At 22.1% G+C, this 72,089-nt stretch overlaps 3 protein-coding genes across 3 annotated transcripts; 2 read left to right on the top strand and 1 right to left on the bottom strand.

The window, feature by feature from the left end:
• Positions 1 to 1,976: 1,976 nt before the first annotated feature.
• Positions 1,977 to 3,500, top strand: LOC128955192 (fibroin heavy chain-like). Its single transcript, XM_054300840.1, has 3 exons — positions 1,977 to 2,065; positions 2,145 to 2,727; positions 2,803 to 3,500. Exons 1-3 carry the CDS (start codon positions 2,054 to 2,056, stop codon positions 3,369 to 3,371), a joined length of 1,164 nt encoding a protein of 387 aa, XP_054156815.1. The 5' UTR covers positions 1,977 to 2,053; the 3' UTR covers positions 3,372 to 3,500.
• A 6,843-nt stretch (positions 3,501 to 10,343) lies between these two features.
• LOC128954872 (protein Aster-B-like) lies at positions 10,344 to 13,708 on the top strand. The gene is made up of 4 exons (XM_054300480.1): positions 10,344 to 10,431; positions 12,346 to 12,932; positions 13,016 to 13,182; positions 13,288 to 13,708. Exons 1-4 carry the CDS (start codon positions 10,389 to 10,391, stop codon positions 13,706 to 13,708), a joined length of 1,218 nt encoding a protein of 405 aa, XP_054156455.1. The 5' UTR covers positions 10,344 to 10,388.
• Positions 13,709 to 54,612: 40,904 nt separating this feature from the next.
• LOC128954882 (uncharacterized protein F54H12.2-like) lies at positions 54,613 to 56,315 on the bottom strand. The gene is made up of 2 exons (XM_054300490.1): positions 55,967 to 56,315; positions 54,613 to 55,907 (listed from the first exon to the last, which is right to left on the bottom strand). Exons 1-2 carry the CDS (start codon positions 56,313 to 56,315, stop codon positions 54,613 to 54,615), a joined length of 1,644 nt encoding a protein of 547 aa, XP_054156465.1.
• Between the last annotated feature and the right edge of the window lie 15,774 nt (positions 56,316 to 72,089).

The following is a 72,089-nucleotide window of genomic DNA, read 5'->3' on the forward strand; positions in this document are numbered from 1 at the left end:
ACATAATAGTAATAATATTAAACTAGAATTTTAAAACATTTATTTTTTTCAAAAAAATAAAATCAAATCAAATATGTGTAAGGTCATTTAAAGGATGAAACCATTAAAAAAACAATTTTTGTCTACCAAATAAAATTTGAAAAAAATAAAGTGAATTGGAAAAACCAAATTTTTCTACTCTCACTCACTCACTCACTCACTCACTCACTCACTCACTTACATATTAATACTTTAAATTAAAAAAAATAATAATAATAATAATTCTATAGCCATATACCTATACTACTGGATATCACTGGTAATATCACTACTTAATCAACTTTATATTATACATACTGTCCTTTAAGTATTCAAATAGTGTACAACAACTATACTATTATCTCTATCACTCTCTCTCTCTCTCTCACTGATTAAACTATATATCCCAATAACCCACAATCCCAACCTCCATATCATACATAACTTGAAAAAACAAATAAACAAGGTTTTTTTGTACATATAATTGATAGTGATGATTTTGACAATTGATAATATGATATATATATATTGATATGAGTGTACAATACGTGTTTTGTGTGACTGTATGTCGACTTGAATTTAGTTAGTTGTCTGTGAAAGTTGAGTATCGGGTTAGGACTTAGCCTTCATATTACATGTCTGTCCTCTCAAAGAGGGAGAGAGAGAGAGAGACAGAGATAATGTTGTTGTGAATATATAATTAACTATTGATTATATATATTTTAAATTAATGATTAATTTATAATTGTTGTTAAATGATATTATTTAGATAATGTTACCCATTGTGTGTGTGTTTGTATTAATGTATTAATATATTTTATAATAAGTTTTAAAAATAACTATAAAAATATAAAAATATTTTAGACAATAATAAAAATTCTATTATATGAAAAAACTGATTTAATATAAATATTTAACAAAAAATTTTTAATTTCAAATAGATTATAATGTAATTTATATATATCTAAATTTAATACTAATTTATGTATATACGGCACCGGTAGGCAATAAATATTTTTTAAATTATAAAAAATATGATATTGAACCATTAGGAAAAAAAATCAAATAAAACTAATGTAGTTTCCTATCAGAGTCTATGATCTCTCTCTCTCTCTCTCTCTCTCTCTCTCTCTCTCTCTCTCTCTCTCTCTCTCTCTCTCTCTCTCTCTCTCTCTCTCTCTCTCTCTCTCTCTCTCTCTCTCTCTCTCTCTCTCTCTCTCTCTCTCTTAGCTATTAAGAGCTTATATATATACATTAACAACATTCATGAACATACATACAGTATAATATACTACTATCTCTCTCTCTTTTTTTTATTAGATGACTTTACTGGTATATTATTATTGTATGTAATTTATATGTCATTCAATATTCAAAGCACATACCGTACCTATTTTGAAGACAAACTTAGAGAGAGAGAGAGAAAGAAAATTTAATGTCAATGGGTTAGTAGTGTTGTTAGTGAGCCGTTTGATCCGTTAATATATTGGTTAGTGAGTCCCTTGAATTTATAAAAGTGATATTACAAGAGTGAGTGAGTGAGTGAGTGAGTGAGTGAGAGAGAGAGAGAGAGAGAGAGAGAGAGAGAGAGAGAGAAAGAGAGAGACTAAAAAATAAGACATTTTTGGACACAAAATATTAAAATTACTTTCACATTCAAAACTTCAAAACTAAATTCAAGGGCACCGGGCTATTTTATTTTATTAATTTTATATATTTTTTTTTTGAAAGCACCCAATAGGCTACCTGAGTGAGTGATGATAATAGTCAACTAAAGGTAAGAGGATGAGAGGGTTGGTATCTCCAGTAACCACAAAAAAAATACTTTACTTAACTATCACTGTCACTGGGGGTGTCAGTCAGTAGTTATTATTATTATTATTATTATTATTATTTAGTTTTCATGAGAGATTTGGTGGGTATATAAGCTCGTAGTGGACGGTTAGCTCGTCCTCAGACTTGTCTATCTCATCAAACATATAACTGCCATATATTTTAGTTTTATTTTTTTTTTTAACTAATTCCCGATACAAATATGTTTGTTAAGGTATGGCATATACTATTAGTAGCTAACTATTCCTAAATATCTAACGTTCCTCTACTAAAACATCCCCTCCTCATCACAGGTCCTGTTGTTGGCTTTGGCCGTCTCAGTTCACGGCACCTGGAATACCGGTTCCCTGTACGGCGGAAACTACGGTACCTATGGCTCCGGCCTGTACGGTGCCGGTTTGGGCGTCAGCGGTATTCCAGTTTATCGATCATCGGCCAACTACGGCAGTCTCTACGGTGCCAACGGCTGGGGTTACGGAGCCAATTTGGGACGTGTCGGCGGTTTGGGTGCCGTAAGAACTACCGGTGCCATTGTCGGCAGCGGCGCTCTCGGTTACGGTACTGGTGCCTTGTTGGCCGGTCCCGCTACCGTCGGAACCACCTACGGTGCTGGTCTCGGATACGGTGTCGGTATTAGCGGCGCCAGCCACGGACTGTCCGGCTTGAACATTGCTCGCGGTGTTTCCGTACACCAGGCCGGTCCAGTTACCGCTGCCGTCCAGACAATTTCCCGAACAGTCGACTACCGACCGGTGCCATACAGCGGCGAACCCGCCACCGTCCAGGATGTCGATGTCCCGCCCCAGGAGTCGCCCATCAGAATCAACTTCCAATCCAAATCGTCGCCGTTGGCCGTCACCCAACAGCACATCCCTGGTATGTCTACCCTATTATAGCAAATAATATACCAAATTGTTAACCTAACCAAACTGTTCCTGTGTCGCCATATAGCCGAACCCGCACAAGTCCAGGTTACCCAATCAGAGGACGAGCCCCAGACTGCCATCCATAACGTTGTCCGACCAGTCATCCAACAAGTTCACGAAACCATCCAACCCTACCGATCACTCACCCAACAGGTCGAGCCAGTCATTGAACAGACCCACACCAACATTGCTCAGGGAGAAGGTGTCCGATTGAGCGGTTTGACCAGCGGTATTGTCGGCGGAACCGGTGTCTTGGCCGCCTCAGGTGTCGGCATTGCTCAGCCAGCTTACGCTACCCATGCAGTAGCTGCCCGTCCAGTCGGTCTCGGTGTTGTCGGCGGTGTGACCAACTGGGGCTACAACGGTGGTCTCGGTCTTAGCGGTGCCAAACTCGGCGGCTACTCAACTGGTCTCGGTTTGACCGGTGCTCGTATTGGCGGTTACTACGGTGGCGCAACCACTGGTCTCGGCTACGGAAAAACCTACGGATCGTACGGTGGTTACGGATTGGGAAGCGGATTGGCTCTCAACGGCCTGAGCGGACTGTCCGGCGGCTATGGTTACGGAACCGCTGCCAAAGTTATCCGATACTAAAAACGCAACAAACAAAACATAACGTTCCCCTTTTCTATTGCTACCTACCATTCCCTATCCACCACCACCACTACCACCTACTACATAGACATACCAATTAATACCAATTAATTAAATGCCGTTCCCCACTGCAGTTAATAATACATATATATAATAATATTGATATATCAATAATATTATATCAATTTTATTATTTTAGTTTTTTTTATATAACGTTATAATAACTTTTAAGTTAATTGTTATAATTTTGTTATAATTTTTTTTATTTTGTATCATTGATAATAATAATGATAATAAATACAATAATAATAATAATAAAATTATTATTATTATTTATTTATTATTATTATTGATTATTATTATTTTAATTTACTATGTAAATTATTTTGGCAAATAAAAAAATATGGCTTATTTAAATTAAAAAAAAAATTTGTTTTATTTTTATATTTATATATTATTTTTTTAAAAAAAATTTATACAATATATTTATTATACATATATTATATATATATATATATTTGATTATCTATTCAATAATTATAACAATTTATTATATTTAATTAATTTAAATGCAATTATTATTATAATTATTATTTTTTACAATTATTAAATAATAATTAAATTCAAAAAATCAATAAGATTAAAAATTGCTAAAAAGTTTAATTATTTTCAATATATTATATAAATTAATTAAACATTTAGCAAAATTTATATTTATATAATATATAAAATTTTATTATTGAAAAAATAAAATACTTATTAAATCAACTTTTAATTTTCAAATATACCACTTTTACTATAGATTATATTAAACTACTTTTATAATTATTATTTATTTCAATGCAACCCTACTATTAAAACTAAACCTGTTATATATATCAATATATCATAGCACTGGTGGTATTTTTAAGGCCATTAACTATAATAAATTATATATATATATATATTTTACTTTAACATACATACAAAATAAATTCAATACACTATATAAAATTTATGTCCAATTTATTAAAGTTTGTTTAATATATGATAACACACACACACACACACACACACACACACACACACACACACACACACACACACACACACACACACACACACACACACACACACACACAAATAACATGTTTTAAAATACAGTACAAATAATTTTATTCAGCCATTTAAAACAAACAGTAAAAATACCAGTTTTTAAAATAGCAGATAACCATTATATACATTATATTATAATATTATATTATAAAAGTTGTAGTCAATTAATGCCATACATGTTTCCCCTTATTTTAATGTATTGATAGTTGAAAAATTAATAGTTACATTATATTTATATTTATTATTATATTTACAGTAATAGTTAGGAAATTATAAAAATTATAATAATATTTATATTAAAGAGAGAGAGAGACAAACACAGACAGCAAAACTATAAAATAGTGTAAAATCATTATAACTTTTTTTTTGAATAATATAATAATAAAATATACTATTTATCTAAACAAATATTTTTTATTTATTATTATTAATAGTATTATTATGTAAAAAAAGTTATCATAAATTCAATATATTCAATATATTTTGTAATAAATCTGGATAAACATTTGCCATTAATTATTTTTGTTTATAATTTAAAAAACTAAATCAAACAAACAATTAAAGTTAAAAAATTATATATTTTATTTTGATTGACTAATTGATTGATTGAATGGATATCAACAATGATATAGATTTTACATCAATAGCTGGTAAGTTAAATAATATTAATAATTTATTTGTTTTAATTAAATAAACTAATTTTATAGTTAACTAATAATTAATAATAACTAAATGTAATATAAAATAAATGATATTTATCTGACATTTAACTATTTGTTGTCAACAACAAAGTTATAACTGTAAATAACAAATTTATATCAAATATTCAAGTACTTTATATTATTATTATTAGTTATTATTATATTACTACTATTATAATAATTTTAATACATATGATATCAATGTTCAATGTTTAATATATATATATATATCAATATATATAAAATAAATGAAATAAAATTTGCTTATTACTGTATAATAGTTTATTAATTTTTATAACAATTATTATTATTATTATTATTATTATTATTATTATTATTATCACTATATTATATTAATAATTATTTTAAACGTATGATATTTATATATTGTATATTGTAGTCAAACGTGTTTTAGCCTTGATAATCTATATCACCATATATACAATATATATACTTTATGATATCATATTATATTATGATAAAATTAAAACTATTGTATAAATAGTGAACTAATAATAACTATAATTATTAAATTTATAAAAAAAATTATATTTAGTTTTAAAAATAACTTCAATTAGACATTACAACTCATTTATATTATTAATACAAAATTAAAAATTGAATTTCTAAAAAAGTAACATTTAGTTTTTACTACTAAACATGATTTTTTTTAAAATAAAATATTTAAACAATTTGTTTTATATACATATAATAATAATAATAATAATTTAGTTATTTAATACTAGACATGACTTTTAAAAAATAAAAATGTATTAAAATAAACATTATTTATATATATATATATATAAATAATAATTATTTTAAAAGTTTTAAATTACTACTAACTAACCAATAATAATACATATTAAACTAGGGAAAATAATATTGAATATTTAATCTAGCTCAAATAACAGTAATAATAATGTTGATAAATATAGTTACAAAGTTCATAGTATGCAAAAATATAAGTAAATATATATTGATATATAGATATTTCCAAATAAATAAATCTACAAAATTAATGAAAAAAATATAATTAATAATTATTATTATTTAATATTATTTGTGAGAAATATTTGTTTATCAAAAAAAATAAAATTACTTTTAATGTTTGTCTGTTAGTCATAATTATTATTATAATTAAAATAAACAAAATTAATTATATATAAAGTTTAATAACCTTAATGTTGTTGTTTATATTAATTTTATCAATTAATTTAATTATATATATAAGAACAATAAGTATTAAATAATTATGATATAATTATTATGAAAAATTAAAGTTAAAATTTAATAAAATATTAATACTGTATAAATTTATATAACAAAAAAATCGTCTAAATATGATAATAATTATATATGTTTTATAATAAGTTTCAATGGTATGAGGATCTAAAATAGACATTTAATTATTTTTATTTTTTTATATATATTATACTCTATATTACAATAAAACTCATACATAACACACACTGTGTGTGTGTGTGTGTGTGTGTGTGTGTGTGTGTGTGTGTGTGTGTGTATACGTACCCAATAACCCCTAATTGCTTATCAATATATATATATAAATATATAGTATACTATAATTTAATAAAAAATATTATACTTATATTTATCATATATTTGTGTACATATACAGTGATATTTACTTTATTAAGATAATACTCTATTTAATAGATAAGATAAAAATTTATTAATTAAAATAGTTATTGATATAACTGTAATATTTTTTGCTGCAGTTATCAAACAATTAACAATGTTATATGAAATTAATTAATAGAAAATGTATAGAAAAACTTTATTGCTAACTTTTTCAAAAAACTAATATTATTATTATATAATATTAAATTTTATTAACTATTATTGATTTTCAAATTATTAATATAATATTGAATTAAATATATATATATTTGTTTTTATTTATTATGTAATAATAATTAATACAAATAGAAAATTAGTTAATTAAAAAATTGTTTATTTTAATTTTTTTTAAAAAAAATATTAATAAAATTAGATAAATGGTTAATACGTTAAAAAAATTAGATTTAAAAAAAATTGGCACTAGCATAAAAATATAATCACATTAAAAAATAGTCACAACTATTAATATATAACTATATATTTTTTTTAAAAAAATAAAGGACAGTCATTGTATGGCACGTACTCAATAACCCTATCCATATATTACACAACATACCCCCCTTTCCCTTTATCAGCATAACTATGATGTCAATTATATATATATATAAAAAAATTTTTTTAACTAAGTTATTATAATCTTATTTAGTTAGTTAGTAGTAATGATAGCAATAGTACTCAAACATAGAGAGAGAAAAAAAAATTTTTTTTTAATCATTTAGTATTTTTATATTATAATTAATTATAAGCAATATTCACAATAAATAGTTATTTCTAAGAAAAAATAAATCTAATTAATAGATTTTAATTTTTTTTAACTAAAATTAAATATCATTAATCTCAAGTTTGCATTATGTTTTTTATATTATTGTATATTATAATATTATTATAATATAATTTAAAAAAATAAAATCACACTTAAACACACATAGACATAGACACATACACACACATAAATACATACATACATACATACATACACATAGACACATACAGTACAGTATATACATACATACATACATACACATAGACACATACAGTACAGTACATACAGATAAATATACAGTGAGTCAAACAAACCTCTTAGCTCAGGGATTTTTTTTTTAAATACCGTGTCTTTTATAATATAGTCTATGATAACCACCACTGTATCCAATGACACCATTCAATGGGTGACTACTATAAACACGCCATACAGTACTTGACTGTATGTAAAAATAATAATAATAATAATAATAATAATAATAATAATAATAATAATAATAATAATAATAATAATAATAAATATCTAACTTTATAATACATAAAAATTTGTACCAATATTTATACTGTATATATATATATATATATACAGGTGAGGAGAATAAAGTTGAAGACGTTTTTGATGAACGATTTGCTTGATTTGGCAAATATTGGATAAAAGATTTTTACTGAAAAATAATCTGCAAATATGTAAAATTGTTGTCATATAAAATATTTTAAAATCTAATTAAAAATTTGGCTACAATTTACTTTTAAAGTTGAGATATACCTTTAGACATTTTTAACCAAAATTATTTTAGTTATTTTTGTTTGTTTAAACGGGTATTTTAAATATTAAAAAACTGATATTTTTTGGGGACATAGTAAAACTTAAAGGCATCATTTGCTAAAAAATTAAATTAATTTTTAATAAAAGCAATAGTCGTTTTGACCATTTAAAATCTCTATGGACAATAAAGTTATTATTTTAGTTAAAATCTGTATTAATAGTAAAAAAATAACTAAATATGCTCTAAATAAAAATAATATTATTAATTTAAAGATATCTTTAAAAAAATATTAAATACTATAAATTAATGATGAATATTTTTGTCTAAAACTTTACAGTCTTAAACAATGATGAGATAGAGTATATCTTCAAGATTTTCTATATTTGTTTTTTAGATATTTATTAAAATTTTGTTTTATAATTTAATTTTGATGCATTAAACATGACTGTATAAAATGCGAAAAATATAATTTATTTCTCAACTTTAACTAGAGTAAATTAATGTAATTATTTATTGCTGATAATTTTTTATATTAATGTGATTTTGCTTTATTAATTTAAGCAATTTTATAAAATTTTGATGCGGATTTTTAAGTTTTAGAACTAATTAATTGTTTTTAATTTTAATTTTTTAATTATATGTATTATTATTACAATTATTAATTTAAATTCAGTTATTTGAGTTATGTTTAACTTATTTGATTTGTCTTTTGACTTGGAATTTTAGAACTTTTATGCAATTTTTTAAACTAATGTTTACATTTATTATTAGGAATTATGATTTTTATAACTTTTTTTGTTTTAAAATATATTATTATTAAATACTAATATTAATTATTGTTTAAAAATCACTAAAAGTGTATTTCAACTTTGAAAGTAAATTGTGACCAAATTTTAAATCGTATATTAAAATAATTTTTATCACACAATTTTACATATTTGGAGATTATTTTTCAGTAAAAAAATAATATCTAATATTTGTCATATTTTGTAAATCATTCATCAAAAACGTCTTCAACTTTATTCTCCCTATCTGTATATATATATATAGAGGTATATTGTTTAATGTCATTTAGACAAAATATATAACTAAAACTTTGTGTTTATATATATGTATATATATATATATGGGAATGTTTCCGGGAAACATTAAATATCATTAATAATTATATTTTACTATTAATAATAATATAAATATTTATGTCAATTTTTATTTTAAACAACAACACAAAAAACTAGTATTTTTTTGTGTGTGGCATATGTGATGATACAGTCTAGTAATTATCAATTTATTATTATTATTATTATTAAATACTGTTTTATTATATTATAGATACTGTATATATATAATACTGTATATTATGATAATAATTACTAGAATTTTTTTTATATTATTTATTAATAGAAATAAATATTTTTCTAAAATAAATTGAAACATAAAATCTCTTCTCATTTTTATAAAATTGATATATAAATTGTATAATAATTTTTTTGTTACTATAATTTTTTGTTTTTCCAAATAATTTATTTTATCCAAAAAAACTCATATATATATATCATATAATGATATTTTAATTGATAATAAAAAAATTACTAATACTTATACATACATATACAACAGTTTTACTAAGATTTGAATTATATTATAAAGTTTAATAATAATTATCATTTTGTGATAACAAGAAAATTATTTTCAACAAAAAAAAATTATATTTTATTATTGTTATTGAAAACTTAAAACAATAATTATTAATATAGTTTACTTAACAAGTTTGGTGACTCATTAACAATAATTATTTTTAAATAAAATAAAAACAATAATAATAATAAAATATAATTTGTGCTAAATAAACATGTTTTTAAAATATTTAAAATTATTAATATTTTTTTAACTAAATGATTTAATTTAAATGACAAATTAAATTAATGAGATATAATTAATTTTTTTTTATTAAATTTGTCTAAATACCAAAAATATATGTGTTGTTAATTTTTGTTAATTTTTAATTAATTTGATTAATTTAATTTTGATTTAAAATATTATACACACCAATGATTGGCTTTCAAATGACTCACTATACTACTAATCATAAACGTAATGTATTTAATAATTAATTAATTAATATTGTATTTAAAAAAATAATAAATGTATATTTATCAATTTAGTATGTTAAACCTAACATTTACAATATATATTAGTATTAATTAAGCTATAGTATAATTTTTTTTTAAAAATTAGTCATTTATTGTTACAAAAAAATAAAGTAAAATATAAATTTTTATTATACTGTCTTATTGTTTTAAATTTATAAAAATATTTAGCATTATTGATAATATTAATGAATTATAAATATATATATATCAATATCAATATCAATATATTATTTAATATTAATATCCGGCAAAAAAATAAGAGATTATATTGATAGCTTTAATACACTGTTTTTTAAAAAAAATAGTGATATAACTTAATTTATATGTATAGATATACTCCATGTATATAATATATAACATCATTATATATGACATTTATCACTACTTTAAACTAAAGTCATTGATTTATTTATCGATATTTAATTATTATTATTATTATTATATATTAAATATTATATATATATTTCCATATATAAAGTATATCTCATAAAAATGTCTGTTTTCTCTCATACCAATTCAAACATATATTTAATATATATATATATATATATATATATAATATATAATATACATGTATATACTGTATCTATATATCAATATATTTATAATTAATTTCATTATCTATTATCATGATAATTTAAAAAAAATATAATTTAAAATTTTTAAGCATATTAATTTATATTTAAAATTAATAAAATAAAATAATACTATTATTACTAAATGACAAATTAATTTTCAACCACTTAATTATTAATTAATATTTGCGAAACTAATTTGTTTTTTTTTTGATAAAAAATAAAATAAAACTCAATAACCTTTTTTTTGTAAAAAAATAATTAATATATCAATACGATAAATATGATACAATGTAGTACTATATAAAATAATAATAATAATAATATAATTATTACTACTTTTTTTAACCTTGATGATAAAGTTATTATTTCTACTGTACTAAAAAACTAAATCATTTATATATTGTATCTAATATATTTTCAATTGTAACTTTGTACCTGGACACATTGGAGTTTAATTACTAGATAAATAATAATTAAAAGAAAAAGTATTGATTAATTAACAAATTAAAGTTTAAAAAATTTATTTATTTTGCAATATACAACAAAAATAATAATTTATAATAATAAAAAATTTAGACAATCATTATGCAATTGTAATAATATATCAATAAAAAAAAATTTTGAGGTTAACCTCGCACTTAAAAAAATGTATACAGTATTAGTAAAATAAATATTTAATAGTAATAATAATTAAAATACTAAAAATTTTTGAATAATCATTACATATTTAAAATACAAGAAACAAAAAAAAATATAATATATTAATCAAACATTTTTTGTTTTTGTCTTATAATTGTTAATACGTAATCATGAATTAATAAAATTTTTTTTTAATTATATTGTATAAGACATATAACAATAGCTTCATTAGTAGTTAATATTATTATTATTAAGTAGTTATTCATACAAATAAATAAATCAAACAAAAAAAATTATTGATATAAAACCATTAAATATATTTCCAATTTAATTCAATTGAGATTTTTTTTTTGGTTTAATTAAACAGTAAATTATTATCATTTAAAAAAATTATATATATTTTGTATATAAATTATTAAAATTATTATACTTGTTATATATTATACAAAACTATTTTGTTTTGTATACTAATTAATTGAATTGTGTTTATTTGTAAAATAAATAATATATAATAAAAAATAGTAGTTTTTTTAAAACTTAGTTTACATATAATATATTATCTATAAAATAATAATAATAATAATAATAAGTTATATTAATGACACTAATGGATCTCCTATTGTTATGTCTATCCATAGATAATAAAGCATTGGACAGTAATATTGTTACCAATAATAATAACAACAATATCATTACCAATGGCAGTACTACTAATGGTAATCATAAAAAACTACCGAAACGGTCGATATCGTGGACACAATTGCTATTACCGTCGTATAAGTCCCGACTCCTAGAGTTTCGCCGATTGTTTACCAAATCGGTTCCGACTAACGAACGACTGATTGCCGACTTTTCCTGTGCCCTGCAAAAGGAAATCCTAATTCAGGGGCGACTATACCTATCGATGAACTACCTGTCCTTTCATGCCAACATATTCGGCTGGGAAACCGTTGTCAGCATACGGTTGGCCGATGTCCGGTCACTAAACAAAGCCAATACCATACGGGTTATACCTAATGCCATACAATTGGTTACCAGTGACGGCCATAAGTATATATTCACTTCATTTGTGGCCCGAGATAAGGCATTCAAACGTGTCTATCGGCTGTGGCAGGACGTACTGATTGGCCAGAAAATGTCGATACCGGAAGTTTGGCAACTCATACGCCATAACTACGGTACCGATTTGGGACTGTCGTCCGATTCGGGCGGCGATGAAGAGCTGGTAATTTAGAAATTAAAATATTTGTTTTATAGTTTTGTTTAATAATTGTTTTTTTTTTTGTTGATTGGGAACCGATTGATTAGGATCAGGAACTGGATGTCGTTACCCGTAATAACATCAATATGGTTGAAGAGGAACTGGTGGCCGACGACGACGATGATGATGATGACGATCTGGATGTGGTTGGGGTCGACACCACAGATGATGTTTTTGCTGATAAACCTGTTAATCAAAGAAAGCGCCATAAAATGTATGGACAGTTAGCTTTTTTTTTGTTTTCCCTATAATTCTCTATATGTTTAATTATAGTTAACATATTTAGTAACCCCTGTTATGTGTGTCTTTAAACTACCAGAGCTTCCATAGCCTCGTTACTTAAGTGCCCGGAGCCTGATATGGCTGTCCATGGCCAGCTTATTGGCGATCGGCTAGTCATCGGTGGACAGCATACTACTACTACTACTACAAGTGATAATAATAATAAATACAAATCGTTTGTACGGCTAATACCAAAATGGCTGAACAATAACTCCCTGTTCGCCGCCAACAGTGCCGCCAAAGAGTCGCTATTGTTAAGGATATTACTATTATTGTCACTAATGTTATTGATAGTCAACATCACTGTACTCTATAAACTAACTAATATTAATCAAAACTATTACGACTACTATAATAGTCAACAACAAAAACATACATATCTTGACGTAAATATTCATCAATTAAGACAATCGTTAGATTTAAGCAAACGTTTAGTTAAAGATTTAGCTGGACTTTGATTTATATACAAAATGTAAATGACTTTAAATATATTAAAAAAGTTTTTAAAAACAAAGTTTTAATAATTAATTTTCTATTGAAAAAAAAAACTTTTTATTAGTGATAATTTGAAAAAATAGGATAAATAATTGATTAAAAAACTAATAATTAATAGTAAATATGTAATTAATTTTCTTTTTTTATATAATAATAAATTTTAAATACAAATAATAATTATAATAAACTATAATTATATTATTATTGTAATTTAATTGACATAATAAATTATATGTTAATAATAGTATACTTTTTTTTGGTTTATTTGTAATGTAAAATTATAATTGTACAGTACCAATGTCAAAATATAAAAATAAAAAATTTATAATAATTCAATTATATAGTTATAATAATAATAATAATAAGTTACGTTTAAATTATTGTATATAAAATTGATTAGTAGATTTAAAATTTTTTTCTAATTACAATTATTATTTTTTATATTAATTATATATATATAAATAAAATTTAATCTATGATTTGTTTTTTTTACATTAAATACATTTACGTAGATCTAATATATTATGTTTTTTTTTGCTAAAATTTCAATATCTCTTATAATTTTTTCTTTGACATAAATTACATCCCTGTCCCTCCACCGCATCCCTGAGCTGTAATAAATGCAAAAAATGCTTAAAAAATTAGTGTATTTTTAAATATTTCACTAAAAAAAATATTTAATTTGTTATTTTTCAATTAAAAATAATTACTATTTGATAATATTTATTGTAATTAATTAATATAATTTGATTAATAACTGTTAATTATATTAAATTATAAGTAACTATTTGAAAAAAATTATTTAAAAATATATATTATTTAATAAAATCAAATAATTCTATTGAATTATTTATTTGAATTATATATAGTATATTTTTATGAGTAAATAACCATGATAATTTTTATTTATAAACTTAATGTAGATCTAAATATATTTATTATTAAATATTATCAAAATTACAAATCATTTATTAATAGCAATATGTAATTAACAATTAAGTAAATAATCTAGATATTTTTCTGTGTATAAAAAATATTTACTTGTTAAATTGTTTTTTTAAAGTATATAAATAGGATTTTAAGTATTGTAAAAATTATTATTGTTAAAAAACTGTTTAGTTAATTTTTTTGTTTAAATTAATTAAAATTTTTCTAAATAAGCATAATAATTTAATTAACAATGAATAAAATTCAACTAGCTAGTCTATTACTATTGATAGCACTGGTATATATTAAGCTGCGTTCACACTAATGCTTATCCAAGTAGACTTGACTTGAACTCAAGTCAAGTTTCAAGTAACATGTGTTCACATTGCTACACTTAAGTTTATCTAATTTTATAAAAATTAATCAAATTATTGAAATTATTTTATTAATTTTGATGTTAATTATAAAAATTATACAAAAATAATTAATTTTTATTTATTAAACAATTTAAATAAAATATTTTTGCTAGACAGCGAAGCAGGTATTTAAAACGTAATAATATTTACATATTATACTTAACACTGATTGGCTAAGTTTATAAGTCTCGTGTGTTCACACTGTGCTTAATGAAGTAAACTTACTTAAGAAGGGGTCACTACTGTACTTGAGTTAAGTCAAGGTAACTCAAGTAAGTACATGTGTGAACACCAAAACTTAAGTCAAGTCTACTTAGATTTTGTCCGTGTGAACGCAGCTTTACCCAGTTTGCTATGAATGTTGAAGGTAAACTTTTAATTAAGCTAACATTAATAAATTGCTTATTTATTTATTTATTTTTCATGTATTTATGTATTTTAAAAAATAAATATTAAAATATTATTCTAATTATTATTATTTCTATCCAGAATACTATTTAAAAAAAAATAATTTTTATAAAAAATAAATAACTAAATAATAACTGTATGTTTGTGTTGCTTTTATTTTTATTATTTATTAATTAATTAATTTAATTTAAATTAGGTTGTCTGGCTGATGGATCCAAGTGCAAAGTGGACGGTTCATGGGGTCACTGTTGCAGTGATTTTTGTCTACAACAAGCGGATGCATACGGTTATTGCAAATAAATTTAAAAAAAATAATTATTTTTTATTTTAAATTTGTTGCTATCTCAATTTAAATAAAAAAATAATTAAAATAAGTATTAACTAGAATATTTTCTAGAATTCAATGTTATTATTTTTATATTTATATACTTAAAATTAATAATTTTCGTGCATGTTATTTTTTTATTACCTAATATGTAAAATTGAGTTTTTTAAAAAAATAAATTTCTAACAATATTATTATTAAATAATTTAATTAAAATTTGGTTTGGGTTTTATCATTGATGATATTATATGATATATATATAGAAATTATTATTATTGTTATTGCTAGCAATTTATCAATGTTTTTAAATTTATATAAATGATTTTTAAAAAAAAAATTATCATTATTAACTTAAAATCAATAATATTGAAATATTAGGTAACTATTTACTAAAGTGTTTGTATATAAGTGTTGTTAAACTTAAATATGAAATGCTATTTAGTTGGAAAATAAATAAATAATAATATTTCCAATATTTATTTTATATCATATTTAAGTATTAAACAAGCATGATAAATTTATTAGTAGCAATGATTGCCATCTATATATATATAAAAATTATTAAATATACTTTATATTAATTATTTATTTTTTTTCTTGATAATATATATATATAGATAATTTAATAATTAATTAGTATATTAGTTATATAAGTTTTATAAGATATTTATCATCTAAGTAAACAATATTCAATAAACAATTTTTATAAATAACAAACTTAAAAAATATATACTTTTTTCTTTAAACATATTAATAAATTAAGTAATTAGATGTTATTTTTGTATAAATATTATATCTTTGATTAATCAAAATAAATTGATAAATTAAAATTTAGAAAATGTGTAATTTAATTTAGATAAATAATTTATTGTAATTATTATTCAATAGTAAAATAAAATAATTTTAAACTAGAAGTAACTATTTATAAAAATTAATATAAAATTTTTGTAAATATGAAAATAAAAATATTACATAATTTAATCTAATAATTAGTAAAATTTTTAAAACGTAAACAATTATGTAAACAATTATGATAACATTTTTTCTAAACTTAATTTATTTTTAAAGTAAATCTTTTTCAAAAAAAATTAATAGTCAATAATATACTTATTAAATATAAAACAATTTTTATTTACTAAAATATTAATTACATAATTAGTTATCTATAGTTATGTTTTTGTCATTTTTATTTATTATTGATTTAAATAATCAATTTCATATTTATGAAAAATGTTTTTTTTCAGATAAATAATATGTTATTATTTGATAACAGATTAACTAAGAAATTTATTTAATATTTTAAATACATTTTACTTATAATATTTAGTGGAAAAATATAAGAAAAAAGTAAATAATATATTAATTTATTAATTTTAGAGCAAATTATTTAATTGTAATATAAACAAACAAACAAAATGGGACAGGATTCAATATTTCTAGCTTGTTAACTTATTTATAGTATTGCATATTTTTTATGTAATAGTATAAATTATCTTGATAAAAAAATCTATTTATCAATTGAAACAAATTAATTAATTATTATTATTATTTGTTTGTTTGTTAATAAAATATTTACTTTATTATAAAAATATGATTCTAAAAGAGTATATAAGGAATAATTTGTTTAATTAATTGAATATCATTTGGAAAAAAATAACTTTTTTAAAAAAACTATTAATAATTGAAATTATTAATTTTTTCATTAATCAACAATGAATAAAATTCAACTAGCAATTTTATTACTATTGGTAGCACTGGTATATATTACCCAGTTGGCTATCACTGTTGAAGGTATATTGAATTATTTTTATTATATATATATATAATTTCAATAAAAAATTATCTTGTATATTTATTATTATTTATATCGAGTTTTTAAGTAGATAATTATTAATGTAATTATATACAATTATATATGTAATTAATAATACTGTATATTAGTTATGTTTGTGTTATAATTATTTTATATTAATTTGAAAATTATAAATCTCTCAATTAATTTAATAGGTTGTCTGACTGGTGGGTCTGCCTGTAAATCGGACGGTTCGTGGGGTAACTGTTGCAGTGGTTTCTGTCTCCAACAGATTGGCGACTCATCCGGTTATTGCACTTAAATAACTAACTGTTTTTGGTTGGATTGAGTGATGGTTGAAATTGTATACTACAGTTGCTTCTAACAAATTACATACTTCCCAATTGATGTTTATCACTAAACATTTAAACTGAAATTATTTTTTAAAATTACAATTTATTATTATTATATAACTTATGTTTTAAAATATTATTTTATTAATGCAAACTAAATGTTAGTTTGCATTAATATTTTATCATTGATTAATAAAAATAAAGTGATAAATTTTAATTTATAAATTGTGTAATTTAATTTTAAATAAATTTTTTTTAATTATTACTAAAATAAATAATATTGAACATGAAGTGTTAATAAAAAAATCAAATATAATCTTGTTAAATTTTTATTTACTCAAATATTAATTATCATTTAATTTATTATTGATTTAATTAATCAATTTCATATTACTAACTTATAACTTGATAAGTAACTATTTAATAAAATTTGTTAATATATCTATATATTTTTTTATTATTGTAATATATTTATTATTGATTTTATTAATCAATATCATAAGTAATAAAAATGTATTTTTTAAATAAATAAATTTATTATTATTTGCTAACAGTTTAACTAAGAAATTCATAAGAATTTATATAACATATATATATATATATATATAAATTCTATATTTTATATATTTTTAATTATTATATTTAGTGGAAAAATATAAGAAATAAAGTAAATAACATTAATTAATTGATAAAATATCATTATATAATTATAAATTAGTCAAAAATTTTATATTAAACAAACAAACAAACAAAATGGAACAGGATTCAATATTTCTAACTTGTTATATAATATAAAAATAAATAAATAATATTGCTTATTTTATATGGAATTATTATAGATTTATCTTGATAAAAAATTAATTTACCAATTAGTTGCAATTAACAAGAAACATGATTAATAATAATAATACTAATTATTATTATTATTTTATTTGTTTATTTGTTCACAAATATTTACTTTTGATTTTATTGATAATTAAAAAAGGTATATAAATTGTAAAATGTTTAATTGATTATTAATCATTTGAGAAAATAACTATTTTTTAAAAACTATTAATAACTGAAATTATTAATTTTTTCATCAATCAACAATGAATAAAATTCAACTAGCCACTTTATTACTATTTGTAGCACTGGTATGCATCACCCAGTTGGCTATCACTGTTGAAGGTATAGTAAATTATTTAATTATATAAATATATAAATATAATTTCAATAAAAAAATATATATACTGTATACTTAATATTATTTATAACTAGTTGTTAAATAGATTATTATTATAATTATTATTAATGTATATAAAATTATATATGAAATTAATATTATATTAGTTATGTTTGTGTTGTATTTGTTTTTTATATTTATTAATTAATTAATTTCTATTATAAATTTCACTATTAATTTAATAGGTTGTCTGACTGGAGGGTCTGCCTGTAAATCGGACGGTTCGTGGGGTAACTGTTGCAGTGGTTTCTGTCTCCAACAGATTGGCCACACATCCGGTTATTGCACTTAAATAACTGTTTTGGTTTGTGTATGTGATGGTTGAAAAAATAAACTACAGTTGCTTTTTAACTAAACTATTAAAATGTAATAATGTTTAACCTGAAAAAAATTTAACAATTAATAAAATTATTATTATAACTTCCAAAATAAACTAAAAAAAATAATATGTATTTTTTGTTGTCTTAAATAAATTAATAAATATAATTTTTAGATTATATTATCAAATGTTTTTTTTAACTAAAAATATAATTTAATATTTAAGTTTAATTTATTTAGTTTATATTGTTGAATTGTTTATTAACAAATTAATTATTTCAAATTCAAATAATAACTAAAATATAATTTGTTTTTTTATTAGTTAATTCTAAGTGATAATATAAATAGTAAATATAAATAGTAGTTAATTATGATTATGTTATAATATGTTAAGTAAAAAAAATTATCTGTAATTTTAAAAGCATATCTATTTAAAGTATTTTTATACACATTTGTTATTTGTAGTTAAATATTAATTATTAAAAAATAATTATAAACTAAAAGTTTTATAAACAATAAATATAGTATAGACAAAAAACAAATTATTGATTTTTACAAAAAAAATATAATAAAATGTGTGGAAAATTTAATAAATTATTTGAAAATTATTATTTTTATTTATTAGATTTATATATTTAATATATTAATAATTAATTAAATTAACATACTAAATAAATTTAATAATTGTTTTGAATAATTGAACAAAAATAATAATATTAATAAAATACAGTAAAATATTTATAGAAAAAAATTAATTAAACGAAAAATCGTAAATAATTATTTTAAATTAACATTTTAAAAAAACTTAACATAGAAAATAATTTTATTTATTTTTTTGAAAAATCGGGCCAAAATATAATAATATTAATAAAGTACAGTATAATGACAATACATATTAATACAATACTATTATATAACATAATATTAGTTATTATAAGTATGACAAGCAAATAATTTTTAATATAAAACTTGATAAAAAATTAAATTTTTATAAACAAATTGTGTGTTTAGCCCAATGTTTGTTTGTTTTTGTTAGGTATGTTTGACTTTAGGTACAAACTCCCTGTGTTTCGCCAATTTGTTGTAAACAGAAACCACTGCAACAGTTACCCCACGAACCGTCCATTTTGCAGGCGGTGCCAGCAGTCAGACAACCTATTAATTAATTGAAGGGATTTATTATAAAAAAAACTATTAAAAAATCATATCAAATAAATTAAATAATCAAATCTAATTAATTAATTAATTTAATATACCTTCAACAGTGATAGCCAACTGGGTAATGCATACCAGTCCTACCACTAGTAATAAACAAGCTAGATGAATTTTATTCATTATTGATTGATTAAATTTTGTTTTTAATTATAAAAGTGGAAAACTAGTTAATTGGTAGTTTTTTTTAACTAATAATTATAATAATTTTTCAATACATACATACAGTATTTATATAATTTTTTAAACTATTCTATAAGTAAATATTTATAACAAACTAAAAATTATCTAGATTATTTATTGCTTTTTATTTACTTAAATGATAATAATAAGTTTTTTTACTTGAAAATTAATATAAATGTATATATATTATAAATTTTATATAGATGCTACTCAATATTATTATTAATAATAATAATTTATCTTGTTTGTTTACTTATAAAATAATATATAGAAGTTAATAATGAGATATTTTTTTTTAATTTTTATAATTAAATAGCATTTCATTTATACTATCATCAATATTATTGTAGTTCAATATTATTTGATTTTTTGTTATTTTTAATTATGATAAGTAGATATAAAAACGAAAAATTCATTATATTACTGATAAAAATATTAGAAAATAGAAAAAAATAACAATTATCAATTAATAAATTATATATATAAAAAATTAAAATTTTGAAAAAATTAGAAAATAAATTATTAGTTTAATATTTTTCTTAATAAAATAATCTGAGCACTAGTATGTCAATCAATTAAACCAAACAACAAAAATTATTATCATTTAAGTGCAAAAACCGGTCGATTGGCCTTTTTGTTGGAGACAGAAACCACTGCAACAGTTACCCCACGAACCGTCCTTTTTGCACCGGGAGCCACCAGTCAGACAACCTATTTAATTAAAAAAAAAATACAAACATACTATTAATAATTACAAAACATCTAAAAAAATGATAATTATTAAAAATAATACTATAGGTAGAAAACTATGATTTTTTTGAGTATTTATTTTATTAAATATATATATTTTTAAAAATATACAATAATTAATTATACAGTACCTTCAACAGTTATAGCCAACTGGGTGATATATACCAGTGCTACCAATAGTAATAGACAAGCTAGTTGAATTTTATTCATTGTTGATTTGATGCCTATTTCAAAATTATATTTAAATTTATTTTATACAACAAATTTTTACTGCAAAGTTTATAATAACTTTCACACTACAGGAGACACTATTTATATATTTAATTTTTGTTTGAAATTTAAATTAAGTAAATATTTGATGCATCAAAAAATAAACTATCTAGGTGGGTTATTTGTCTAAATTGCTATTTCATTTTTATTGATTTACCTAGATGAAAAAAAATATTTTAATCTATACTTAAAACTTTAAAATCAATATTTAAAAGATTTATAAATTTTTTTGTAATAATAAATAAAATTTGTTATTATATGTAATTTATTACTAAAATAAATAAAACAAATTTATTTTATAACTGAAATCATTAATCTTTTTTAAACATAAACAAAAAAATCAATTTTAAGCTAAAATTAAAAAATAATAAACTATTATCATTTATGTATGCAACAAATTAGCAAATAACCCACCTAGATAATTATTTTGTTTATTTGTTAATATATTGGTAATTGATTTATTAAATTGGTTTTTAAAAAAGTATATAAATACTGTTTATGTAATGTAAAATTTATAATTAGTTTAAAATTCAGTAAAATTTAAGTTTAATTTTCAAATTCATCATCATCAATAAACAAATCAACAATGAATAAAATTTAACTAGCTTGTCTATTACTATTGGTAGCACTTGTATGCATTACCCAGTTGGCTATCACTGTTGAAGGTATATTAAATTATTAATAATTGCTTATTATTTAAAAAAAAAAATTATCAAAAACATATTATTTATTAGTTTTCTATATAGAGTATTTTTTTAATAATTATTTTGTTATTTATATTGTTTAATAATAATATTTTTTTTAATAATTTATAAAATTTTATGTGTTTGTATATCTTAATTAAATAGGTTGTCTAACTGGTGGCTCCCGGTGCAAATCGGACGGTTCATGGGGTAACTGTTGCAGTGGTTTCTGTCTCCAACAAAAAGGCAAATCATCCGGTTATTGCACTTAAATAACTGTTTTGGTTTGTGTATGTGATGGTTGAAAAAATAAACTACAGTTGCTTTTTAACTAAACTATTAAAATGTAATAATGTTTAACCTGAAAAAAATTTAACAATTAATAAAATTATTATTATAACTTCCAAAATAAACTAAAAAAAATAATATGTATTTTTTGTTGTCTTAAATAAATTAATAAATATAATTTTTAGATTATATTATCAAATGTTTTTTTTAACTAAAAATATAATTTAATATTTAAGTTTAATTTATTTAGATTATATTGTTTAATTGTTAATTAACAAATTAATTATTTCAAATTCAAATAATAACTAAAATATAATTTGTTTTTTTATTAGTTAATTCTAAGTGAATATTATAAATAGTAAATATAAATAGTAGTTAATTATGATTATGTTATAATATGATTAAGTAAAAAAATTATCTGTAAATTTAAAAGTATATCTATTTAAAGTATTTTTATATCCATTAGTTATTTGTAGTTAAATATTAATTTTTAAACATTTAAAACAAAATTTAAAAAGTTTTATAAACAATAAATATAGTATAGACTAAAAACAAATTATTGATTTTTACAAAAAAAAATATAATAAAATGTGTGGAAAATTTAATAAATTATTTGAAAATTATTATTTTTATTTATTAGATTTATATATTTAATATATTAACAATTAATCAAATTAACATACTAAATAAATTTAATAATTGTTTTGAATAATTGAACAAAAATAATAATATTAATAAAATACAGTAAAATATTTATTAAAAAAAATTAATTAAACGAAAAATCGTAAATAATTATTTAAAATTAACATTTTAAAAAAACTTAACATAAAAAATAATTTTATTTATTTTTTTGAAAAATCGGGTTAAAAAATAATAATATTAATAAAGTACAGTATAATGACAATACATATAAATACAATACTATTATATAACATAATATTAGTTATTATAAGTATGACAAACAAAAAATTTTTAATATAAAACTTGATAAAAAATTAAATTTTTATAAACAAATTGTGTGTTTAGCCCAATGTTTGTTTGTTTTTATTAGGTATGTTTGTTTTCAGGTACAGACTCCCTGTGTTTCGCCAATTTGTTGTAAACAGAAACCACTGCAACAGTTACCCCACGAACCGTCCATTTTGCAGGCGGTGCCAGCAGTCAGACAACCTATTAATTAATTGAAGGTATTTATTATAAAAAAAACTATTAAAAAATCATATCAAATAAATTAAATAATCAAATCTAATTAATTAATTAATTTAATATACCTTCAACAGTGATAGCCAACTGGGTAATGCATACCAGTCCTACCACTAGTAATAAACAAGCTAGATGAATTTTATTCATTATTGATTGATTAAATTTTGTTTTTAATTATAAAAGTGGAAAACTAGTTAATTGGTAGTTTTTTTTAAATAATATTTATAATAATTTTTCAATACATACATACAGTATTTATATAAGTTTTTAAACTATTCTATAAGTAAATATTTATAATAAACTAAAAATTATCTAGATTATTTATTGCTTTTTATTTACTTAAATGATTATAATAAGTTTTTTACTTAAAAATTAATATAAATGTACAATATATTATAAATTTTATATAGATGCTACTCAATATTATTATTAATAATAATAATTTATCTTGTTTGTTTACTTATAAAATAATATATAGAAGTTAATAATGAGATATTTTTTTAATTTTTATAATTAAATAGCATTTCATTTATACTATCATCAATTTTATTGTAGTTCAATATTATTTGATTTTTTGTTATTTTTAATTATGATAAGTAGATATAAAAACGAAAAATTCATTATATTACTGATAAAAATATTTAATTATACAACTTTTTTAATTTAAAATTGGCTGAAAAATTATTTTTTTTATATTTTTCTATTAATTAATTATAATATAGGGACTAAAGAGACTTACTTTGTTATTTCAAACGGTAATCAAAAATAATAAATGAAAATAAACTTTATTAATAATAAACTGTTTTTTTAAATGTATTATACATAATTTAAATAAACTGTTTTTTATACCAAATGTTTGAATATAGTTATTAATTTTCAACATTGTTATACAAATTGTTTATTATTAATTCATATACAGTATATACACTATATTTATGTATTAACTTATTAATTAAAAACAATTATTTCATATTTGGATATTTCTATATCTAAATCTAGTATAATAATAATACTGTAATATCTATATTATAATTTATACAATATTTTATTAACTATGAATATAGTTTAGTATTTTTTAATTTTCAATCAATTAATTAAAATAATATAAAATAATAGTATTATTTTTTATAATAATATTTATAATAAAAATTTAATTTATAATTGTTTATAACTGTTAATTAATAAATCAATTAAAAACAACTAATTGATTTTTTTTAATTCAAAAATTATTTATTATAAAAAAAATTAGTAATTAAATTCTAGTACATACTATACTATAAGAAAATTATAAATTGCTAGAAAGTTAAAAATATTAGTTAATAGAAAAAAATAACAATTATCAATTAATAAATTATATATATAAAAAATTAAAATTTTGAAAAAATTAGAAAATAAATTATTAGTTTAATATTTTTCTTAATAAAATAATCTGAGCACTAGTATGTCAATCAATTAAACCAAACAACAAAAATTATTATCATTTAAGTGCAAAAACCGGTCGATTGGCCTTTTTGTTGGAGACAGAAACCACTGCAACAGTTACCCCACGAACCGTCCTTTTTGCACCGGGAGCCACCAGTCAGACAACCTATTTAATTAAAAAAAAATACAAACATACTATTAATAATTACAAAACATCTAAAAAAATGATAATTATTAAAAATAATACTATAGGTAGAAAACTATGATTTTTTTGAGTATTTATTTTATTAAATATATATATTTTTAAAAATATACAATAATTAATTATACAGTACCTTCAACAGTTATAGCCAACTGGGTGATATATACCAGTGCTACCAATAGTAATAGACAAGCTAGTTGAATTTTATTCATTGTTGATTTGATGCCTATTTCAAAATTATATTTAAATTTATTTTATACAACAAATTTTTACTGCAAAGTTTATAATAACTTTCACACTACAGGAGACACTATTTATATATTTAATTTTTGTTTGAAATTTAAATTAAGTAAATATTTGATGCATCAAAAAATAAACTATCTAGGTGGGTTATTTGTCTAAATTGCTATTTCATTTTTATTGATTTACCTAGATGAAAAAAAATATTTTAATCTATACTTAAAACTTTAAAATCAATATTTAAAAGATTTATAAATTTTTTTGTAATAATAAATAAAATTTGTTATTATATGTAATTTATTACTAAAATAAATAAAACAAATTTATTTTATAACTGAAATCATTAATCTTTTTAAACATAAACAAAAAAATCAATTTTAAGCTAAAATTAAAAAATAATAAACTATTATCATTTATGTATGCAACAAATTAGCAAATAACCCACCTAGATAATTATTTTGTTTATTTGTTAATATATTGGTAATTGATTTATTAAATTGGTTTTTAAAAAAGTATATAAATACTGTTTATGTAATGTAAAATTTATAATTAGTTTAAAATTCAGTAAAATTTAAGTTTAATTTTCAAATTCATCATCATCAATAAACAAATCAACAATGAATAAAATTTAACTAGTTTGTCTATTACTATTGGTAGCACTTGTATGCATTACCCAGTTGGCTATTACTGTTGAAGGTATATTAAATTATTAATAATTGCTTATTATTTAAAAAAAAAAAAAATTATCAAAAACATATTATTTATTAGTTTTCTATATAGAGTATTATTTTTAATAATTATTTTGTTATTTATATTGTTTAATAATAATATTTTTTTTTAATAATTTATAATATTTTATGTGTTCTTAATTAAATAGGTTGTCTAACTGGTGGCTCCCGGTGCAAATCGGACGGTTCGTGGGGTAACTGTTGCAGTGGTTTCTGTTTCCAACAAAAAGGCAAATCATCCGGTTATTGTACTTAAATATAATAATTGTTTTTTAGTTTAATTGATTGAAATACTGGTGCTCAATTTATTATATTAAAAAAAAATATTATAACAATAGATTATTTTTTAATTTTTCTAAATTTTTATATAATTTAATGATTGATAATTTTTATTATAATTTTCTTAATCATAATAATATGTAATAGTATTTAATTAATAAATATCTAACAAATTTTATTTTAAATAAATAGTATCCACTAAAATACAACTATTTATTTTTAATTAATTAATAATTGAGTCAAACTACTATTGGTAGCACTGGTATGCATTACCCAGTTGGCTATAACTTTTGAAGGTATATTAAATTATTTTGATTATATACTTTATTGTAAGTATACAGTAATTTAAATAAAAAATATAAATTGTATATTTATTGTTACTTATAACGAGTTTTAAGTAGATTATTATTATTAATGTATATAAAATTATATATTCAATTAATATTATATTAGTTATGTTTGTGTTGTATTTGTTTTTTTTATTAATTAATTAATTAATTTCTATTATAAATTTCACTATTAATTAATAGGTTGTCTGACTGGTGGGTCTGTCTGTAAATCGGACGGTTCGTGGGGTAACTGTTGCAGCGGTTACTGTCTCCAACAGATTGGCCACACATCCGGTTATTGCACTTAAATATATAACTGTTTTGGTTGTGATGGTTGAAATTGTGTAGTACAGGTGCTTTAACTATTACATACTCCCAATTGATGTTTATATCTAAACATTTAAACTGAAATTATTTAATAACTAATCGTATTTTTACTTTTTATAATTAATTTTTAAAATTACAATTTTATTATTATTATTATATAATTAACTGAATCTTATTTTGCATTAATATTTTATCATTGATTAATAAAAATAAAATGATAAATCAAAATTTATAAATTGTGTAATTTAATTTAGATAAATATTTATTAATTATTAATAAAATAAATAATATTGAACATGAAGTGTTAATAAAAATTATTGTTATAGTAAATGTTTTTCAAAAAAAATAAATCTATCAAAAAGTAAATTTTTATTTAATCAATTATTAATTATAATTTTATTTAATATTGATTTTAATAATTAATTTCATATAACTAACTTAAGGAAATATTTAATAAAGTAATATAAAGTTTTTTTTAAATATATAATATATATATTTTTATTTTTGTAATATATTTATTATTGATTTAATTAATCAATATCATATTTATGAAAAATATTTTTTTAAATAAATAATTTGATAACAGATTTTACTAATAAATCCATATTAATTTTCATATTTATATATATTAATTATTATTTTTTTTGAAAAATATAAGAAATAAAAGTAAATAACGTTTAATTAATTGATAAAGTTTTATTATTTAATTATAAATTAGTCAAAATTGTTATATACTCAAACAAACAAAATTGAACAGGGTTCAATATGTTTAATAATATATATAGTATCAAAATAATATATAAATAATATTGCATATTTTATATGGAATTTTTAATAAATTTTCTTGATAAAATAAATCAATTTAACTATTAATTGCAATTAACAAGAAAACTGATTAATAATATTTGTAATTATTATTTGTCTGTTTATTTATTCACAATTATTTACTTTTGATTTTATTGATAATTAAAAAAAAGGTATATAAATTGTAAAATGTTTAATTAATTATTAATCATTTGGAAAAATAACTATTTTAAAACTTAATAATTGAAATTATCAATTTTACATTAATCAACAATGAATAAAATTCAACTAGCCACTTTATTACTATTGGTAGCACTGGTATGCATTACCCAGTTGGCTATCACTGTTGAAGGTATATTAAATTATTTGATTATATTATGTGTGTAAAAATAATTTCAATAAAAATTATACTTGGTATTGTTAGGATAAATAAATACAAGATAATTTTGTAATTATTATTTTTATTGTCATTTTTTTTATTAATTAATAATCATTTAAATATTTTTTTTTATTGTTTTTATTAGTTTATATAATTATATAAATGTAGTTTAAATATATTATTTAAAATATATTATTTATATTAAATTACCAAGGTTAATTTAACATATTATATATGTTATATTATATTACATTTTTTAGATATTATGATTCTGTTAGGAGATATGAGAGGTAGATGGGTATGGGAGAAAAAGAGAGTAAAAAATAAAATGTTATATTTTTTTTAATAGTTAATTAATGTATTATATAATTGTTTTTTTTTCTAAGTCTATTAAAAACAGTATTTGTTAATAAATATAAATAAATAATAAGTTGTTTTAAATAATAGTTTTTTTTATTATACAATTTTATTTAACTAATTAATATGAGTATAGACTATCTATTGATGTTACTCTTAAGTGTTTGTTTAATAATTATTTTGGTTAAAATCAACTAAACTAAACGACTTTTGCGTAACACTTGGTGGAGATAAGGATCGGTTGTCCGTACTCTCGGAGTCCAAGGAAACCCCGCAATTAGTAAGAAAAATGACTAATTTATTTAGTAGCGATCTCCCAATTTTAGGGGAGGGAAGTAACGGTAATAATGGTAATAATGACGAAAATAGTGATAATGAATCTGTTATTACTACTATTGCTAACCCTACAGTTAGTAGAGGTCATAGTGCATATTTAGACAAACCACCAGTTATTAACTGGATTACAATGTATCAGTTTGTCCCAGATTTTGTTTCTAGTGGACTATTCACTGATTATCATCTAGACATAGATAATTATGAGCTATCATGGCTTAAATTATATGATATTATGAATATTGATGATATAATTCACTTATATAATTTGTACAGTAACTCTATACCTAATTTAATAAACAGTACGCCTACCACTGCAATGCAGTCATTTAATGCTGACTCACACTTTAATAATTTATTAGTATCTAATATGTCTGTCATAACAACCGGTATAAACCGGTCTGTACCTATATATACTAGTAGTACGTCCGCGCCGGTCACCACTATAACTAATACAGTGTATACAACACTTAATAGACCGCATGTATCGACAAGTATAGGGCTTATTGGCCAACAGAATGACAGGACACGGTCTCCTCTCTATAATAGACCGCCCCGTTATACATACAGTAATTTGAGTCATAGACAATCTAACACTCCTCACAGTAACAATACTGGCGATCAATTGATTAATGCATTAGAGCAGTTAACAATTAATACAAGCACAATACATTCACCACCTAAACTAACCTATGATATTGACCCTAAAGTTTGGCTTAAAAAATATGAAAAATCGGCACTAATAAATGGTTGGAAAGACAACCATAAAATTAAAAATTTTGCTAAATTTGTTACAGATGATGTGATCAATTGGATCACAGAAACATTTGCAAATTTAGATTTTATTAATTGGCAAACATTTAAAAATGCATTTTTGAGTGAGTTTCAGGCAAAGGATCAGGGAATAACTAACAGAATGCGTTTAAATACATTGAGACAATACAGTAATGAAACAGTTAGGATATATATTAGACGTGGATTAGATTTAATAGAGTCTGTAAATGATAATATGAGATCTAAAGAAAAGGTTGAAATATTAACATTTGGATTAAAACCAGAGCTTAGAAATCGCATACTTAATGTAGGTGTCTGGCCATTCCAAGGGGGTGTTTCTGAATTTAGACAAATGTGTATAAATGCTGAAAACTTTATTGAAATGAATAGAATAATTGATAGTAGTTCTCAATCAAAACAAAACTTATTTACAAGTACTAATTTTAATGATAAAAATAATAATAAATCTAGTACTTATAATAATCAAAGAAATAATTTAAAAAATCCCAATAACCAATCGTTAAGCCCAACAAATCGTCCAAATATCCCACAATTTCCTGGTCGTTGTTTTGCATGTGGTGATGCTGGACACAAATCGTATGAGTGTCCAAACAAAGATCGTCAAAGCAAAGGTTATAACACAGATAATAAACAATCTCAATCAAATAATTTTCAAATGCGTAAATTTAACAACACTAACAATAATAATAGAAATTTCAATAATAATAATAGACATCAAAATGACACTAATACTAATAATTATTCTTATAAACCAAATAACAGACAAAACTATTCTAGAGTTTACTATAATAGAAATAATAAATATGAAAATCGTTTTCAAACCAATGGCCAAACCAATGGCCAAACCAATGGCCGAACCAACGGCCAAACCAATGGCCGAACCAACGGCCAAACCAATGGCCGAACCAATGGCCAAACCAATAGTAGATCGATAAATAATCGTCAAAATCTTATAGATACAAACAGAAATCAAACTATACCTAAACAAATTGATACTAATCAGACAATTAGACAGATAAATAGTACACAACCAGATATCGACAATAATGTCGAAAATTTAAACCGTTATCGGGATGTGAACGAGGGCCCATCCCAACAGTATATAAACCCCTCGAATCATTAAAATTTGATTTATATAAATACAATAATTTAATATATATACCTATCTTAGTTAATAATTATAATTGCTTAGCAAATATTGACACAGGATGTAACATTACGGCTATTTCACTAAAATTAGCAAATAATTTAAAACTAAAAATTAGAGATACTTCTATAGAATCGACAACTATTGATGGATATGAATTTAAACCTATAGGTGAAACTAATATTACGATAAAAATTAATGATAATATTTATAATTTAGATATAGTAACTGTTTGTCAAAATATTGTTGACGAGATTGTTATAGGATCGGATTTTTTCATTAAATTTAAAATAGATATAAGTTATAATACTAACACTATAACTATAAATAATTATGAGATAAATGATAACATTTATGATAATAATATAAGTATAAGTAAGTTAAATAAAATTAAATTTCATAGTAATAATAATTATAAAATACCACCAAATAGTTATAAATTTGTTGATATTAATTGTAATTCAAATGAATATATTTTTTGCGATATTGAACCCACAATAAATTTGACACAAAAACATGACTTAAGTGCTGCAAATTCATTATTTATATCAAATAATAAATCTACTCACAAAATGTTGATAGCAAATTATACACCGTTTGAAAAATATGTTTATAAAAATCAAGTTTTAGGCATTAAATCTACTTCAAATTATTTTGTTGAGCCAACATTTTCATTAGATTATTGCCAAAAATCTATGAAAAAACTAGTTTCTATGAAACAATTAACTAATAATTTTGAAATAAATAATTTAAATAATAATGAAATTATTACCAGAAAATCCCAAGTAATAAATAAAATAAGAGACTATTATAATAACAAATCAAATAAACAAAACAATGAAATTAATTTTATTTTAAGAGAAAATTTAAATTTATTGCAAAAAAATCAGTTAACAAACCTATTAAATAAATATACAGATATTTTTAGTAAACATTCATTAGATATGGGTTACTGTGATGTAATGAAACATTCAATAATTACAGAAAATAAAATAATTAATATACCTAATTATAAGTTATCACCGGTTGAAAATAAATTTATTAGAGAACAAATACAACAATTTGTTGACGCTGGTATAGTTATCGAATCTACTTCACCTTATAATAGTCCAGTATTATTGTGTCCAAAGCCTGACGGTGTTAGACTTGTATTGGACTACCGTAAACTAAATTCTATAACTAAACCAGATACATTCCCTATACCAGCTATAAAAACTGTACTAGATACATTTAGTGGTTCAAAATATTTTGCAAAAATTGATCTGACTAATTCATTTTTTCAAATTGCCCTTGATAAAGAAAGTCAAGAAAAAACTGCATTTTCTACTGATACGTGTCATTACCAGTTCACTGTTTTAGCACAGGGTTTACGTAACTCCCCGTCTGCTTTTTGTAGAACTATTAATAAAGTGATGTCTGGATTACAATATAATATACTAGTAAATTACATTGATGATATAACAGCTTATGCCAATACATTTGAACAATTTTTATATCGATTAGAAATTGTATTCAATCGATTTAGACAATATAACCTTAAAATTAAACCAAGCAAATGCATATTTGGATCAAATGAAATTAAGTTTTTAGGATATAAAATCAATGAGAATGGTATATCATTAGATGATAAAAAAGTAGAAGCAATAGTTAAGATGCCTAGACCTGTAAATATAAAAGAATTACAAAGTTTTTTAGGTCATATAAATTTTAATAGAGATCATATAAAAGATTGTAGTTTAATTAGTAAACCGTTATATGAATTATTAAATAAAAATACCAAATTTAACTGGACCGACAAACAACAAGATGCTTTTATAAAATTGAAAAATTCATTAATAAATGCCCCAATATTGTCCCATTTTAATGACGATTTAGAGGTCATATTAAAGACTGACAGTTCAGGTTATGGATTAGGCGGCACACTGTGTCAAAAAGACAAAGATGGAAATGAATATGTTAATACATATGTCAGTAAAACATTATCTGGTTATCAAAAAAACTGGCCAATTTGTGAAAAAGAATATTTTGCAGTATATTATTGTTTAAATTATTTTAGACCATATTTGATAGGCAGAAAATTCACTATAATTACAGATAGTTCAAGTATTTGTTGGTTAAAAAATAGTACTAAGGTTAATTCTAGAATGTATAATATGACCCAATATATGACTGATTTTGAGTATGATATTGTTTATAAATCACCAAAACATATTATCTAGATTACCAATAGATAACGATAAAACTGAATTTGATTGTCCACATGTAGGGTTTAAGATATTCAAAAATAACCAATGTAAATCGATAAATATGGCCCAGGAACAGCGCAAAGATATTGAAATTAATGATATTATTTTAAAAATAGAAAATAATAATAACTATAATAGTAAATTTATGATAAATATTGATGATAATATTTTATATAAAAAAGTAATTATTGATGGTATTGCATACTATTGTATTGTTTTACCAAATATTTATAGAGAAAATATAATAAGTAATTATCATTGTCACCCTATGTCAGGTCATTTTAGCCCAGAAAATACCTATCAAAAAATAAAAATTAAATACTACTGGAAAAATATGTTTAATGATATTAGTGAGTTTGTTAAAAATTGTCATAATTGTCAATTAAATAAAATAAATAGAAAAAAACTACCTGGTTATTGTGAGTTAATAGAAGTTGATAAACCGTTTTCACGGGTCCAGATAGATATTACCGGCCCATATAGACTGACTAGTAGAGGCAATAAATATATAGTTGCTGCTATAGATAACTTCACTAAATATGTTGAAATGAGAGCTATACCTAATCAAGATGCATTTTCAATTGCAAATTTCATATACGAAGATATTATTAATAGACATTCACCTCCTATAGTCTTACAATCAGATAGAGGTACAGTATTTTTAAGTGAAATCGTACAAGCAATTATATCTATTAATCCCCCAACAATTCAAAAATTTAGCACGCCATATAACCCTAGTTGTCAGGGTCAAATTGAACGCGCTAACGCTACTATTAAAGAGTATTTACGTACAAATATTAAAAATGAAAAAGATTGGGATTTATTTGTACCTAGTTGTAAATTTGCTTTAAATACAATGAGAAATAGTACTACAAATAAAACCCCATTTGAATTGTTATACAACCGCTTGCCGTATACTTTTACTGACTTAGATTTAAATTATAAACAAAAAACAGAAAATATAACAAACTTATTCACAGATAAAACAAATGACTTATATAAGAAAGAAATTGAAAAAATTAAAAATAGGATAAAATCAAAACAGATAAAAATAGCCAAAATATATAATGAAAATCATAGACAACCTATATATTTAATTGGTGATTTAGTTTTAGTTAGAAACAAACATTTAGACCCAAAGAGACACAAATCTCTACAACAAAAATTTTTAGGTCCATATATTGTTATTATGAAATGCCATAATAATGTTTATGTTATACAAGATGTATATAATTATAATATCCACAAAAAGGTTAATGTAAGACATTTAGAACACTATTATAATAATGATTATAAATTTCTTGAGACTCACAAATTACCTAGACAATATTTAGCCGATATAAATCAAATTGAAAACTATAGCGATGGCAATGAAAGTGATGAAACCGAGATATATGAATTGGATCAAAATGATGGCAACACAGGAGATCAAGGTAATTTAATTGATAATAATTCAACAAATAATGATAATATAATAGATAATAATGTAATAGATAATAATATTTTAGATAATAATATAAAAGATAATAATATAAAAGATAATAATATAAAAGATAATAATAATGTAACAAGATTAATTTCTAGACCTAGACGTCAGCACAAAAGGCCGTATAGATTCGGTAATAATATTTATGATTAAATTAATTTTTAGATAAATTAAAATATATTATAATTATTTATAAATATTATTTAAAATATTAAATATGATATGTATTTAAATTTACTATTTATATATATTTGCTTTTTAATTGATATATTATACTATTGAATCTAATTAATAATATATTATAAAATATTTTACTTTCATTTTTATTGAATAACACTTAATTGATAATTAATATATAATTTTATAATTATATTTTATTATATGGGGTTAAAATTTAATATAATAATTCAATAATATAATTGATATTTTGTTTACTAATTTTTTTTTGGAATCGATTCAAATTTATTTTTACATTTACATATATTATATTTTATATGCTTAAATCGATATTTAATGGGTTTATATCGATAAATAATGGTTTTAATTGATTAAAAATATACATAATGCGTATATTTTATATAATAAATGAGCATGCTCATTCAATGACATGTCTACTAATTGGCCAATAATTATGTTTAAGGTTAAAATACCTGTACTGTTATGTGTTTATTATTGATTTGCGCAAAATATTTTAATCATTTATGGTTTATTAATGTGTGCACACAAATAATATAAAATTGCAATTGTTTTAATAATGTATACCTTAAAATATTGTGTTTGTTTACTATTTTTTGTATATTTGAATGTATATACAATTAAAATATCGCCCCTAGAGAATCAGACTTATCTTTTAGCTACCGGTTCTCATGGATTACGTATATCTCAATACGGTAAAGCGATGATATTCAGTGGATATTGGACTCAAATCATTCAAATCGATTTTCCGGCGATTTTGGACAAAGAATTCAAGATACCAGAGATGTATTTTGATTGTCACAATCAATCTTATAGATCATCGCTAAGGGCCACATGTGACAACTTTAATGATATGATTAGCCTCGTTTTGAATGCATCAAATGGATTTAACGGTATTTTACACGATAAATTTAACAGTATTTTACAGCAGCAGACGGCGCATAGTTGGCTATATAGGCAAAAGCGTGCCTTGATTCCATTTGTTGGAGAGGCGTTGAGTGCAGTATTTGGTACGTCTACATCACGTGACGTTACTGACCTTCAAGAGAAATACCTGCTATTGTCGGAGCAAATCAAACTACAAAACGATAAGAGTTCTCTATTAAAAAATAATTTATTAGGTTTAACTAAATTAGTTAATCATAGATCTATTAATGTAAACAAAGCACTAACGCAAATAGGAAACCACATTCAAAGTTTAGATAATGTTATGAATTCCCATATAAATACTTTATCAAAGATTAAAATGATAACCCAAGATTTAGAATTGTTTGAGAGAATACAAGTCAAACTTAATGATGTAATCATTAGTGCTTTGGTTGAGTTACATAATATGTTATTATATGGTTTTACTGTTGAAGACTTAGAAGAGAGTCTAATACAAATGAGACGAGGATTAATACCCTCTACTCTAATATCACCTGATATTTTAAAAGATATCTTAATTAAGGTTAATGAGGGTGTGTCACCACTCTATACAATAGGTATCTCCCACAAAAACATTGACATTTATTATATTTTACCATTAATTAAGTTTTCAATTTATAAAAATGGTATAATTTTAAAGCTATCTATACCTTTACAAACAATCAATACACAAACACAGTATAATATTTTGAAACCTATAACAAGTCCAATACCCTGTAGTAATGACTATTGTCAGTGGTACGGTCGGTTAGATGCCGACAGTACTTATATTAGAATATCCCTTTCTGAACGGTCATGGCTAACCGATTTTGATAACAAAGAAATTATCGGTGAAATAGATTTATCGACTTTAAGCTGTATAACAATAAGCGGAAACAATCTATGTTTCACACTTGATAGATCATTAATTCAAACAGTTAGCCAATGTACTGTTAGTCTCTGGAATTGGGATATAAATTTTATAAAAAAGTTTTGTCAAATTGAGCTATCCTTAATGGACAATTACAGTCCAATAAGGATGTCAGATAATATATGGATAATACATAGGGATGTAATTAGTAATTATGATATTATTTGTCAATCTGGCAATCAGAAATCTGGTGCTAAAAGTCGACAGCTATCTGAATGGGCTGAAGAGATAATAGTTGACTCAAACTGTTATATACAGACACCTAAACACACTATTTATGGCCCTTTGAATGAACGAGATTCTCGATTAGATACGATTAATAGTAAAACCCCAGTTTTTATATTTGACAAAAAATTCACTAGAAAATATCATAATTTTGACAAACAGAGTGACCAAATACCAGATATTTCTGTAAACATAAAAAAATTCGATACAAATAAATATAACACACATTTAACATTAGATAACTTTGCAAGTGCTAACGTACTAAATACAATGTATGAGACACTTGAAACGCATGCAGACCAGTTAAATTATGTCAAAATTAAAAGTTCAAACACTGATAACTTGTTGTATTGGACTTCAATAGTCCATTCAATTACAAAAACATTTTTATTTATAACTATTACAACAATGACACTAACTATGATACGTTTAGGTTTTATTCGATTGTTTACCGTAGGTGTAATTATTGTGAATGAAACTACAGGTGTTTCCGCTAAAATTATAGACACCAACATTAATATTGGTTTTTTAGACCATTTCACGAGTGCTAACCCTATCAATGTATGGGTAAACCTAATATTATTGATACTATCAATTGCTGTACTTTTAACCTTATACTGTAGACAGACATTGCGTACAATATATTTTTCAAATTATTATGCAGTAAAGGAAAACAAAGATCTTGTTAATTACAACAATCATTTTGTAATTTCATTCAATTATACAAATCTTACACTTTTCCGGCCACAAATCGTAGAAATAGTTTTACAGGTACCAATTGACTGTTTGGACAACGCTTTAGCGTGCGGTTCTATATCCATTATAGGATCGCAAAAATTATGGCAGATATACATAAAGGACAACGATTATCGTTTTAAATTGTTGTCACCGGTAAAATTGGCCATTGATATGTTGACAGGATTCGATGTCGTTCGGGAGCAAACTGTTGACGTATCATTTAAGGACTTTATTTGGATCGACAATCAGCCAAAACGTTTGATTTGCACTTATGGTACGTGCACTATAATGTACAAAAAGGACAGCATTCCTCACCGTCAATAATAAGATATATATTTTTATTTAAAATTAAATTTAATATTTTTATAATGTTATTGTAAATGTATTTAATTAAATGAATACATATATTTTTTATATTTATATTTTATATATGTTTTTAATTATATATTTTAGATTTAAATTATTTGTAATGCAAAATTATCGTGTTTGTTTAGTAAAGTTATAGGGGAGGGAAATGTTAGGATAAATAAATACAAGATAATTTTGTAATTATTATTTTTATTGTCATTTTTTTTATTAATTAATAATCATTTAAATATTTTTTTTTATTGTTTTTATTAGTTTATATAATTATATAAATGTAGTTTAAATATATTATTTAAAATATATTATTTATATTAAATTACCAAGGTTAATTTAACATATTATATATGTTATATTATATTACATTTTTTAGATATTATGATTCTGTTAGGAGATATGAGAGGTAGATGGGTATGGGAGAAAAAGAGAGTAAAAAATAAAATGTTATATTTTTTTAATAGTTAATTAATGTATTATATAATTGTTTTTTTTTCTAAGTCTATTAAAAACAGTATTTGTTAATAAATATAAATAAATAATAAGTTGTTTTAAATAATAGTTTTTTTTATTATACAATTTTATTTAACTAATTAATATGAGTATAGACTATCTATTGATGTTACTCTTAAGTGTTTGTTTAATAATTATTTTGGTTAAAATCAACTAAACTAAACGACTTTTGCGTAACAGTATATTTATTATTATTTATAAAAAGTTGATAAGTAGATTATAATAATTATTATTATTAATGTATATAAAATTATATATGCAATTAATAGAATATAAGTTATGTTTGGGATGTAATTGTTATTTTATTAATTAATTAATTAATTTTTTATTATAAATCTGACTATTAATTAATAGGTTGTCTGACTGGTGGGTCTGTCTGTAAATCGGACGGTTCGTGGGGTAACTGTTGCAGTGGTTACTGTCTCCAACAGATTGGCCACACATCCGGTTATTGCACTTAAATATTATTGTTTGGTTGGTGTCGGTATCAGTGATGGTAGAAATTATAAACTATAGTTGCTTTTTAACTAAACTATTATATTAAAATGTAATAATGTTTAACCAGAAAATAATTTACAATAAATAAAAATATTATTATAAATTCCAAAATTAATTAAAAAAAATAATATTTATGTTTTGTTGTCTTAAATAAATTAATAAACATAAGTTTTAGATTGTTTAAATTTTTGTGTTTGTTTGTTGTTTTGAATGTCAAATGTTTAATTAAATAACTAAAATATAATTTGTTTTTTTTAATTATCAGTTAATTCTAAGTGAATATTATAAATAGTATATTAATAAATAATAGTTAATTATGTTTACGTTATAAGTAAAAAATCTAAATTTTTTCATATAAATATATATATTTATTTATTTATATGTTATTTTAAACAGTATATCTATTTAAAGTGTTTTTTATATACATTAGTTATTTTTAGTTAAATATTATTTATTAAAAAAATAATTATAAACTAGCAGTTTTATAAACCATAAATATAGTATTGACAATAAACTTAATTATTGATTTTTTATTATAAAAAATGTAATAAAATGTGTAGAAAATTTAGTAAATTTTTTGATAATTATTATTTTTAATTATTAGATTTATATATTATTAATTAATTAAAATTAACATACTAAATAAATTTTGAATTATTTATTTGAATAATCCAACAAAAATAATAATATTAATTTTATTATAGTTATATTATATTTATAAAAATATAAAAACTAAATTTAACCCACAAAATAATTTATTTTTAAAAAATTGGGCAAAAATAATAATATTAATAAAATACAGTAGAATGACAATACATATTATAGTATATAATATAATATTAGATTTTATAAACAAAAATATTTAGTATAAAACTTGTTTAATAGTTTATTAACCAAATAGTTTTTAGCCCAATGTTTGTTTTTTATAGTCCAACCCATTTACACAACAATTTTTTGTTTTTAGGTACAGACTCCCTGTGTTTCGCCAATTTGTTGCAAACAGAAACCACTGCAACAGTTACCCCACGAACCGTCCATTTTGCAGGCGGTGCCAGCAGTCAGACAACCTATTAATTAATTGAAGGGATTTTTATAAAAACAATTAAAAAAAATCATATCAAATAAATTAAATAATAAAATCTAATTAATTAATTTACTATACCTTCAACAGTGATAGCCAACTGGGTTATGCATACCAGTGCTATCAATAGTAATAAAGTGGCTAGTTGAATTTTATTCATTATTGATTGATTAAATTTAGTTTTTAATTATAAAATTGAAAAACTAGTTAATGGATAGTTTTTTTTAACTAATAATTATAATAATTTTTCAATACAAAAATACAGTATTTATATACTTTTAAAACTATGCTATAACTATAATATTTATAACAAACTTAAAATTATCTAGATGAGTTATTGCTTTTTATTTACTTAAATGATAATAATTTACTTAGTTAATTTTAGTTTTTAAATAAAAATTAATATAAATGTACAATATATTATAAATTTTATATAGATGCTACTCAATATTATTATTAATAATAATTTATCTTATTTGTTTGCTTATAAAATAATATATAGAAGTTAATAATGAGATATTTTTTTTATTTTTATAATTAAATAGCATTTCATTTATACTATCATATAATTACCTGTAGTTCAATATTATTTGATTTTTTTGTTGTTATTGTTAATTATGATAAGTAGATATAAAAACAAAAAATTCATTATATTACTGATAAAAATATTTAATTTTATAATTTTTTTAATTTAAAATTAGCTTGAAAAATTATTTTATTATATTTACATTTATCTAATATAATATTCTAGTTAATTAAAATAAACAAGTATAATTTATATTTTTTCTATTTTTCTATTTATTAATTATAATCTAAGAACTATAAGGAACTTATTTTCTTTTATTTCAAACGATAATCAAAAAATAATATATGAAAATAAACTTTATTAATAATAAAATGTATTATAATATAAAAATATAGATATATATTAAAATAACAAAAAATATTTAAAACTGTTTTTTACATAAGCTTAAATTATTTATTTATATTATAAAAAAAATTGCTAAAAATTTTAGTTAATAAAAAATAAAAATTATCAATCATTAAATTATATATATATAAAAAAAAATTTTTAAAAATTTTTAAATATTTTTCTTAATATAATAATTATGCACCAGTATGTTAGTTAAGTAAACCAAACAATTAGTATCATTTAAGTGCAATAACCAGTTGATTGGCCTTTTTGTTGAAGACAGAAACCACTGCAACAGTTACCCCATGAACCGTCCTTTTTGCACCGGGAGCCACCAGTTAGACAACCTATTTAATTTAAAAAAAATACAAACACATAGAAATTTATTAATTATTAAATAATATTATTAAACAACACAAATATGAATGTTTTTGTTGAATTTTTTATATTAAATACACATAATTTATTTTTTTAAAAATAATAAGCAATTATTAATAATTAATTAATTAATTAAAAAAACAAATACAACACAAACATAACTAATGTAATATTAATTGAATATATAATTTTATATACATTACTACTACTACTAATAATAATAATCTACTTATCAACTCGTTATAAATAATAATAAATATAGATTATAATTAGTATTTTGATTATATTTATATATAATCAAATAATTTAATATACCTTCAACAGTAATAGCCAACTGGGTGATGCATACCAGTGCTACCAATAGTAATAGACAAGCTAGTTGAATTTTATTCATTGTTGATTGATTGATATTGATGATTTAGAAAATTAAACTTAAATTTTGCTAAAAGTTTTAAAATAATTATAAATTTTACATTACATTTAAAACTATTTATATACTTTTTAAAAAACCAAATTTAATAAATAAATTAACAATAAAGTATATCAAAAAAATAAACTAAATAATTATCTAGGTGGGTTATTTGCTGATTTGTTGTTGTTGTATATTGCATACCATAAATGATAATAGTTTATTTATTTTTTTTAATTTTAGCTTTAAATTGAAATTTGTGTTTTTGTTTAAATAAGATTAATGGTTTCAGTTTATAAAATAAATTTGTTTTATTTATTTATTTAATAAATTACATATTATTACAAATTTTACTAAACTTTATTAATTTTTATTACAGAAAAAACATCTATAAATCTGCTAAAATATTGAGTAAAGTATAACTTTAAAAACAAATAACTGTTTATCATTTAGGTAAATAAAAAATGCATAAACAATTTATAAATATAACCCAGCTAGATAGTTTAATTTTTGCTGCAACAAATATCTACTTCAAATTAAATTGGTTTCAAAAAAAAGTGTACAGTATATATATATATATAAATTTATAAATAGTGTCTATGTAGTGTAAAATTTATAATTATTATAAAACTTTCAGTAAAATTTAAGTTTAATTTTCTTGAAATCATCAATATCAATCATATCAACAATGAATAAAATTCAACTAGCTAGTCTATTACTATTGATAGCACTGGTATATATTACCCAGTTAGCTATGACTGTTGAAGGTATTGTATAATTAATTATTGTATATTATTTTTGTTTAAAAAAAAGTATATATTTAATAAAATAAATATTCAAAAAAAACATAGTTTTCTACCCAGAGTATTATTTTTAAATAATAATTATCTTTATATATATATATATATTGTTTAATAATTACTAATATATGTGTATTTATTAATTTAATAGGTTGTCTAACTGATGGCTACCGGTGCAAATCGGACGGTTCATGGGGTAACTGTTGCAGTGGTATATGTCTCACATTAAAAGGCCAATCATCCGGTTATTGCACTTATATAATATTATAATTGATTGATTGACATACTGGTGCTCAATTATTATCATAATAAAAATAATTAGCAATAGTTGATTTTTTTTTAAAATTATACTAAATTATTAGATTTTTTTGTACATAATTTAATAATTGTATTGTTTCTATTAATTAAAATTATAATTTTCTAATAATTTATAGTATTGAAAATTTAATTACATTTTTATAATAAATAATAATTAATAAAATACAATTAATTTATTTTTTATTGATTTATTTATTAATAATTAAACATTTTTAATTTATATTTTTATTATTAACAATATTTTTTTTAAAAAAATTAATATTATTATTTTTATTATTATAATTATATATCTATGAAAAAAATTACTAAACTATATTAATTAAAACTAAAATATTCTATAGATTATAATATAAATATTATTATTATTATTATACTAGATTTTTTTAATTAAAATTATTTAACCGGACGAAACATATATAGAAATATGAAATAATTGTTTTTAAATAATAAGTTAATAAATAAATATAGTCTATATATAAATATTAACAATAAACAATTTGTATAACAATGTTGAACTATAAAAACTCTATATTCAAACATAAATTATTTTGTGTGTTAAATTTAATTTTTATATTTTTATAACTATAATAAAATTAAGATTTTTTTACTTATAACATAAAAATTTTTAACTACAATTATAATATTCACTTAGAATTAACTAATAATTAAAAAAAAAACTAATTATATTTTAGTTATTATTAGAATTTGAAATAATTAATTTGTCAATTAATAATTAAACAATATAAACTAAATAAATTTTACTTAAATATAAAATCATATTTTTACAAAAAAAAAATTAAACATTTAATACTATAATCTAAAAAATCATATTTATTAATTTATTTTAGAAAATAAAAAAATACATATTATTTTAGAATTTATAATATAATTTTTATTTATTGTTTAATTTTTTTCGGGTTAAACATTATTACATTTTAATAGTTTAGTTAAAAAGCAACTGTAGTTTATTTTTTCAATCATCACATACACTCAACCAAAACAGTTAGTTATTTAAGTGCAATAACCGGTTGATTGGCCTTTTTGTTGGAGACAGAAACCACTGCAACAGTTACCCCATGAACCGTCCGATTTGCATCGGGAGCCACCAGTTAGACAACCTATTTAATTAAGTAATACAAACACATAAAAGATTATTAATTATTAAATAACATAAATAACAAGATAATTATTTAAAAAATAATACTCTGTTTAGAAAATTAATAAATAATATGTTTTTGAATTTTTATACTAAATACACATAATTTATTTTTTTTAAAATAATAAGCAATTATTAATAATTTATTAAATAAAATTATTATAAAAAACAAATATATCACAAATATAACTAATATAATATTAATTGCATATATAATTTTATATACATTAATAATAATATAAATAATAATCTACTTATCAACTCGTTATAAATAATAATAAATATACAAGATAATTTTTATTTAAATTATATTTACATATAATTAAATTATTTAATATACCTTCAACAGTGATAGCCAACTGGGTAATGCATACCAGTGCTACCAATAGTAATAAACAAGCTAGTTGAATTTTATTCATTGTTGATTGGTTTATTGATGATGCTGAATTTGAGAATTAAACTTAAATTTTACTGAATTTAAAAATAATTATAAATTTTACATTACATAAACACTATTTATATACTTTTTTTTAAAACCAATTTAATAAATCAATTACCAATATATTAACAAATAAACAAAATAATTATCTAGGTGGGTTATTTGCTAATTTGTTGCATACATAAATGATAATAGTTTATTATTTTTTAATTTTAGCTTTAAATTGATTTTTTTGTTTATGCTTAAATAAGATTAATGATTTTAGTTATAAAATAAATTTGTTTTATTTATTTTAGTAATAAATTACATATAATAACAAATTTTATTTATTATTACAAAAAATCTATAAAACTTTTAAATATTGATTTTAAAGTTTTAAGTATAAATTAAAATATTTTTTATCATCTAGGTAAATCAATAAAAATGAAATAGCAATTTAGACAAATAACCCACCTAGATAGTTTATTTTTTGTTGCATCAAATATTTACTTAAATTAAATTTCAAACAAAAATTAAATATATAAATAGTGTCTCCTGTAGTGTAAAATTTATTATAAACTTTTCAGTAAAAATTTGTTGTTTAAAATAATTTATTTTAAAAATAAATTTAAGTATAATTTTGAAATAGGCATCAAATCAACAATGAATAAAATTCAACTAGCTTGTCTATTACTATTGGTAGCACTGGTATATATCACCCAGTTGGCTATAACTGTTGAAGGTACTGTATAATTATTATTAATTATTGTATTTGTATATTAATTTTTTTTAAAATTATTATATATTTAATAAAATAAATACTCAAATAACATTTAGTTTTTTACCTAAAATATTATTTTTAATAAAAATCTATTGTAATTATTAATAATATGTTTGGATTTTTTTTTTAATTAAATAGGTTGTCTGACTGGTGGCTCCCGGTGCAAAAAGGACGGTTCGTGGGGTAACTGTTGCAGTGGTTTCTGTCTCCAACAAAAAGGCCAATCAACTGGTTATTGCACTTAATTAATAACAATTAATTGATTGACATCCTGGTGCCTAAATTATTATATTAAAGAAAAATATTATAATAATAGCTTATTTTCTAATTTTTCTAAATTATTATTTTTTTATATATAAATAAATAATTGATAATTTTATTGATTTTTTCTATTATTTAAAATTATAATATTCTTACCCTCTAATACTATGTATTAAAATTTAATTACTAAATTTCTAACAAAATTATTATAATAAATAGTATTCAATAAAATACAAGTATTAGTTATATATTTTTATTTAAGTATATATTATTTATCATTAAATCATATTATTATAATGAAATATCTAAAAAATATTATTAAACCATATTAATAATTACTAAAAAAATCAACAAAATATTGTATAAATTATAATAAATATTAAATAATGTTATATCAGGACGAAACATATATAGAAATATCCAAATATGAAATAATTTATTTTTAAATTATTAGATATATACAAAATATATATATTTTTAGCATATAAATCAATGTTTTTAATTAATAACACTATATTCAAAAATTGGGTATATAAACAGTTTTTAATAAAATTTTTTGATATATAAAATTATATATATATATATATATATATATAATATACTGAAATATATTTAAATTATAATATATTTTTAAATTGTTTATTAAAAATTAAAAGTTTATTGTCATTTATTAATTATTGATTGACGTTTTGAAATAACAAAGTAAATCCTTATAATTAAATTTATTTTATAATTAATTAATAGAAAAATATTTAAAATACTAGAATATTATATTGTAAAATAATTTAACTAAAATAAAATAATTTTTCAAGATAATTTTTAATTAAAAGTAGCCTAATTAAATATTTTCTATTATTATACTGAATTTTTGTTTTGTTTTTATATTTAATTATCATACTTAACAATTGCAACAAAAATTAAATCAATAATATTGAACTACAGGTAATTATATGATAGTATAAATGAAATGCTATTTAATTATAAAAAATATTACATTGTTTACTTTTGATATGTTTTATATCATTTTATAAGTAAACAAGCTAGATAGATTTTTATTATTAAAAAAAATATTGATTATCATGTATTTAATAATTATCAAATATATCAAAAATTTTTATTAATTTTTATTAATTTTTTAATTAAATTTTAAGTATTTAAGATATTGTGAAAATACTTTATATTACTAATATAGTTATTATTAAATTAATTTTTTTTAATATGTATTTATTAACCTTATAAGCTTATAAAAAATCTAAAAACTAATAAATTATTATCATTTTCAAAGTAAATAAAAAGTAATAAAATATTTACTAAATAAAACATCTATAATAGATATATCAATACTTTTATTTTATAATAAATATTTACTTATTGCATTGTTTTAATTAAATAAAAAAAGTATATAAATACTCAATATGTGTCTATTGAAAAAATTATTATTATTTTTAATAATAAAAACTAAATTTATTTTATTTGTTAAACTTAGCATCATCATCAATCAAAATAATGAATAAAATTCAACTAGCCACTTTATTACTATTGGTAGCAATGGTATGCATCACCCAGTTGGCTATCACTGTTGAAGGTATATTAAATTAATAATTAATAAGTTTTTTTAAATAATAATTTTAATAAAGATATATAAATTAAATGTTAATATTTTTTATAATTGTTTTTATTAAAATCCATTTAATTAATTAATAGGTTGTCTGACTGCTGGTACCGCCTGCAAAATGGACGGTTCGTGGGGTAACTGTTGCAGTGGTTTCTGTTTACAACAAATTGGCGAAACACAGGGAGTCTGTACCTAAAAAAAATTGTTTAAATGGGTTGGACTATAAAAAACAAATATTGGGCTAAAAAACAATTTGCTTATAAAATATAATCTTTTATCAAGTTTTTTATATTAAAATTTTTGTTTGTAAACTTATAATAACTAATATCTTATATATGTGTATATTGTTATTATAGTGTATTGTTATTAATATTATTTTTCCAAATTTTCAAATAAATTATTAAAGTTTATTTAGTATGTTAATTTAATTAATTATTAATATATATATATATATATCTAATAATTAAAAATAACAATTTTCAAATAATATATTAAATTTTCCACAAATTTTATTACATTTTTTTTAGAAAAAATCAATAATTTGTTTTTTTATCTATAGTATATTGATTTTTTAAATAAATAATATTTAAAAATAAATAACTAATGTATATAAAAACATTTTAAATATATATATGATGTTTAAAATGACAAATAAATAAATATATTTAATCCTATTATAAAATAAACATAATGAAATACTATTTTTTAATAAAAATTTATAATATTCACTTTGAATTAACTAATAATTAAAAAAAAACAAATTATATTGCAGTTATAATTTGAATTAAAATAATCAACTTTTTAATTAACAAATAACAATATAAACTTAAATATTAAATCATATTTTTTTACTATAAAAATTTAAACATTTTTTATTAAAATCTAAAAATCATGTTTTTATTAATAATTTATTTTAGACAATAAAAAAATACATATTAATTTGTGTTAATTTATTTTGGAATTTATAATAATATTTTTTATTGATTGTTGAATTTTTTTCTGGTTAAACATTATTGCATTTTAATAGTTTAGTTAAAAAGCAACTGTAGTTTATTTTTTCAACCATCACCGACACCAACCAAACAATTATATTTAAGTGCAATAACCGGATGTGTGGCCAATCTGTTGGAGACAGAAACCACTGCAACAGTTACCCCACGAACCGTCCGATTTACAGACAGACCCACCAGTCAGACAACCTATTAAATTAATAGTCAGATTTATAATAAAAAATTAATTAATTAATTAATAGAAAAAAACATATACAACACAAACAAAACTAATATACAGTATTATTAGTTACATATATAATTTACATATACATTAATAATAAAAATAATCTACATATCAACTCATTATAAATTATAATAAATATACAGTATAATTATTTATTGAAATTATATTGGCAAAGTTAAAATAGTTTTTTCGTATGGAACTCATGTGTTTAAATCGAAGTTTTGAAAAACCTGTAATTGCTTTCTTGTTAATATTTAAGTCATTTTTAACTCTTATATTTGAACATTTGTTTAATTGAAGATAAATTGAAAATCTTTATGAATTCTCATATTTTAAATCAAAAGAAATTATGTTAGCAGAAATGACGAGTTATACAAAAATTAATTTTTAAGTACTAAAATAAATTTTTAAAAATTAAAACCTGTGATTTTTTTAAAGTTCGATATCTAATTTTTATGATAAGTAAAAAATCATTTTTTTATTCAATGATTTTAGCATTTTTAAAAATGATTAAAGTCACACATAATTTACCATAATCGAGATTAAAACTAAACTTTCTATTATTTGTTAATGTGAACTCTTAAAAGTTGTCACTTTTTTTATTTTATACAAATATATGCACTAATTTATTTTTTTTTAAAAAATTTAAAAAATTAAAAACAACTTACTGAAAATTTTAACATAAAGTTGACATAAAGAGTTTTTAATAAATAATTCCATTTTCTGATATTGTTTATCAATTATTTAAAGCCATATTTACATATATAAACAACGTTCACTTAAGAATAACAATCAAATTAAAAAATGAATTTAATTGTTTTTAAAACTTAACAATATTTAGTAATAAACATTAAATGTTACTTATATCAAAATTAGTTATATGAGGTATTATATAATTTCAATAAAACTTCATTTTTGTATTTAGAAATTGTGCTAAAGTAATTTATCTGTAAACTACAAAATTTTAAACAAATTTTAGAATTAAAATTGTTTTGATGTTCTGTAGCATATATTGTCAGCAATTATTTTAAATTTAAAGTGTTTATTTTAGATTTTTTGCATTTTGAACCGATTTAGCTAGTTTTAATTTTTTAAAATTACGTCCTAACAATTCTATTTTTTCAGCTATCTAGTGCATGAAAATAATAAAATTTGCTCAACTACAAAACTAAAATTTTAACAATATTCTTAAGAGATTTAAATTTTATCTTTGGGTGTCTTTAAAACCGTCTTTATTATTGAATACTCTTATATTCTATAATGAAATTTGTTAGTGTAAGTAATAGACTGATAATTAAGCTAGTAAAAATTGTGTAGTTTGAATTTTTAATAATTTGATAGAATAATAAAAAAATAAGGTTAAACTTCGATTTTCTAATACGAAAAAACCATTTTAACTTTGCCAATATATAACATATATAATCAAAATAATTTAATATACCTTCAACAGTGATAGCCAACTGGGTAATGCATACCAGTGCTACCAATAGTAATAAAGTGGCTAGTTGAATTTTATTCATTGTTGTATAATAAAAAAAAATTAACAATTAACAATTATTAATAGTTTTTTAAAAGTTATTTTTCCAAATGGTTAATAATTAACTAAAAAATTTACAATTTATATACCTTTTTTAATTATCAATAAAATCAAAAATAAATATTTGTGAACAAATAAACAAATAAATAGTAATAATTATTAATCTGTTTTCTTGTTAATTGCAATTAATTGTTAAATTGATTTATTTTATCAAGATAATTTATTAATAATTCCATATAAAATATGCAATATTATTTAATTTATTTTTTGATACTAAAAATATTGTTAGAAATATTTAATCCTGTTCCATTTTGTTTGTTTTGTTTAATTCAACAATTTTGACTAATTTATAATTATATTATAAAACTTTATCAATTAATTAAACGTTATTTACTTTTATTTCTTTGAGCAAATAAAAATTTAACAATATTACAATATATTAGATTTATTTTATTTTTTTGAAATAAATTTACTATAACAGTAATTTTTATAAATATTTATTAAAAAATATACAATTATTAGGTTAAATGATTCAATTTATATAAATAAGTTACTTCATGTTCAATATAAATAATATTTATTTTATTAATAGTTAAAAATATTTATTTAAAATTAAATTACACAATTTATAAATTTTGATTTATCACTTTATTTTTATTAATCAATGATAAAATATTAATTCAAAATAACATTTAGTTTGAATTAATTAAATAATATTTTAAAACATAAGTTATATACTAATAATGATAATAAAATTGTAATTATAAAAAGAAAAAAATATATCATAAAAATGATGTTATTAAAAATTTTAAAAATAATTTCAGTTTAAATAATTTAGAGATAAACAGCAATTGGGAGCACTAGTATGTAATAGTTAAAGCACCTGTAGCACAATTTCAACCATCACTTACACCAACCAAAAACAGTTAGTTATTTAAGTGCAATAACCGGATGAGTCGCCAATCTGTTGGAGACAGAAACCACTGCAACAGTTACCCCACGAACCGTCCGATTTACAGGCAGACCCACCAGTCAGACAACCTATTAAATTAATTGAGAGATTTATAATTTTCAAATTAATATAAAATAATTATAATACAAACATAACTAATATACAGTATTATTAATTACATATATAATTGTATATAATTACATTAATAATTATCTACTTAAAAACTCGATATAAATAATAATAAATATACAAGATAATTTTTTATTGAAATTATATATATATATATATATAATAAAAATAATTCAATATACCTTCAACAGTGATAGCCAACTGGGTGATGCATACCATTGCTACCAATAGTAATAAAGTTGCTAGTTGAATTTTATTCATTGTTGATTAATGTAAAATTAATAATTTCAATTATTAATAGTTTTATTTAAAAAAAAAGTTATTTTTTCAAATAATATTCAATTAATTAAACAAATTATTCCTTATATACTCTTTTAGAATCTTATTTTGATAACAAAAGTAAATATTTTATTAACAAACAAACAAATAATAATAATAATTAATTAATTAGTTTCAATTGATAATTAGATTTTTTATCAAGATAATTTATACTATTACATATATAATATGCAATATATTTTTTTTAATACTATAGATAAGTTAACAAGCTAAAAATATTGAATCCTGTTCCATTTTTGTTTTTTTTATATTATAATTAAATAACTTATTATTTTTATATAATATAATAAAGTAATACTTAATTTGATAATTTGCTCTAAAATTAATATATTATTTACTTTTTTCTTATATTTTTCCACTAAATATTATAAGTAAAATATATTTGAAATATTAAATAAATTTCTTAGTTAATCTGTTATCAAATAATAATAAGTTATTTATTTGAAAATACATTTTTCATAAATATGAAATTGATTATTTAAATCAATAATAAATAAAAATAAAAAAAAAATCATAATTATATATAACAAATTATGTAATTAATATTTGAGTAAATAAAAAATTTTTTATATAATATTTAATAATATTTATACAAAATAACATCTAATTAATTAATTAATACTTTTCTTTCTTATATTTTTTTACAAAATATAATAATTAATATATATATATATGAAAATATAATTAAATATTATATAAATTTATCTTATAATTAATTAATAGTAAAATATTTAAAATACTACAATATTATATTGTAAAAAAATTTAATTAATATAAAATAATTTTTCAAAATGATTTTTAATTAAAAGTAGCTTAGTTAAATATTTTCTAGTATTATAATAAATTTTTGTTTTATTTTTATATTTAATTATTATAATTAACAACTGCAACAAAAATGAATCAATAATTTTGAATTACAGGTAATTATATGATAGTATAAATGAAATGCTATTTAATTATAAAAATATCCCATTATTTACTCTATATATCATTTTATAAGAAAACAAACAAGATAAATTATTATATATTGTATATTTATATTAATTTATATTAAATTTTAAAAAAGTAAATTAGCAGTATATAAGATATAGTATATAGAAATTTCATTTTTTTTAAATATTAATTTATTAATCTTATTTATACAAACAAATATTGTTGGAAAAAAAATTAAACGTAAAAACTAATAAATTAGTATCATTTTTAAGTAAATAGTAGGAGGTATATGATTTGAGGTTTTAATGAGACTTTAACATGGGAAATAATGGTACGCCTCCAGGAGGCTTTGATTGGTTAATACAACGTAGTTGCTATGGTAACCAATTACGCAATACCAATAACACAATACCTATGAGTCATATCTCATGACGCAATACCTATGACTCATATCTCATGACGCAATACATATGACTCATTACTCGTGATGTAATACATATGACTCATATCTAATAACGCAATACCTATGACTCATCAATTGCTCCTCGTCACACCCGTGGGGTGCCACGTTATAAATAGTTGTTTAATTAAATTTTAGTTCTTTACTCAATAATTTTTCAATCTTGTCAGTATTTTTGCCTATACCATACAATAAATAAAGCGATGTTAATCCAAGTATGGCAAATAAAAACATATCTAGATATGATTTATACTCAATTTTATCCCAATTTATTTCCATTTTATTATAAATATCTTTTATAATACTACTATTATTAACGTCTACGACTTCTGATACGCCTTTTTCTTTTACAACGTCTTTTTCTATATTTACGTCTTCTTCCTTTTCCAGTTTGTTTTTTTACAACAATTGGCGAAACATTAGCCAATTGATTAACAAATTCTTTATTAATATTTTCTAGACTTTCTTTATTTTTAAGTTTTTTATATTTTCGCCTTTTTCTTATTTGTCTTAGATAATCAACAGTTTTACGTATTCTATCCATTTTTTTAATTGTGAGAAACTAACTTACTATTATTTATTTTTATGAGTCTCTCTGATCTTCTTAAATGCCTTTCTGATCTTTTTATTTTAATTTTCTTTTTCTTTTTGCATTTATTTTTATAAATTAAACAAATCGCATGTAAACAACATTTTTTAATTATTTCCATTTTAACTCTTGTTTGGTTATATATTTTCTAATATTATTTCTATGTCGTTTTTTGAATACATAAGAAATTAGTGAATCAATTAATTTTATTTTGCTTTCAAATATATTTCTATTAAACACAATCCAATGCCAGTTGCTAATTCTAGCATCACGTGATTCATCATGCCAATCATTTAAATAAAAAATTTTAATAATATTACTGAAAGTTACTTTTTTCTTCATTTTATTATAGATTCAGCAATTTGATCGTTAGTTATACTATTATTTGAAAAAATATTTAAAAAATCATTAAAACTGAAATTATTACATCTAAGCTTAATAAATAAAATACAATAAGCTCCGCAWCTACTAGAAAATAATGATTGTAATTGATACTTGTTATATTTAAAGTTTAAAATGTTGTTTAATTTTAAGAATTTTTCAATTTCACAACATTCTGGCTGTCCGCCAAAACTATCAAAATATTCAGCAACATTATGATTAATAAATAATGCTGTCCAATGAGTTCCAGGCTTATTTGACGGATCTGTGTTTAATATAAAAGCAATTGGTCTTTCATTATATATTTTTAACGGAAGTAAATTTTTAGCAAATGTTCCTTTAAAACATTTCATATTACTCATTTGTTTATTTATTTCTAGTGTATTCATTAATTACTATAATCAACGATCACTTGTCTTGTAGCATCTATTTCTATCATATTATCATACTCGCTATAAACAATTACGTTTATTGATTTTGGTAATGCTTCTGAAAATTTTAAATGTAATCGAACTGATCCATATCTTTGTGGATTTATATAGCCAGTTTTATTTACATCATCAGTTTGATCTGGGGCAAATGTAAATGCGAAAATTGTATTATTATTTCCGTATTCATCATAACTTAGCATAAATGACGGGTCAGTATGTAATTGATTTAAAGTATCGTACAACCCCAAAAATTCTCTCGCGTATAATTTTTGTTTAAAATCTGGTGTGTATGCGACTGTTGGATATTGTTCGCCATCAACACTTGCGGTGATGTAATTTAAATTAAAATTTTCAAATTTATAAGGATAAGTTTTTAAGCTACCAGTAAAAGATTCATGATCAACTAATGCTACAAATATTCTTCTAGGTATCTGACCGGTTATTGCATTATCTATAATACAATCATATAATCCTTGATTAATTGAAAATGATTTTACATTGCCTCTCATTATAGGATATTTAGCGGTATTAGGTTGTCTATTATTATGCGTCCCCAAAACTAAATTGTGGGCTTCAACGACTTGTGGATTGGTTTTACTTTTAGAGACATATAAGGCAATATCCTCAAAATCAACTGTAGCTGTTAAATTATCGTCTTTGTTGTATAGATAAAAATTTGGAGAATGTGGATATAATGTTAACATAAATCGGGTACCTCCTAGTAAATTTCTAGGCTGAAAGGCTAAATCTAAATGTAATTTGCCACACATAACAATACTTTTACCTTTACCATCTGATGTTACAGTATCTGGTTTTATCCAATTTGCAATAATATCTGTAATATTATCTTTAGCATTACTATCATCAAACCATCCTACACTATCTAGAAAACCTTTTTTAGCTACATCAGTGAAACCTAGTAATGTTTCAAAATACGCTTTATATGCATATGTTTGATAGGCTTCAACAATAGATTTTCCTTCTATTTCTAAATCAATATGTTTAAAAATTGAGTGCAATAAGTTATTAACTGGCTGTATTTTTTTCMACTCTGCAGCTGTAACATCTCCAACTGCTTTTTTATTAATATTTACTTTTAATTTAAAATAAATATAAGAATCCTTAAGACTAATATATTCATCTATAGCTGAATTAACTGCAAATTRAATTKGATTTACGGAATTAACTAAGGGAACAATAGGTCTATGCTCAGTAATAAATGTTTTGTCTATAGTTAACTGTATAGGAGGAACTGAAAATAAATCAAATTCCGGTAAAGTAGTAACATTAGTCATTATTAATATTTTCTACGTTTTTTATTTCTATTATTAACTTTCTTTTTTCGTCTACGTCCTCTGCCTCCTTGTAATTTAGTCTTTAATTCATCAAGGGTAGTATTGGCGGCACTTTTAGCTCCTGCTCTTAAATGTCTTAAGGCAGATTCCTTGACATTTTGTCCGGACACGACATCAGTAGCTAGGCCAACTGCATGGGGTAAAACAGATTTAGCAACACTTGGAGCTAATGATTTTAAAAAGTTAAATATTGGTCCAATTAGCCTACCAAAAAAACCATGACCTCTTTGATATCTAACTCCTTGGAAAGCTGCAAGACCTCTGCCTGCTTGATTTGAATATATTTGAATGTATGGATTAGTCATTTTTTTAATTATATGTTTACCCCCATCTATTATTATTTCCCCTTTTCCTTCTTGAGTTATATTTAAATTATTTTTGTGTTTTTTAAAAATATTTCTAACCCATTTAGTAAATGTAGATTTTTTATATACTTTAGATAAATGTTTATCTTTATTGTAAATTGCATCTTTATATCTATCTAATCTTTTAGGAGCTGCACTTCCAATTTGTAAATTCATTAATAACGTCTTCGATGTCGTCGTCGTTTATATTTTTTACCTCCACCACTTTGTTGATTTTTAATTTTAGTTATAGTTTCGTCTAATCTGTCTTTAATAGATTTATATCCAGTATACCCCAAGCCTGCTGCTAATAATAAAGGTAAAAAACCCCCTTTCTGTTTATTTTTTCGACGTCTTCTATTAGCCATTTAATTAAAACAAAATAATTTTTCTACTATTATTAATTTAGTAACATTTAATGTAATTATTAAATCAATAAAAAATTTATTTAATTTTTTTTTCTAAAGTGAAGAACAATTATTGTACGGCCAAATAAAAACGGAATTGTAGAACCAGTATCATCTTTAATATCTATTTCTATATTATTTATATTATTATATAAAACTGGAGAATACTGAATATTAGGATAAGTTATTACAATTTGTTCTCCAAAGTTAGCTTTCGTCGGAATTTCTACAAATCTTAACAATTGTGTTAATGAATCGCCAACATAATTAGGTTTAATTACATCACAATAAATAAATAAAGAATGAAAATTTGCATACAAATCAAATGGACCCATAGAATATATTTTAGAATCTGATCTTTTAAATTCAGGTTTGTAATTTTGATTATCCTCATAACTGTTTTGAAAACTATCTAGTTTATCTTCTATTAATTTTTCATAAGCTACTTGATCAAAGCCTAATATTCTATATAACTGTGGCGTTAATAATGGATATACATGAAAATCTTTATATTTAGATAATTCAATAAATGTTGTTTTATAATGATTTTCATAGCCGAATTTAGGTAATTCAATTGTACTTGTATTAACATCGTTATCAGATAATTCTTTGAGCTTTTTAAATAATATATCTTTCTGAGAAACTATTTGCGAACTTACAGGGACTTTTTCAATATTTGTTTTTATAACAGTATTTTCATCTTCCATTTTCTTTTTATGCTTTTTAACATTTTCTAACATTTGATAATTAAATCGATTTCCAAATTCATTAACACCTTTAATTACTTGTGTAACAAAATAGCTTCCGGCAAGTCCTGCAACTGCGTAATTGCTTTTAGTATTACTTGAAAATTTATCTTGATTTTCATAATAATATCTTATTCTTTTATTAATATTTTCATTAGCAGTATTTTGCGTTTCTTCAATAGAATGGTTTATTTGATTAATTAAACTTTCAATAGTTAAATATAAACCTGGTTTTATACTTGCATAATGTCTTACATGTTGTTCTCCTTTATAAAAATAAACAAAAGATATATATTGTTTCTCAGGAATATTCATCCAGCTCTTAGTATAACTAACACTAGATATGCCAACTTCCCAGTCATTATTTAATTGTATTGGAGAAATTAATTTTGTTTTATAATTTGCTAATGTATTATTAAATAAATGACTTTTAACATTTGATGGTAATGTTATATAAAAATTATCCATTTTATAGTTTTTAATAATCGTCTTCTTCTAATATTAATTCTTCTTCAATTTCATATATAACTTTTTTTGCTTTATCAACATCCCAAGGATGTCGGTCTTCATCAGTTTCTGTATCTTTAGGTTTATTGTTTGTTGTAGTATTTATTTCCGGCTCTTTTGATTCTGTGTCTCTGGATTCAGGCTCCCTGTTTTCTGGTATATTTACAGGTGGTAAATTCGGAATAGGTAAGAGAGGCTTTGGCAAAATTTCAACATCTGGATCAGATACTTTTACTTCCGGTTCCGGCTCAGTTGCAATTTTAATTATATTATTCACTTTTTTTAAATGTAGCACTACTTTAATCTGACCAGTATAAAATGGTATTAATTGTCCATCATACTTACTTTTAATTTGTATACTAATCTTATTAAATTCATTAAATTTAATAGGATAATAATAGATTCTATTATAAATTTGATGTATGGGTTTATATTTCAAACTATTGTCTACAAATACTTCTCTTAAAACATTTGTGTTATCACCATTTATATAATTTTTGTGACATATATTTGAACAAACGTAAAAAGATTCTAAATATTTATAAAATTCATTATCTATATCTTTGCCTACTAATTTAGGTACCTCTATCATTAATACTGCCGATACCATACTATCATTATATTTCTTAAAATTATTGTAAGCATACTTAAGAAGTCGCTCTCTAGAAAACCCTAATAGTTGACCTAGTAATTTTGAAAACATTGGAATCAACACGCATTCATTGTTTAACCATCCGAAATTTAGTACTAGTTTATTTGATTCTACAGTTATATTTATATTTTTTGTATATTCTTTTTCGGGGATGCCTTTTACATACTTTTTACCGTTGAATTCTATTTCTAGTTCATTAAATGCTAAAATAGCTTTACTTCGAAGTTCTTGAGCTGTATAATTACCTGCTTTTATAATAATTTTATCTGAATGACCTAAATATTTACCTTTTTTTAAATCTTGGTATATAACTTCTACGTATTGATCATAAGGTAATGTAAACCAAGTCCGCTCATAGGTAATTTCTGCTAATCCTACTTCCCACTCATCTTGTAACTCAATAGTCTTATAAAGATCTTTTGTAAAATTATTAATTTTTTTACCTGATTGTAAAGTTATATAATATTGTGTTTCCATTTTTAATGTAAATTTAAGAATTAACCTACTATTATTAAATTATTTATTATAATTTTTGGATATCACTCTCATTTATCCATGAATTATAAGTGTTAGGATATCCTACCCATTTTATTAAGCATTGTTTTACCCCTTTATTTACTTTACGTTTAATTATTTTTTCAATTCTAAATAAATTTTCAGTTACGTTTTGCACTTGCTCTGGATATAATCGCATATTATCCACTTTATACATTGGTTTTCTCGGTTCGGGGCTTATTGCTTCAATTTTTGAAATTTTATCTGTCCAATTTGGATAATATGATTTATCAAACGGTTTTTTCTCATAAGCTGTTCTAACTGTATCTTCTATATTTAAGTTTTTTTTACTATTGTTAATCATATCATTTCTATTATTATATCCGTAAATTATTTTGAACAAATCATCACAACTAGATTTCGATGCTATTATAGGAGACATTTTTATTGTTTTATGAAAAGTATTATTATATTTATCTAATAAATTATTCAAAATATTATACCATATTCTATTTCCTTTTGCGGTAAAATATTTAAACATAATGCCTTTCAACGTACGATTAAATCTCTCAACGATAGCACATTTAATATCTTTATTTTTACTTGTAAAATGGTAAATTTTTTTGTTATTTAAAAAATTAAGAAATTCTTTATTAAGAAATTCTTTTCCTTGATCAGTCCTTAAATAAAAAGGGGTTCTTAAATTAATAATCTCTTTAAACGCTTTTGTTATTTCTTTACCTGTTTTATTTTTTAACGGCATTGCCCAGGCATATTTTGACAAACAATCAATAACAGTCAAAATATAATTATATCCTTTATTTACTTTTTTAAATTCTTGCATATCTATTAAATCAGCCTCCCATTGATAATCAACGCAGTCAACTATAATTGGGTTACGTATAAATCGTTTCCTAGAAGGTTTGTGTAAAGTATAAGTTATTTGACCACTTAACCATTTTTTAACCTCAGCTAATTTTATATTAGAAATTATATCTTTAGCCGCTTTATATAATTTTAAATCTGTAGAATAACTAGCAGGGTGACTTATATCATAATAAATACTTGTTAGAACTTTTTCTATATCCATTATTTATCAATAGAAATCCAATTCAATTTTTTTAGTTTTGTTTTAACAGGTGATATAGTTGTATATAACCCCTTAACTAATTTATCTTTTATAGTATTATTATATATTGAATTTTTATCTATATTAATTTTTTTTAAATGTTCAATAAACTTATTTTTATATGGTAGTTCTTTATCTATAAATAATGTCATAAGATAATCGGTGATGTTCTCAGATGTGTCTTTCATTATTAGTTTCTCATTATATATATTATTTTTAGCTAAATTTAGTATAATTTCCAATAAATTATTAATCTGATTTACAGGGACTAAAAATACTTTATCCATTAGAATTCTTATTTAAAAGATTATTTAAAATTGGCGCAACAACTGCAGCTAATGCTGGAATTAATATAGGTAAAAACCCACCAGATTGTTTAATTAATTTTTTCTTTGCTGCTTGTGATTTTGGTTTTTTAGCTAATTTTTTTAAAAGTGATTTAAATCTATTAATTTGCAATTGTTGTCTTTTATTTAATCTAATATTACCCTTATTATAGTTTAATGCTATTTCATGTAAAGCATTAAAAAGATCATTATCAGCTACAGATAACAGCAATTTGGATCTTAAATATGGGTTTTTTATTGTTGAAATAAATTTTAATTTATCGTAAGCTTTTTTTAAGGCCATTTTTAAAATTTTATTTATTTATTCTCTATTATTGTTTATCATATATCCTATTGGCCAAATTGATTCTTCTATGGTCAATTTTGAAATTAAACGTAAATATTCTGGTGTGTCGTTTGTTAGATCTACACGTAAATAACTATAAGCTTCATTAGTCGCATCATTATATGCATTAATAAAATAATTCATATTATTAGGATACATTTGTCTAGCTAATGTAGTAACTTGTGTTTTATCTCTAGTGTTTTTAAATAATAAAATATAATGTTGATTAATACTAATAGTTCTCATTGATTTTGCTTGATAAAAACAATTTTGCACAACAAAAAATACACTAAAATTTAAATGATGGGACATTTTTGTAAAAATGTCTTCAAATTTAGGTTCTTTATGGATTGAATTCATCAAGTCATCTATAATTAATATATCAGGTTTTGATTTTTTAATTAAATCTTCAGAGGGTAGTCCTTCAACATAAACAATATTAACAGATTCTGATATATTAACATCAATTAATGGCTGCCATTGACCATATGCCCATAATACACTTAATTTTGATTTGTTTATATTATAAAAATAATTTCTAAAATTTTTTAATAATCTTCTAATTAATAAAGTTTTACCTGTTCCTGTCTGACCGACAACTAAACAATTAAATGGATGTTTAAATTGTAAATGCTTTCGTTCCATGATTTAGCCTAGGGCTATAAAATCGACGCCCTTTATTAACTTTTTAATTGTTAAATATTACGTCATCCCATTTCGAAACATCCGTTATATTTTGACGCTTCTTATTATAATATTTATTAACTTCTTTTAAATTAACGTAAGGACATGTCCTGTGTCTTGCATCATTTCGAACGCATTCAAAAACATGTAACGGCATTGTTCGTATTTCTTCAACATACTGATCAAGTATATAATTATAATCTCGTATATAGTTTCCATTATTAAAGAATATTGATAGCGAATATCTTTCTGGACGCCATCGTTTTTGTAAATTAGAATACAAGTCTTTTAAAAAATTTTTAAAAGAATCATTTTCAAAAAATAATGATATACTTTTATTATGTTTAGATATTATACCAACTGTAAATAATAAAACTTCACATTGAGCCTTATCAAGTGTAAGTATTTCATTAAAATAATTAATAGCACATTGGCGATAATGAGGTATGAGATTACCACTAAATATTTCTTTATTACAATATCTACATATAAATATGTAACAATTGTTACGATACGACTCGGACCAAACTCTAGGCATTATTAACAAAATATTAAAAATTCATATGCTTTTATAGAGGACTAATACCGTGGGCATTATGCGCCCTCTATAAATGTATTATCTAAATACAGTACTATCGTATAAATTAGTATTAGTTATATTTGTTTTTTTTATTAAATACCATTTATTTATATATTTAGTTTTATATCGTTTAAATGTTTGTATTTGTTCATCTGAGAATTCAAAAGTGCATAGCTTTGGTACTCTCACAGCAGGAATGTCTTCGAATATTTGCTCGAATATAAATAAATAATCCATTGGAAGCTTATCTTTATAAAAAAATAAAGCTGCCAAAATCATTGTCTTTCTTGCTTTGTAAATGAATTTGTAAATAGTTTCCACAAATTTATGAAATTCATCATCAAATAAATATGACATAACACTTTTATTACACACTGTTATAATTTGTGTCATGTATAGTAAAATTTCAGTCCTTGCTTCACTTTCCGTTAAATATTTATTATAGTTTTGTTCACTACAATTACGATAGTGTGGTATCAAGTCACCACCATTTACATTACCATCACAATATTTACATTGAAAAATATATTCAGGATCAGAAGCAGGCCACACAGTTTTAAAGACTATACCCATAACTGTATTTTGAACTATAAAAGCTCAATATTTTATATACAAATATTGAGACATGCGCATTAAGGAGCGGTTGTTATAGCCATTGTTAATATTATTTCGTCACTAAAAAAAGAAAAATCGGTGTCTTTATTATAAATATCGTCCAATAAATCTTCATATAAGTAATCACACATTTTAATTGGTTTATTATAAAAAGCTAAAGTATTGTTGTCATTTGATAGTTGTATAGAGAACATATCGTTATTGTTATAACCGTTAATTAACCCTTTAATAATATCGTTAAGAACAAAAACTGATGTAGAATTTAAAACTTTGAAATGCAATTTTTTATCAATTCTATTAAATTTGGGGTATTTATTTTCTATATAATTTATTAATTCCATTTTTTAAAAAATATTCAAGTTAATACCACTATTATTGATTTTATTGCGTCAACATTTAATGTATTTACAATAAATAATATCTTAAAATTTATATGAACGTTATTTTTTACAGTACTTTATTGCATCATCTAAAATTATGACTCATCATACGAGTCTATAATAGTACCCCAACTTCTATATAAAAGAATCAAATTCGATTTGAATTTATAAAATGTCACAAAATACAAATCCGTATCCTATTTTGAATTTAGTTAGAAAGTCGGCGGTTTCAACTAAACGTTATACTAAATTTAATAGACTAGAAAGATCCACTAGTTTTATTATAGAGCATGAGCTTAATCACGAACCTAATTTAGCTCAATTTAAATATGAATTGGAAGAACAGCTGTCCAACTTCATTGAAGAAATGATGCCTGATGCAGATCCTAACGACTATATATCTATTTCAATTAATCACGAAAGTATGGAAACACCTATATATATCGCCCCTATAAAAAAATCTACATTTTCATCTATTATTGTTTTTCAAAGGTTAGAAAAAATATCTCAGAGTTTTAAATCTTTTTTTAATACTAACGAATTTGAGTTAAAGGTTAGTATAAGTAAACAACAATTAGGAGGAAAAAAAACAAAAATTTCAAAAGCTCCGAAAACAATAGAAGAAACAAGCAAAAATAAAATGTCAGTAGTTAGGATTAAAAATAAAGACAATAGTTGTGGATTTCGCGCATTATATGTTTCTAAATATAAAACAGATAATATTAAATGTTTAGATAAAAAAATATGGCAAAACGTGAGAAAAAATTTAAATTTAAGTCAATATACTGGAGCATTACAATTGGCTGAAAAATGTAATATGGATATTAATAATAAACTTGGATATATTGAATGGGAAAAAATTCAACAATGTTTACCATCATATCAAATAGTTGTAATATTTGCGAATGATAGATACAATTATCTATATAAAGGACCGGAAAACAGAAATAAAATATATATAGAGTTTTTTAAAGATCATTATAACGCTATAACCAACATAAAGGGATATTACGGAAAACAGTATTTTTGTGAAACGTGTTTAATTTCATACAACAACTTTTGCGATCATAAATGTGAATTTAAATGTTCTCAATGTTACGACTGTTGTAACGGTGCTTTAATTAATATAACGTGTTTTGATTGTAATAAGTTATTTAAAAGTCAAAATTGTTTCGACATTCACATTAAAAATAAGTTATGCAAGTATATTAAGCAATGTAAAGATTGTCGCATAATATATAAAGCATCAAATAAGCATAAATGTCAGTATTATTTCTGTAAAAAATGTAATGAAAGATATAATATGCAACCACATTACTGTTATATTAAGCCAAAATGTATAGATAAAAGTAAAGAAAGTGATAAAATAAACAAGTTTATTGTTGCTTTTGACATTGAAAGCACGCAAATTGATAATGAACATCAACCTAATTTAGTAATCTCAAAAGTAAAGTGTGATAAATGTACTGAATCATGTGTTGTTTGTATGTCAGAAGAAAGWGTTTTTTGGTGATGATTGTATTAAATTATTTGTAGATTATATTTTTAGCGAATTGGCGTTAAAAGCAGAAAAAAATAACTCAGAAATATATACGTTTGCTCATAATGCTAGAGGATATGATGCACAATTTATTTTAAAAGAATTATGGGGTAGGTATTACGATAAAGTTGAAGTTGTATTGAGAGGAAGGAAAATTTTGTTTATAAAGTGTGGGAATGTTAAAATGATGGATAGTTTAAATTTTTTTTTAATGCCCTTAGAAAAGTTACCAAAAGCAATGGGTTTAGATTTAAGTGTAGTTAAAGGCGATTTTCCACATTTATTTAATTTACCTGATAATTATAACTATATAGGTCAATTTCCTGATTTAAAATATTTTTCTACAACGTATATGAATGAAGATAAGAAAAAATCATTTGAAAATTGGTATAATTCAGAAAAACATAAAGAAGATTGGAATTTTATGCATGAATTAATAAAGTATTGTCGTAATGACGTAGAAATTTTGTTGTTAAGTGTTTTAAAATTTAGAGAATTATTTATAGAAATTACAGGTATAGACCCAATTACTCGATGCTTTACATTAGCGTCGATAGCTTTAGAAGTCTTTACTACAAATATCTTGGGAGAAAAAGAAATGGCCAATACACCTGTAAATAATTATATAAAGTCAAAAAATTATTCATATTCGGCATCTAGTTGGTTGGACTGTATACAAAAGCAAAACAATATTCAATTGAATAGAGAATATAGAATTGGACCTTATTGGGTAGACGGATTTTATAATGATACAGTTTACGAGTTTCAAGGGTGTTATTGGCATGGATGTAAATGCATGTTTAAAGATAATAGAGATGAAAAAATTATAAAGAGTAAAAATGAATTAGTATCACCCAACGAAAGATATGATTATATTATTGATAAATTAGATTTTTTAAGTAAAAAATATCATGTTGTTAGTGTATGGGAATGCGATTTTAAAAAGCAATTAATTAATAATTTAGATTTAAAACAATATTATAATGAAAGATTTAATTATCATAAAAATCATAGTTCAATCAACATTAGAGATAGTTTATTTGGCGGAAGAACTAACAACATTCAGTTTCATCATAGAGTGGAAGTTGATGAAGAAATAAAGTATCTTGATGTTTGTTCATTATACCCGTATGTTTTGAAATATTATCCTTATCCTCAAACGCATCCTACAATTATAAATGAAAATTTTGAATATAGTTTAAAAAGTTATTTCGGTTTTGTTAAATGTAAAGTTTTACCTCCAAAAAAATTATATTTACCTGTTTTACCAGTAATGTCAGATCATAAATTATTATTTCCACTTTGTTTTACATGTGTCAAAAATAAATTACGTAATTGTTTATGTAATAATCGATCAATAAAAGGCACATGGACTACCGAAGAGTTAAAGTTAGCTATTAAAAAAGGTTACGTTATTGATGAAATTTATGAAGTTTTAAATTATGAAAAAGATTATGGAAAAAATAAATTTAAAGATTATATAGATATGTTTTTAAAAATTAAACAAGAAAATAGTGGTTGGCCTGATTGGTGTACAAATGAAGAATTAAAAAATCAATATATAGAAAATTATTATTTAAAAGAAGGGATTAAATTAGAATATAAGAAAATACAAAAAAATGAAGCTTTCAGATTTATAGCTAAATTAATGTTAAATAGTTTATGGGGAAAACTAGCCCAACGCCCAAATCAAAATAGAACATCAATAATAAAAACATTTAATGATTACTGGGAATTAATTACAAATAATTCAATTGAGCTTTTAGGAGAAACTTTTGTAAATGATGAAACTATAATTTATACATGGAAATATATAGATGACGATAGAGATTATGCAAGAAATTATAATGTAGCTGTTGCATCATTTGTGACCGCTTATGCAAGAATTAAATTGTACAATATTATGGAGAGAATTGAAATAATAAGACCTAAAAGTCTCCTATATCATGATACAGATAGCGTAATATTTTATCGTAAATTAACAGATCCAATAATAGAATGTGGTGATTACTTAGGAGATTTAACAGATGAAATTACTAAAGATTATACATGTAATTCAAAATGTATAGAATTTGCTGCATTAGGACCAAAGAACTATGGCTATACAGTACAAAAAGCAGATAATACATTTGTTTCTATATTTAAGTGTAAAGGTATAACTTTACACTATTTAGCTAAACAATGTATTAATTTTGAAATGATGATAAATATGTCTCTAAAATATCGAGACTTTAATGAAAAAGATGTAATTAAAGTACCCCAAAGACAATTTGATATAAATAAATATAACGAGATTAAAACAAGATATTATGATAAAGAATTTAAAGTAACATCTGATAAAAGATTTATTAACGGCCTGTATACGTATCCATATGGTTACAATACAGCCTAATTATCTTTCCCGAACCACTGCATAATGGTGGTCTTTATTCTTTGCCCGATGCATAATGTCGGAATATCTTTCCCAAACCACTGTATAATGGTGGTTCTTTCTGGTTACTAATACCAGCGTACTCTACGAGTAAAAAATCAATAATAGTGCAATTATTCATATAATTATTAACAATGGAGCAAATTTGTGCTGTAGTTGATTGTCAGGGATTTAATTTCTCAGACAGATTTGTACCGCGCGAATTGGCTATTGTATCGGATAATTTATCGCTTTGTATTGAGTTTAACCCACAAATATCTTGGAAAACATTAAGCGAAGCCGACCAACAAGTAGTTTTGTATACTACTAAAGTTAAACATGGGTTATTCTACTTACCATTCAATAATGAAGAACACTGTTACTTACCACACCCCAATGAAATTTACAACATTATTAATGTATTCTACCAACTTATCGCTACCCCAGAGAGACCACTTTTTGCATTTAAAAACTTGCAATTTAAAGAAATACTAAAAAATTGCGATATTAAATGCATTGATCTGGATACAATTAAATTTCCATGCTATAATAATTTAATGGAAAAATTTGGAAACAACTATATTTGCGCCTATCATAAACGACCGCCATCTGGTGTGAAATATATTTGTGCCTATCGTAAAGCCGCGCAAATATTTCGTGAAATCAATAATAGACACGAAGTTTCAATGTAAAATAAGACAAAATGAATACATATTGGTCATCAAAATTTGCACTAAACTTATCTAATAATAAAGATAAGAATTTCAAGCTATGTCAAATTTTAGAAAATAGAAATAATCATTTAATATTTGATATAAGACAAACTAAGAAAGGAAAAAGGACTAAATCTGGAATAACAGTTTTGGTTCCTGAATTTGAATGGTTCAAGAGATCATTAACAAACACTATTAGAGCCGTATCTATATTAGAACACAATAATCGAACATTGAAAATCGATACAACTTTAGATGAACCATTTATTACACTTACAAAAAGCAATGGAAGTGAACGTAAATTGCTTCTTAAAGGTGAAGAGATGAGAATATTGCTCGATAAAATCAACGATATTGAAGAAAAGCTAATTAATCGAGCTGTTGAATTGAATATTGCAACAACATTTGATAACATCTCTTATGTTAATAGCTGGTCAGAATAAATTAACACAGATTTATGGGTGTTTGAATTCCCATAGGGATTTTTTATTTGATTAATATTTTAATTATTTACATGATTATGATATAATATATTAGTTATATTTAATACATTATTAATATAATTATCATCTCTATTTATAATTTTATATATAAAATTAGTTTCGCCTGTTCCATTAATCATTAGAAGTCCTTTGGTTACATTAGCCAGCGCCATTTGCAATTGTATTTGATGGTAGTATTCATGAGTTGAATCGAAGTTGAGATTAAGTTTTTTATCAAAATATAAACATCTTCTTGAACGTTCATCCCTATTTCGCTTAATAAATTCTTTTTGGGAACATGATGTCAAATAATTTATTATATTATTAGTTTTATAAATTATTGGAGTTTTAATTTCAATAACCATCTCAGGCTCATTGTTTTTATTAAATATATAACCATCAATCTCTCCTGTTAGCCAGTAAATAAATGGCGATCTTATGTTTGATCCAATAATAGCATCGAATCCAATGTTTAATAATTTATTAAGGGCTTCAATTTCAGTATTTTGTATTTGTAAATTTTTTGTTATTTGTGTTGATATTTTACGTTTAATAAATGATTGATTAATCTTAATTGTTAAATCTTGAATTTTGTTCAAATTAAATAATTTACAATATAAATAGCTTTCTTTTATAGATATTGTACATTTACTACGGGCTCCAAACCCGTTGATTAATATATCAACCATATCATATAATGATGGCCAATATTTTGTATCATAATAATTTAATTTAAAATTATTATTTAATAGATATATATCAGTTTGTAATATATTATAACATAAAGTATTGATATGAACAGATGATTTAACTGTCATGTTTAAAAAACTTCTGCGAGTATAAATACAATTGCTAAACAATATATATTGAAAGAATTTGAGTTGACGCAATTTTTGGACAACCCACAGTTGCGCACAAAATTTGCACAAAAAATATGCTCAGAAAACTAAAATAAACGATATATTATGATGCAATATTAAAATTTCAATTAATACACTGTTAGTTATGGAACCAAAAATAACTAATATTTGTGCGAAATTTTTTACAAATGATTATATAGATTTAATTGATATATTAGAAAATAAACATTATTATTTATTTAGTAGTAAAAAATTAAATAAACATAAATTTAGTGGGTTAACAGCAAAATATAAGAAAACTAATTTAACATTTATGATTTATAAAACAGGTAATGTAGTTATTACAGGTGGTAAAACAGAAAAAGAAATAACAGAAGCCGTATATGATTTAGTTTATTATCTTAAATTATTACAACCCAGTTTTTCTATAGTAAAAGATTTAGTTTTCACTAATTATTGTGCATCTGCTAATTTTGGCACTAAATTAGATATAGTAAAACTGTGTGAAGATAAACCATTAAAATGTTTTTATAATGTTGAAATATTTGTGAATGCAAAATATGATTTTATGGAAAAAATATTCACTATAACACGAAAAGCAAACGTTTTTAGTACAGGTTTGAAAAGCGATGAAATAAATAATCTATTTGAACTACTCTATATAGAATTGAAACCATACATTACACCATAAAATTTCGTCACTAAATATTATACGCATGCGTTACATTACTATATATAATAACTAAATTTTTAATTTACTTTACATTTGCTCGAAAATGTCTGAACCATCGACATCTAAGCAATGTTTTAATACTGAATCGCTATTGAAATCTTTGAGTGAAACCGAAATTGAATACAATTATAGTGTATTTGATAATTCGGGTTCTCAAATATGTATTCATAATAATACTGAATATAAATGCGATATATGTGCATTTAAACAATTTGATTATTATAAAAAAAAATATTTATATTTTGAATCTAATCGAATAAATACATTTATTAATTGGCCAGTTGCTTATCATTTAATTAAACAATTGGCTAGTGAAGGGTTTTATTTTGAAGGAAATATAAATACAATAAAATGTATATTTTGTAATAAATTTGAAAAAATTAAAGATTATAATGCATTATTTTATTTACAACATGACAATTGTGATAAAAGTAATAACATAAAATCACTTGATTCTGATTCTGATGTCACTAAATTATGTTTATATCATATATTTAGTGACTGGTCTATAACCGGTATAATTAACGCTTTAAATAGTATAAGAAAATATATACATGAATTAAAAGGCTCAACAGATATTCAAAATCATTATTTAATTGATGAATTTCAATTGTGGTTATTTAAAACATATGGCAAACCTAAACTATTAACATCTAGAGATACATGTCAGCAGTATACTTTAGGTCAATTTAAACCTTAACTCTTTTCTATCTGTCTGGTGCATAAGGCCAGAATATCTTTCCTGGCTGCCGCATGATGGCGCCACTGTCGGTGCATAATGCCGACCGTGTGAGTCAATACTCCACGAGTGATGACTCATAGTATAATCAAAACATAGATGTCGCTATTGTTCAGTTTTCTTCCCTCTCTTTACTCTCGACTACTGCTTATATATTGTATTCCTCTTTCCCCATTACTATAGCATAGCATACATTAGCATAGAATTACTGCATATGTATTGTATTCCTCTCTTACCCCACTACTACAGCATAGCATACATTAGCCTAAAGTTACTGTATATGTATTGTATTCCTCTCTTACCCTACTACTACAGCATAGTGTGCATTAGCCTAAAGTTACTGTATATGTATTGTATTCCTCTCTCACACCACCCTACTAAAGCATAGCATACATTAGCCTAAAGTTACTACATATGTATTGTATTCCCCGTCTCTACTTTCGAATACTGCTTATGCTATGCTTGTACGTTTAGATTGTTTACTGTATTGTACCTACTGCTCTCTCAGCGGTATATAGTATATGCTTTACTTTAGTTTCTATTGTTATTCCCCGTCACTACTCTCGACTACTGTTTATGCTATGCTTCTACGTTTAGACTCTTTATTGTATTTTACCCACTGCTCTCTCAGCAATATATAGTATATGCTTTACTTTAGTTTCTATTGTTATTTCCCGTCACTACTCTTGACTACTGCTTATACTATGCTTCTACGTTTAGACTCTTTATTGTATTTTACCCACTGCTCTCTCAGCAATATATAGTATATGCTTTACTTTAGATTCTATTGTTATTTCCCGTCACTACTCTCGACTACTGCTTATGCTATGCTTCTACGTTTTGACTCTTTATTGTATTCTCCCCACTGCTCTCTCAGCGATATATAGTATATGCTTTACTTTAGTTTCTATTGTTATTCCCCGTCTCTACTCTCGACTACTGCTTATGCTATGCTTCTACGTTTTGACTCTTTATTGTATTCTCCCCACTGCTCTCTCAGCGATATATAGTATATGCTTTACTTTAGTTTCTATTGTTATTCCCCGTCTCTACTCTCGACTACTGCTTATGCTATGCTTCTACGTTTAGACACTTTATTGTATTCTCCCCACTTCTCTCTCAGCAATATATAGTATATGCTTTACTTTAGTTTCTATTGTTATTCCCCGTCTCTACTCTCGACTACTGCTTATGCTATGCTTCTACGTTTAGACTCTTTATTGTATTTTACCCACTGCTCTCAGCGGTATATAGTATATGCTTTACTTTAGTTTCTATTGTTATTCCCCGTTTCTACCCTCGACTACTGCTTATGCTATGCTGCTACGTTTAGACTCTTTATTGTATTTTACCCACTGCTCTCTCAGCGATATATAGTATATGCTTTACTT

The sequence above is a fragment of the Oppia nitens genome, unplaced genomic scaffold (genome assembly GCF_028296485.1).
Source record: "Oppia nitens isolate AA-2021 unplaced genomic scaffold, nextdenovo-longstitch-racon4-pilon3 scaffold12_pilon_pilon_pilon, whole genome shotgun sequence".
Taxonomy (NCBI): domain Eukaryota; kingdom Metazoa; phylum Arthropoda; class Arachnida; order Sarcoptiformes; family Oppiidae; genus Oppia; species Oppia nitens.

Coding starts and splice junctions, on each gene's coding strand:
- LOC128955192 (XM_054300840.1), top strand. Junction 2,728..2,802: donor CACCCAACAGCACATCCCTG/GTATGTCTACCC, acceptor GTCGCCATATAG/CCGAACCCGCACAAGTCCAG.
- LOC128954872 (XM_054300480.1), top strand. CDS start 10,389: ATGATTGGCTTTCAAATGACTCACTATACTACTAATCATAAAC. Junction 10,432..12,345: donor CTATACTACTAATCATAAAC/GTAATGTATTTA, acceptor GTCTATCCATAG/ATAATAAAGCATTGGACAGT. Junction 13,183..13,287: donor CAAAGAAAGCGCCATAAAAT/GTATGGACAGTT, acceptor TTAAACTACCAG/AGCTTCCATAGCCTCGTTAC.